The sequence below is a fragment of the Columba livia genome, chromosome Z (genome assembly GCF_036013475.1).
Source record: "Columba livia isolate bColLiv1 breed racing homer chromosome Z, bColLiv1.pat.W.v2, whole genome shotgun sequence".
Lineage (NCBI taxonomy): Eukaryota > Metazoa > Chordata > Aves > Columbiformes > Columbidae > Columba > Columba livia.
This window is the reverse complement of record NC_088642.1, coordinates 31021306-31093394: the sequence shown is the minus strand read 5'-3', so window position 1 is coordinate 31093394 and position 72089 is coordinate 31021306. Positions and strand designations below refer to the sequence as shown.

Genomic DNA, 72089 nt, shown 5'->3' with positions numbered 1-72089 from the left:
GAAGAACTTCACTAAACCACAATGATTTTTATTTTCATTTTGTCCCTGAATTTTAACATGCTTGTTGGGGGACCTAGAAAAAAAAATGAAGTAAAACACTGTGAAAACCCAAGAAGGGTGAATAAATTGATATGTTTGTTCTGAATAACTAATGTGACAAGAAACATTAGACACCATAGGCAGCAAAAAATACGGTAGGCAGAGTTGGTGTGTAAGATAACAATGGTTAAAATGAAGAAGTTAGTGGAGCAGAACCTTGTTAGGGGTTGATCAAGTGGCATGGCATTAAGAAGCCATTGATCAAAGGAGCATGAAGGTGTTGCATGTCAATATACTCATTCTAGATATGGACTGATGTGAGAACATCTGGTGCTTTATATTCTCGCTTGAGTTACATTGTGCCTCATTAATGGTGTATCTATTCTGTTTTATTTTCCTCAACAAAACACTAAAAATGCAACATGAGAGCATGATATTAATTTGCAGAGGGAAAAAGAAAAAAAAAAAAGAAACAGAACATGCCAAAAGATACTCTTGAAAGAAATTTTAATTAGACCATCTGTATGATAAATGTACTGGAAAGGGTATGGCCCTCTGGAAAGAATTGGTGTTTACGACAAATAAAAATCTGATCACTTCTACATTAAGCATCTGAAAAACTTACCACTGTAAACAAATGTCACAGTGATGTCTGTTAACAAATTGAACTGATGGTAAACCAGATATCCCTTGTATACACACATACCAAGATCATGAGGTCTTCTGCAGTAAAGGTGCACTAAATGTCATCTATCTTACATAAAGTTTCACAGAATCTGTTTAAGCAGGAAAGTAACAAAATGTTGTTGAGAGCAGATATTTGCATTTGATGACAATCAGTCAAGATTGTGGTCAGTGGCTTTTGTTGCTATAACAAAGAACAGTCTCAAAATCAGAATGAATGAAATTTCTGGATGCTGAAGAATACAGAGACTTGGCAACATACTGTGTTTTTTTTCTGCTGTGGAACTTCAGCTAGCAGTGGTGAAGAAACCATGCCGTGTTCTAAAATTTTTAATTCCTGTATAAATTTGGAAAGATGCTTGGTCTAGGCTTTCAACACCATAGGTGACTCATCAAGGATACAATACATTTAAGCTCAAATTAATTTGCCTAAGATAAACATATAAGAGTTATGAACAGGGTGAAATATTTTGATGCTCATAGACTAATTCACTAAATCATTAAAATTATACCAGGGCTAAACATGTGTTTTCAAGAACTATTATTATTTCACTTCTAATTAAAACCATGCAAGGTTTTTGGATGCCTTTTCCCTTTGTTTTGCATTACCTTGCAGTACAAGAAAGTGAACTCAATTCAGCCAAAATAGTAACGTATAAAAAAAAAAAAAAAAAAAGTTTTCTTTCCTTAAAAAACCCCTAAAAACTCCAAATAAAGGTTTCCTGCAGCTTTCCAGCAAATGGGTCCTCACTGTGGGACCCCTTTGGCTTTTTGTATGAGTGTGGCCTCCTTCTTTTTCAACAGACAGTAAGATAACAAGTTCATTGTTTTTTTTCATTGCTGGCAATATGTTTCAACTCCAATTCACTTTACAGAATACATCTTAATTTTTGTAAAAGTTTTCAGCTGTAGGAAGGAAAAAAATAAATGACAAATTAGTAACTCTTTCATCAGATTTTTGATCTAGTCACCTCATATGAAATTGGAGTTACAAAGCATTCCTAAGATGTGGAAATCAAACAGATTGCTAAAAGTCTTTTGTATTAAGTAAATGGATTCAGACATCTTGTGCCACTGTATGGGATTTGTTAATTCCTGTTTTACACTATCATTTTCAGATCATTTGAGGCAGTTAGTGTCATGATCTAGTAAATGGACTGAAGCTGGACCAAGGGTTGAACTTAATGATCTCTGAGGTCTTTTCCAATCCAGTTAATTCTGTGATTCTGTGATTTCCATACAACTTTTCTTCCTTTATAGGGAGGCAGAGTTGATTTCTGGATTTCATCTACACTAAATTCAAAGGTGTTAATAAGACCCACTCCTTGCAAGCAAGTCCTTTCTCTTTGTTCTAAACAGCCCGTGACAAGCTATCCTCACAGAATGTGAAAGTAGCTGGAGAAGTCCTTTCCTGCTGAATCTTTCTGATTAATTTCACCTGATATGGGAGTGTGATGGACATGAATGTCAGTGCAAGTGCTATGGAATCCCATGCTGACAGATTACAGAGAACACAGAATCACAGAATCACAGAATGTTAGGGATTGAAAGGGACCTCAAAAAATCATTTAATCCAATCCCCCTGCCAGAGCAGGAACGCCTAGATGAGGGTACAGAGGAATGTGTCCAGGCAGGTTTTGAATGTCTCCAGAGAAGGGGACTCCACAACCTCCCTGAGCAGCCTGTTCCGGTGTTCTGTCACCCTCACCATGAAGGAGTTTCTTCTCATATTTAAGTGGAACCTCCTGTGTTCCAGTTTATACCCATTGCCCCTTGTCTTATCATTGGCTGTCACTGAGAAGAGCCTGGCTCCATCCTCGTGCCACTCACCCTTTATATATTTATAAACCCCTCAGTCTCCTCTTCTCCTCTTCTCCAAGCTAAAGAGACCCAGCTCCCTCAGCCTTTCCTCATAAGGGGGATGCTCCACTCCCTTCATCATCTTTGTGGCTCTGAGCTGGACTATCTCCAGCAGTTCCCTGTCCTTTTGGAACTGAGGGGCCCACAACCGGACACAATATTCTAGATGCGGTCTCATCAGGGCAGAGTAGAGGGAGAGGAGAACCTCCCTTGACCTACTAACCACCCCTCTTCTAATACACCCATGATGCCATTGGCCTTCCTGGCCACAAGGGCACAGTGCTGGCTCATGGTCATCCTGCTGTCCACCAGGATCCCCAAGTGCCTTTCCCCTACCCTGCTCTCTAACAGGTCGTTCCCCAACTTAATACTGGTACCTGGGGTTGTTCTTGACCAGATGCAAGACTCTACACTTGCCCTGGTTACATTTCATTGAATTTTTCCCCACCCAACTCTCCAGCCTGTTCAGGTCTCGCTGGATGGCAGCACAGCCTTCTGGCATGTCAGCCACTCCTCCCAGCTTGGTGTCATCAGCAAACTTGCTGACAGTGCACTCCATTCCATCATCCAAGTCATTGATTAACATACTGAACTGTACTGGTCCCAGTACTGGCGCTTGAGGCACTCCACTACATACAGGCCTCCAACTAGACTCTGCCCCACTGACCACAACTCTCTGGCTTCTTTCCTTCAGCCAGTTCACAGTCCACCTCACTACCCGATCATCCAGACGGCACTTCCTCAGTTTAGCTATAAGGATGCTGTGGGAGACTGTGTCAGATGCTTTACTGACATCAAGACAGACCACATCCACTGCTTTACCATCATGTATCCACTTGGTTATGCCCGCATAAGAGGCTACGAGGCCAGTTAAGCATGACTTCCCCTTGGTGAAGCCATGTTCACTGCCCCTGATGACCCTCTTCTCCTTGATATTTCTTGAGATGGCACCAAGGATAAGTTGTGCCATCACCTGTCCAGGGGTGGAGGTGAGGTTGACCTGTCTATAGATACCCAGGTCCTCCTTGTTGCTCTTTTTGAAGACTGGAGTGACATTTGCTTTCCTCCAGTCCTCAGGCACCTCTCCTGTTTCCCACGACTCAGCAAAGATGATGGAGAGTGGCCTAGCAATGACTTCAGCCAGCTCCTTCAGCACCCACGGGTGCATCCCATCTGGACCCATGGATTTATGGGTGTCCAGATTGTTTAATTGCTCCCTAACCCGGTCCTCATCAACTGAGGCAAACTCCTCCGTTGTCCTGACTTCCTCTGGGGCCTCAGGGGTACGGGACTCCTCACGACAGCCTCTGGCAGTGTAAGCAGAGACAAAGAAGGCATTCAGTAGCTCTGACTTCTCTGTATCTTCTGTCACCAGGGCACCCACCTTATTCACCAGTGGGCCTACGTGGCCTCTAGTGTTAGTTTTATCTGCCACGTGTTTGAAGAAGCTCTTTCTGTTGCCCTTGATCCCCCTCACGAGGTTTATAATTCTAAGGACACCTTAGCTTTCCTAGTTGCCTCCCTACATCCTTTGACAACAGCCTTATATTCTTCTCAAGTGGCCAGCCCCTCCTTCCATGATCTGTAAACTCTCCTCTTCCACTTGAGTTTGCCCAGCAGTTCCCAGTTTAACCAAGCCGGTCTCCCGGCTCCCTTCCTTGACTTCCTACGTGTCAGGATGCTCTTGATGATGATCTTGAGCTTGGAATAAGCAGTCCCTGAATGCTAACCAACTATCTTGGGCCCCTTTACCTTCAAGTACCCTTGACCATGGGATTTCCCCTAGCAATTGCTTGAAAAGGCCAAAGTTGGCCCTACTGAAGTCCAGGGTTGCTATTCCGCTTGCTATTCTGTTCCTGCCACATGAGATCCAGAATTCCGCCATCTTATGGTTGCTGCAGCCAAGGCAGCTCACAACCTTTCCCGCTTCAACCAGAGCTCCTTGTTAGTGAGGATGAGATCCAGCAGCACTCCTCTCCTAGTCGGCTCCTCCACCATTGGCATCAGAAAGTTATCATCAAGGCACTGGAGGAGCCTTCTGGACTGTGGCTGACTGGCTGAGTAGTCCTTCCAGCAAACATCAGGGTAGTTAAAATCCCCCATGACAACCAGGGCCTGTAATTCAGAGGCTGCTCTCAGCTGCCTGTAGGATGCCTCGTCAACTTCCTCATCCTGATCTGGTGGCCTGTAATAGACACCCACAACAGTATCACCCCCGCCAGCCTGCCCCTTAATTCTCAACCCACAGACTCTCAGCTCACTGCTCGTCTGCCCCTGGACACTACTCAATACGTTGTAGTTGCTCTCTCACTGAAAGAGAAGCTCCACCACCTTGCTTTGCTGGCGTGCCTTTCATGACAAAGACATAGCCATCCATGACCACATTGCAGTCATGTGAGTTGTCCCACCCTGTGTCTGTAGATGCCACCAGATCATAATCTCTTGCCCTAGCACAGGTTTCTAACTCCTGTTATTCTCCGCACTGCGTGCGTTGATGCATCCTTGGACGAACCCCATCAGGCCCCACCGACTTGTAGACCTCTAGGTGGAGTAGCAAATCCTGTGTAAGTTCTGGATTGATTGCGAGTCAATTGTTCTCACAGCCATGGTTCTCTAACTCAGGGCTATGGGGTCCCCAAGTCCATCTTTGGTGTTGAAGACCAAGGCAAAGAAAGCATTAAACATTTTGGCTTTGTCTATGTCCCTGTTAATAAGGTGACCATGCTAAATGAGTAATGGGCAAAGGTTATTTCTAGTTTGCCTTTTGCCATTAACATATTTTCAAAAGCCTTTGCTCTTGTCCCGGACACTACTGGCCAGCTGCAATTCTAATTGAGCTGTGGCTGCACGAATTTCCTCCCCGCAGAGGTGAGCAGCACCTCTGTACTCCTCCCATGACGCCTGACCTGTCGTCCACGGGCCATACTGTGGGGGACTACAGTGGGTGCGTGGACTCCCTGACGGAGGGCATGGGAACAGAAATTAGCCTTGAAGATATTAAGGCCTACCCGTGAGAAAGATGGGAGTAAAGGAGTATCGGAGATATTAAGGTGTACCCTTGAGAGAAAAGGGAGTAGAAGAGTAACATTGACGATAGCAAAATTAGCCAGTGAGATGATACTGCTGTAACTCGTCACCAATAGTGAAGAGACACACGAATTGGTCAAACTGTATAAAAACACACTTGTGGCAATAAATGGCACCTACTACTTTCATCCTGGAAGAACTTGGTCTATGTCGTTTGTCCGTCTCAGCCACGACACCATACCGTTTATTTTTTTTGTCACATTTCAAGAAGGAGATCCCCGCTTGACCAAGCTGGCTTTTTGCCACCCCTGCTAGAATTTCAGCATTTTGGAATTGCCCAGTCCTGTGCTTTCAGTAGGTGGCAATTAAAAAGCATCTCAACGCCTTCAAAAGCTTCTTCCCAGGGAATCTTACTAAGTAGTTCTCTGAGCAACGTGAAGTCTGCTCTGTTCTTATGCAGCGTTGAGGTCTTGGTGCCTCTTTTCCTCCCCTTGGCACTGGCTACCAAGGAGGAAGGCCCTGTTGGCTGGAGGCCGGAGCGACGCGGCCTGTACCTGCTGAATGCAGCGCCGCTGCACGCAGCCGCCGGCAGGGCCGCAGCTGAAGCACGGGGTTCCCTGCCTGCCTGCCGGGTGCCCCCGCCTTCCTCCTGCCGTCCCCCCGCGGGAGGCAGCTGCGGCTCTCCGAGCAAGAGAGAAACCCCCAGAGCACAGGCTCTGTGCACGCGGGAGAAGAGGCCCCCACTCTTGATTTTTCCCCTTCCTGAGCTGTAGTTCCCTCCTGGGGCTGGATGCTTGAGCCCTGCGCTGGAGCCCACACGGTGTGGTCGTCCATGCACGTGTGCACGCACGTGTGTGTGAGCGTCTGCGGGTGCCGTCTGGGAGCACACGCACAGCCTGGCTCCTGCTTGATCCTGGGCTGGGGAGCTGAGGCGGCCGGCTGGTCAAGGAACAGGCAAAGCCCACAGGGAGACGCCGACACGTGGCGCCCACACTCGCTCCCGCCTGTGTGCTAAGAGTGGGTGCTGAAAGGGAAGCCCTGCTCCTCCTGCGGCCGCAGCTGGAGCCCAAATCTGCTGCTGGCACCAGCCCCGCGGAGGGGAGGGCCATGTCACAATGGGCAGCGCTGGCCGTGTCACCGCGATGACACTGTGGGTTTGTGACATGGGCACCCTGGCGGCAATAAAAGGGGCTGCTCCCCGAGGTGGGGAAGCATCCGGAGGAGAACTTCGGTGCTGCGGGGCAGGAGATTGGAGAGTAGTCGCCAACGACCTGTCCTGTGTTCGCTGTGCACTGGAAGGCCCTGGGCTTCCCTGACTGTGCACGTGTGTGGCCGTGTCCTGTGCGCGAGAGAGCGCGGCTGCGGGTGCTCTTGGGAAGCGTCCCCAACTGCGTCTGTGCCCAACAGTGCCCACAGCCGTGTCCCTCAGACCTTGCAGTGTCAGGACACACAAGTGAGGAAAACGAGATGAACATGTTGGAGGAAGACCTTTGCATGTTCGAGGAGTGCCTGTTTCAGGATTCTCCCACGACTCAAAGGCAACGGGGGACACTGGTAGGTGTGGAGTTGTCCTCTTGTCACTGCGGGCTGGAACTGTGAGATTTCAGCCCTTGACCCCTCCTTTCCCCATGCAGGAGGAGCTGAAAGAAAGCAAAGGGCTGCTGAGCAAGGAGGTCAGTGTCCCCTCCTCTGCCCATGTTCCCCCAGCTGCAGCAGCTCAGGCTGTGTCAGGGGCTCAATGACTCCATGCGGCTCCTCTTTGCAGAACTCTGCTGTGGCGGCATCTTACGAGAACTGCCAGCAGGTGCTCCAGCAGCTGGAGGTTCTGCTGGCCCAGTGTGAGGTGAGTTCGCAGAATCACACCCTGGTTGAGCTTGGAAGGGAGCTCTGGAGATGGTGGTGTCTCATCTCGTGCCCCTGCTCAAGCGGGCTCCCCTAGAGCCAGTTGCTCAGGACCGTGTCCAGACGTGGACTGCGTCCCGAGTTGGGCATGGGGGTCCCTCTGTCTGCCCACAGTGGCTGCAGGGCTGGGAAGGAGAGGGGACACGAGGGGGGCAAAGGCGGTGCCCAAAAGGGGCTGGGAGGGGATAATGGTGAGGGGAGTGTGCACTGGTGGGGCTGTCCCCGTGCCCCGGCTGATGGCTGCTCCTCATGCCCTCCTCTCCCGCAGGAGCAGTGTGAGGCGCCATGTCTGGAGGGAGGCGCGAGAGGAGAAGAGACGCAGCAGGTAGAGGGGAGAAGGAGGCCCGAGTGGGCACGGCCGTGGGGCAGGAGAGGGCCGGGGGTGTCCATGTCCCAGCCCAGCCGCCTGCATGAGGTGCCCGTTGTTTAGCAGGAGGAAAGGCGCTATGCGAAGACTGTGGAGTTGCTGCACCAGGCTATTAAGAAGACCGAGGTAAAGCCGAAAGGGCTGGGGGAAAACGGGTGGGTGCCCACAGGCCCTGGGGTGGGGGATCTGGCGGGGGGCCACAGCGGGCTCAGGCACTCGCAACTCTTCTGACTCCCAGGTGCTGCGTCGGGAAATACGTAATTTTGAAGAAGAGGTGGAGGAGGAAGAGGCCTGGTGAGTTGGGCCCCTCACCCCATACGGGTCTCCAGGGTGTCTCTGCAGCACCCGCAGGGATGGGGCTGCCAATGCTGGTGCCAGGCAATGGATTGGGGGTGTGACAGGGGAGCCCAATCCCTGCCTGGGGTGGCGTATGTTTGGAAGGGGAACCCCTGCGTGGCCGTGGAGGTCTGTAAGTGGTCCAACCAAGCCCTGTTGCCCCCAGCTATCTGCAGAAGATGAAGGAGGCTGAGACACCAGAGACTGCGCTGCCAGAGGTGGTGGAAGAACAGATGGTAAGCGGGAGAGCGTGTGCCAGTCCCTGTCCCCCGGCCAGCGTGGGTGTCCCTGGGGAGAGGGGTCCATGGAGCTCACAGCCACCATGGGCTACGCTCCTGCTCAAGGCAGAGGTCGGGGGCACCGTGTAACTCCGTCTGTCCCAACCATGCGGCAGTGCTTGACAAGTGTCTTTGCTCTGTGTTGACCTGCAGGAGAAGGACTTGCTGGCGAGGAGACGCGGTTTCCTTTACTGGCTGCAGTGAGTGTCCCCCCTGGGTGCCCTGTGTCCTGGGGCCCGCTCCCGGGCAGAGGCTGGCATGATGGGCTAGACGCCTGCTCCAACCGGTGGGGCTCACAAGCCAGGCTGCTGGCAAGCTGCTGGCTGGCTGCTGCCTTTGCAGCTGAGAAGTGCTCAGCGTCACTTTTCCCTGAGCCGGGATGTTTCCCCAGGCTTGCGGAGTCTCGTGTCCCAGCTTGCCCAAGGAAGCAAGGAGAAATGGCCAGGAAGGTGGCCTGTGGAGCTCCTAGAAGGGTTCCCATATCTAGAAGGGCTTGCAAGGCATCCACCCTGCCCGGTCTCCCATGTCTCTTCTGCCCCACAGGATGCTCTGCGTGCTCTTCGTCATCCCGGAGCTGGTTGTCCTCTTCTTTCTGGCGGCTGCAGTGCTCTACGCCTCCTGCTGTGACACCGAGTTCCTCTACCGCCTCCTGTTGCACATGCTGCGTGAGGAGACCTACTACAACGTGGCGTATGCAGTGGGAAGGATCCTCACTGTGGTCAGCGAGGGGCTGCTGCCCTTTTGACCGCTCCCCCCAATAAAGCCTTTTTGATCTACACCTCCATGTGCTTGGGCAGGTTTGTTGGGGTGCAGGGAGAGGGTCTTGCCCTGCGTGCCGGCCCCTGCAGCCCCCCACGGCCAGGCCCAGTCTCATCTGCTGGGCACTGGGCACAGCCACCCTGCCTGCTGCAAGCCAGGTCTCTGCCTGCCTGCCTCACCTGCTCAGCTGCTAGCACAGCTAAGGAAACAGAGACACAAGAAAGAGAGGTTAACAGATTGCCTTAATTCAACTGTTAGACATATGGCACTGCAAGAAATACAGGCCTTGGTCATGGCAATATTGAGCATTTACTTAGGTTTGTTTCATTGAAGGGGTAATGCTGTGCACAAAAGCACAGAATCACAGAATCACAGAATCACAGAATGTTAGGGACTGGAAGGGACCTCAAAAGATCATCTAATCCAATCCCCCTGCCAGAGCAGGAACACCTAGATGAGGTTACACAGGAATGTGTCCCGGCAGGTCTTGAATGCCTCCAGAGTAGGAGACTCCACAACCTCCCTGGGCAGCCTGTTCCAGTGTTCTGTCACCCTCACTGAGAAGAAGTTTCCTCTCAAATGTAAGTGGAACCTCTTGTGTTCCATTTTGCACCCATTACTCCTTGTCTTACCATTGGTTGTCACTGAGAAGAGCCTGGCTCCATCCTCATGACACTCACCCTTTATATAGTTATAAACATTAATGAGGTCACCCTTCAGTCTCTTCTTCTCCAAGCTAAAGAGACCCAGCTCCCTCAGCCTTTCCTCATAAGGAAGATGCTCCGCTCCCTTAATCACCTTTGTTGCCTTGTTCTGGACATTCTCAGTTCCCTGTCTTTCTTGAACTGAGGGGCCTAGAACTGGACACAACAGAATCACAGAATGTTAGAGATAACAGGATAACATAGGGAACGAGTTGAGAATAAAAGATTTAGTACCAAGTTGATGTCATGCCTGATCAGTAATCCATGAAAAGACATCCTGACATCATATTTTATCTGGTTACATACTGACTTTTCAACCAACAGTTAGTACTTGCCATTTTTTTATCTAACACTATTCTGGCTCTCTTCTGTTGGCTTTTTTCCTAGTAGTCTAGCAAATTTATTGGCAATAATATTAATTAAAGATGTAGTCAATGAATTAGATTAATTCATTTTCAGAGGGCCAAGAATAAACCTATTAGACATCCGAATAGGCTTCCAACTTGAAGAACCTATGAACTTTGCACAAAATATAACTTCTGTTTCCCAGTCTGGGAAGTAGATTCGCATATCACAACTAGGTCATTTTAGTATGATGACAAAACCAAACCTCACTCTGTGGAGATAACAGAAAAATTCGTGAAAGCTAGAAAACAAAGGCCTGTTTAATTTGTAAATATACATATAACAAGTTCAGAATATCTATTAGAAGTATTTTGAGTTAAAACTATGGAATTCTGCCTGAAGACGTCAGACTACTGGGCCCACTATAATTCCTTGAAAAAGAATAGCACAGAATTGGTTTTACACATTGCTTTTCACTTGAACTGTGAGAGACTTTACTATACACACACTTTTTTCTTTCCTTAAATTGACCTTTTTTTTTTTTCCTTGTCATAGCTACCTTAGTCTTGTTGCAACAGTCATCTGCAAACAGTCAAGTCTGCAGTAGCAGGGTACATCAGCTAGACATAAAATGCCTTGGCCTTGTTCCACCAGCATTGCAAACTAGGCTGTGACAGCTGCAAAGGAATGGTTGGTGCGGTACTGGGATTTTCATCCTGATGTGTGTCATCTATTTGGTTGGTTGGTTCTGCTGTTCTCTCAAGTAGTGGTGGATAGTGAATGGGAAAAATGTGAGAAGAGCAAAGGGAAATCCCAGCACTATACTACCAGACTCTGTAAAATGCCCACCTAGGAAAGTACAAGACTTCAGACTCTGTCAAGTGTTTAGGGAATAAAAAGTAATTTGATTACAGGTGCTCAAGTAGCATTCATTTTATTCTTGTTAGCTGAGAAATGTCTCTAGAGATTGCATGCTAATCTTCTCAAAAGCAGATAAATGGCTCTATTAAAACTGGTGTACTTTGTTCACAGCTCTGTAGCATCAGACTATTTTATGAACCCAAGGAAACTAAATAGGAAACAAGAGAGAGGAAACATCTTCCTCAAACCTTGTATAGATGACTATATTTGCCTTTGGTGATTTGTAATCGTGAAAGGAAGAATAGAAAGTATATTGAGGAATTGTGACAATATGTTTCCCTTATTTGCTTTAAAGGGCAGACATACTGAAAAATCTAATATGAAGCATCTTTTTTTTTAATATTAAAGGGAATGAAAAACTGAAGCCTACACTTTATTGTTTGGTTTATGCTCTCTAAAACCTAAAAAAAAAAAAAAAGAAGCCTACAATGTTAACTTAAAGATCAAAAAGTCTATACAAGAAAAAAAGTTCTTTTTTTGTAGCTATGCATGGTGAATTGTATAATTTAGATTTTTCTCTAGTCAACCAAAATAATATTTTTAAAAGAAACTTAGGAAAAATAGATACACGATTTTGTAACAGTGTACAGTATACAAATGACATATGCTGCATAGTGATGTAAAAAGTAAACCCTATTTTGAATACAGAGCACTGACTTCAATATATTCGCACTTATGGATTGTATTGAACTTAGATAACAAGCCATAAGACTGGTCAGTGTAATGCCTTTAGACATGTGTGCACATCTTCCATGAAAATTAATGAAAACAAAGTATAGACATCTAAAGCTAAAACTATGTTTTAAAGGCCAGATATAAACCTTGCTGAAGCCAGTGGAAGCCTTGACTTAAATGAGCTTTGGATCAATGCCAAGAGTTTACTTTGTAAACATTTCTCCAAGCAGTATTCAGGGTACAAAATAAGCATTTCCATGCTATTTTTTTTTTTGTAATAAACAATTACAAAGTTAAACTGAGAAGATATCACTATTATCCAGATGGAAACGGCTTTGTATGGAATTTCCTTTCCTTTAAGGAAAATACAGGTAGAAAATTTTTCTGTAGAAAATGTAATTTCATTAGTTTTGAATACCAGTTATACACAAAACACTATCTGATGGCTGAAGAAACTAAGCCAAGAACATAGATCAAGGAGAGATCTGTTGAAGCTGTTATTTCACAGACTCACAAAATGGTAAGTGGAGAAATGCCAAAACCACAAAGCTGCAATCAGGCTATGAACTTCTCTGAAGTTCAAGGTCACTTGAGCTGGAAGGTTCAACTAAGCCCAGCTCTACAAGTAGCTCATTTGTTTCTCACACAACATTTGGAGGCCTCCTCCCAGTCATCGGCCATTTTAGAGACCTAACAGTAAGCAGAATGAGCACTGGTCCTTGTGTGCCAGCATGGCTCAAGCACAGTGATCAACAGTCTGTGGCTGCCCCTCCCCACCCCCATCTCTTGTGTCTGTGGATGGTTGTGATTACGTGTCAGCACAGCTGCATATTATTTTTTTTTAAATACTTCCCTGTCTGCTGCCAGTGACTGTAAATTTAATGAGAGCACCTGCTGCCCTCTTGCCTAGTTAATTCATAGCGATCTGCCTGAACTAAAGGAAATTTTTTAAAAGTCTCTGTTCTTCAGTAATAAATTACCAGTCTATATCATGGCCTAAAGGGCCTTTGATTCATGTAATATTACACTTACACTAAGCTCTGCTGGCAGCAGGGACATTTAGTTTCCCTAAGTAGACTGGGGGAAGGGGAAAGAGGCAGGGAGGGAAGGGAGAGGAAAGGAAGGGAAGTGGCTGGTGAGATTAAATAAAACTAAAAGATCAATTGCCTGAATATTGACAGCTGAGGGAGGTCTTTGTCCTTGAGGCATTTATTCACTACTGGTAAAAGCCCTGGCTACTAAAAATCCGGTCTCCACTGACAAGCTACAGTGGGGACTTTAAAAAATCTTTTTCTCAAACAAAAATGTAATGACTTCTTTATTCTGAATTTTAGATTTAGCTCAAATTTATCAGTGAAGTCTTTCTAGTTAGATAGCACAATTGTAAACGGAAAGCAGTAATGCCTGAACCAATTATCATTTTATGCATTTCCCTAAAACAGAAACAATAAATCAGGAAGCTTCTGAGAAAATAATTCTGTAATAAAGAATTTATTGGGGTGGAGGAACAAAGGCAGGCAGCTGAAATGAATACAAAATAAAGAACATTACAAAAGGGAATAGATCAATTATATTCCCCTGGAAAAGCATGTGCTGCAAATGAAAAGTTACAACCACATTAAAAAAACCTGAAAACTGAAACATAAGCAATATCCAAAGAAGATTTATGTGAAAGTAGAAACTGTGGAAGTGCAAAGCATTTCAAATAGAATAATGTGTATCGTACAGTTTCTGACTCCCTCAAAAATTGACCTTGAGCAATTATGGGGTTCCATCTTCCACAATTTGCATGACTAGTTTATTTCACATGCATAAGGCATTTTGTTACATAACTGGTAGGTAAAATACAGCTCCTGCGCTCTTTACTCACACCAAGCGGTATCTCCACACCTAGTAACCTAGTAACATGTGCATATGCCTTAACTTTAAACATATGCAGAAGGATTTTCAGGACTGACTGGAGCCCAGCTGGGTGATCTCAAACAAACGCTGAGTATGGAACTAAGCCAGGTACAGAAAGCTGGTAGAAACAGAGACAAATTAAAACAAAAATGTGTAAAATGAAACAATGGGAATTTCATTCAATAACTTGCTTTTAATTGCTTCAGGCTCATATTTTGTGCACTACAAGTATCCATAATAAAGAATAAATCCAAAGGAGCATTTTATCCTTTGAATAAATTGTTAATGTTAAATTAATCATATAGTTAGATGATATTGGATTGTGTGCAGCCTGAAAGAGATCTGAATATAAACTTCGTGCCTGTTTCTAGTACCTGCTTTCATGCATGTTTCTATAATAATAAGTTTTTTTAAGTTTTCCTGAATAAAAGCCAAGTTTTTCACTTTTAGCATTATAAAAACCAAAAAAATAGTGTGAAACTCACAATTACATTACAAGAATTGGCAACACTACAACATTTTACTTTCTGATGTTCATCAGTGCGTACATTGTTACAATGCAGGAATAAAATATTACCAGTCTGGGTTGATAACACACTAAATCTACTTCATACTCAGAACACAGAGGTGCAAGTGGCCACAGCAGCACATAGTCTCATTTTTCATAGCACGCAAATACCTCATCCTCTTGACATAGAATGGCATGTGTTGTGTGCATACGCAGAATAAAATGCAAATAAATACTCCAAAATTTTCAAGCTGCTCTAAACCATGCCCTGCACTACTCCCAAACTTGTTTTTTGAGGTCTGGGATTTTTCTTTTTAATGAGGCTTGCTAGAATATTAGGTCTCTTTTCAAACAAGAATGAAGAGGCCATTTGCAAATAGCCATGTGAGGGCGAGAGGGTTCAAACAATTCCTGCAGTAAATGCAGTAACTGTAATCCAGTGCACACAGTTACTGTCATGTACGTTATCATCAGTAGATGAGGGTCTAGATGTTAAAACCCTTCATTTTACTTAAAGTAAAAGACTGAAAACCCCCTTTTACTTGTTTTAGGTAACGGTAGCAGCCTTGAGTGCCCTTGGCCCCTTTTTCATGTTGGACACACTTCTCAGCTGATAAGACACCAGCTCCCTTTCCCTTGTATGGCATTAGTATGCTCACTGATTTTAATGGGGTCATTTCTGAAGTAGACTGGGAACTCAAGTATTGATACTGACCTCATAGACTACACAATGTGGCTATGAACGCAAATAAAGAAGTTACCCACCTTGAACTTATACTCATTCATCCATCTATAATTACCTTTTGTGGAGAACAAACACCTGGACACGCAGAGATAAATGTTTTGTAGATCAGATCTTGGTGTAGACACCAACCTCCACAGAACCTGTGGCACAGCTTGATAAAACATGTTCCACTCCCTTCTTTTTACACTGACTTCTACTATCATATCTGTTCAGCATCTTGTTTTATAATCATTCTTATACTACGGATGCAGCATAACAGTGGCTGTGGTTTTTTATTTGTTTCAGTGATACTACCTGGGTGAAGCTTATCTGTGCAGGAAATTATGATTTTATTGAAGCCATCTCAAGACTTTCTCAATTTTTTGCCCAAACTGCCATGTTGCCCTATATGCAACTGACTCCCTGGCTGGAAGGTAGTCCATGTGCACCACAGTGACAAACACCTCTCTAGAGCGAATGTCCTGCTGCAAGACTCCAGCAAAGTTTGTAAGGATGACATAACGCAGGGACTGTTATGGAAAGAGTCAAGACTTAAAGAAATTTAAATCTATGAGGTGACTGCTGTTCCCCTATTGTGTTCATCATACAGCATAGGCTTTACATAGCAGTATTTTCCAAGTGCTAAACCTCTGGCATTTTTCCTTTTGAAATAAAATATATCGAAATAGCTGTCATAAAGCCACCAACCCCAGCCTAATCTGCTTTCTGTACACAAGCAGTCTTCTCTCATTGTTACTAGGTGACTAGGTTTTATGTATACAGTTTTTCTTCTTAAATGAATAAATCCCCAAAGGACTAGGTTGCTACATACTCTGTAATTCCACCAAGATGATATCTTGTAGAATTCGTGGCTTGGTTCCTGCATTGTGCAAAGTCATATGGTGCATATAGAATTGGGCTGAAAATTGGAGAGATTCTCAAGAGACCTCCAGTCTGGTTGACTCTATTAGAGTAACTCCCTTTAAATATGTAATAAATTCATTCAGATCACATAAAAGGTACCTGAACTCATTAAAATCTTGCCTTGACTGCTGGATGATGCCTAATTTCTGTGCTTCCCAGATATAGGTTTCTATGATTGTATCCCCACTCTCTAAAAATGTTTCACTAGGAGCTTGACTAGCTCCTTTCCTTTCATACTAAAAACCAGTGGCGATTGTGCTGTATTTACAGAACTACCATCATTCTCTCAGACTCTGGAAACCATTAATTAAATAATCAGATTAGAAACTAGAAACCAAGAATTAGTCACAGTACCTAAACAGAAAGCCAATAAATAGGAACTTAATACAGAGAAACAAAAGAATACCAAGACAAATGATAGACAAAAGCAAAGCACTCATTAGGAAAACAGGTTATATCAACAACAGCATGTATTTACTGAGTATGAAAACACACAAAGGACATCCTTGTTGCAATACATTGCAAAGGTTACTTTCCTTTCAGAGGAAAATGAAAAGATCAGCTGCCCTTCCACAATATTCCTCTTCTATTATACTAAAACATTAAACACAAACCTCACTTCCCAGTGGTTTCAAGAAACACAAGCAATTCCTCTCTAAATGAGTGAGAAGAGACAGCTCTTCAGGTCTCTCAAAACAGAGAAATTATGTGAAAGAGTTCAACCTCAAACTTTCAGCATGAGAACTCAATCTTTAGGGGACTGAAACTGACTCAATTTTTTTTGCCACACTGGGTTTCACCTGAAGCTAGCAATCATGTGCACATGCATATGCACATACAGATATAAACAAATTCCATTTCTCTTTCTGATGGAAGCTGGTGTCTTATGATACATGTTCTGTTTACATCACAAGGACTGATGTCAGTTGTGCTCTGTAGTACTAACAGGCTCCAACTTAATTTTTCAAGGTACTTCACAGGCACACAGGGATGTAACCCCCAGTCTGAAAAAAAACTATAGTTAAAACAAAACTGGTCATACCTCCTTCCTCCTTGAACCACTACTGACATCTTTGCAAAGCATACAAACCCTTGAAAATTTAAGCTGTAAATTGCTACATAAACCAATCCTGTCATGTAAATTGTTGCAGTGTGTACTTCCTGTGTTTGTGAATTGTTCGTTCTCAGAGATGTAAGCATCTACTCAGCAAGCTGAAGAAGTTAATAGCTGAAGGGCTCCTCAGCAGACCTAAGAAAAGACATATGGCATAGCTCTCTCCAAAGAAAATAATGCGTCTACTGAAGAACAAAAAATCTGCACTGACCCTTCTGGTTCATAGTACAAGTCTTTATTCCAAGTCCTTCCATCTTTTCCTAATTTTTTCTGACATGATCAGAATGTGCATATACTGCATTTTATTTAATTTAAAAGACAATTTATAAATCTAAACTTAAAAAAATAAATATTTATAAGTTGTCTTTGAAATTTTTCACCTTTTAATTTTTTAAGTAATTTCCACAGACCAGAGTTTAGACCTAAACCAAAGTTTGCCTATTTAATGGGTCAAAATAGTTAACTAATGTGGGTGGACTTTTTGCTGTTACTTTTTCATCCCTTGTATTAATCACCAAATAATTTGGAACAGAATCTGCCAGCTACATGATCTCATCCAACACAATTGCTTGGGAAAAAATGATAGATGGCTGCTTGCAGCAGCAATCAAAGAGCTTTGACTTTTTCTAGTTGCCAAAGAATACCATTCCAGAAGGTGTCTAATTTTTTTTGTGGACTTTGATTAACGGTTTGGGGTGAAATAGAGACACTTTTGTGGGACTTAGCTTACAAAGAGTATTGAGCATTGCAGCTTTAAAAATAAAACCCCTTTTCAGATGATTAAAATTGCTTCCTCAAAAGCCTGTGTTAGCATCTGAAAAATGTATCTGTTGCTGCTAAGATATTTTGACATCAAACAAAGAATTGCTACAAATTTTTCCTCCTGCAGTGTATGAGAGAACGTTAGTATTGCTAACGTTGGACTGTAATTACAGCTCCCACTCATGTCTCTTTGGCATTCCAAAAATGTACATCTACAACAGAAAATCCCACACCACCACTCTTCCAAGAGCATACCATCCTGACTAAAAGCTTTTTAAATAGACCCAGTGATAGAGCATAGAACAAATGGAATCCAAAGCATGTTTTCACAATGCTATAGAAAACATTTAGCTCGTGTAATGAACAACAATAGAAGCAGCAATCAAAGAAAACCATGATTGTCAACAATGAGAAATAATGTCTCTTAGCAACCAAGTTTCAATTACTCTTTGTTTGCTAACATACACCAAGATATTTAAGGCTGGTAGCTGTATTACAGTAAGTAATGTATTATCAAAGGCCATGACAAAGAGCTCCTATTTTAACCAGCTCTAGTTTCCAATCAAACATCTTGCAATTAATTTTATTAGTGTTTTAGAACTAATTTACTTTGAATAAGCCATAACTATGATTTGTTATTGTCATACAGTAAATGGAATTGTAATGTGTAATAATTATTTGTTTAAATAATAGAATCATTGGCATACAGATAATAATTCAAGTAAGAAGAAATTATTACCATTAATAATAAGATTAAACAAAATTGTATCCAAGAATAGATCTCAGGAGAACCCTTCAGCTATTTTAGGTGAAGTAGAAATAATATTACTAATTAAGACAGAACACCGGCTGTCATAAAGACAGTTGCAAACACGGCTTCCTAGCGAAACAATGAGACTTCATCTGATAGATAAAAATGACCTGACTTCAATCTCCTGTGCCAGTGGGTGTTATCAAGTCTCTGAAAACAGTTACCATAATTAGATGGCCTGATCGCCTTCTTACACCCCCCATCATGACAGCCAAAACATCGAAATGGTGTCATTTTTGAGTTAAATATATAATTTTGTGTTTCTTTCTTCCTTCACCCAAATGGGGTTTTAACCTAACATTCACAAGGCTGGAGTGAGACACAGGTATCTCAGAGCTGGAGCCAGCTGGTCTTTTTACTCCATCTGCTATGCCTGTGCCTGTCATGGCAAGGAAGGGGTTGTCACTCTTCCATTTTTTCCTGAGCAGCACAATTTTTTTATTCAGAAGTCAAATATTTGAGCAGTACTGTGTAAAGAATTTTAAGAACATCAGAAGCCAGAGTAGAAAGAAGTACCAGTATTGGATGGAGTGTGCAGGTTAAACATTCACCATCCCCAGCTTGTGGCATGGGGGTGCAGCTCCCACTTTCGAGGAGGCTCAGGCTCTAAACAGCTCAATGCTTCCCGAACACAGCCGTGTCAACAGCAGAACTGCATGGCACAGTGTGAGTGACGCTGAGGGAAGAGTACAGGACCCAAGGTCCCATGTGACAGAGGTCGTTTTACCATGGACACCTCAAGGCAGCTATTCCCAGTGGGTGCTGTAATGCCCCTGTCCCTGCTGCGGGCCAACTATTCTTTCTTCCCTGTCCCCAGACCCTAAAATGGACTATTCCTTTTTTCAGTTCTTCAAATATACTCATTTTTTAAAGCTTCTCTTCTGTAACCTGAAGACATAATAATTTGTTTTGCTAGTGTTTTCACACAGCAGTAAGGCCCGGGGCTTCACTGGAATCACAAGGCATTATAAAGACCATCCTAACAAGCTGCAAGAATTGGCAACATTTAAATTCAACTTCTGCAGCTCACATTTTCATACTATAGGAGTGGATTAGACCTTATTCTACCCTGAGAAAAACATAACTTTAGATAGCTTGAGGAAAAAATTATTTTAATTGCAAACTCTGCCCCTAAGAGGTGGCTGTTTCAGGTTCTTTTCTTCAATAAGAACAAAATAAGCAAAGCAGTTATACTTTGTGTATTGATTGATTTTTTCTGAAACTTTATCAAGCATCCCCTTCAAAATTAAAGTACATTCAATGAATTTACATACCTGTATGCCTGCCAAGTATACAGCACAAGATGCCTTTATGCTTCTTCCAAGATAAGACAGAAGAAGTCCATTATACAATCAGTGATAGTATATATCTCTTTTAATTACTCTGTTTACATGTTTCAGTCAATCTAGAGTTAATAATTCTAACATGTTCAATTAATTCTTTGAGTGGAAGAAGGTTCTTTAATAGCACCAATTAAAGAGGTGATTTGACCCTAAGGACTGCAGAGGGGCTGAAATGCTGTCAGTATGGGACATCTAACAGCAGACAGCTCAAAAATAGTGTTTTATGAATAATGATAACTCAGACAATCCATATCGAATAGTGTTAGTACCATGGACCTATTGTTCTTGTAAGCTCTTTGCCATAGCAAGCCAAAGTTTTGAGAGGGTGCTTTAATGAGCTTTTCCTGGGGAAACAGTAAGACCTATGACCATGTAATGAACCAAACCAAGGACCATGCATTTCCAGTCCACGCTCTGAGCTACCCTCAGATATAATAAAATTCATGATGTAAATTTAGACACTTGCTGTTTTTCATGTAGAGAAGGTACCACATACATATTTCCAGATTTGTAAGGAAAGACTACTTCCCCCACCCCCCTCAGAAATTACACTGATCTAAGGTTTAGCTCACAGAGTAGCCATTTCTCTATTAGTGCAATCTCATACTTCAGATCTGCAGCTTGTGGTGAGACTAATACCCTTCAGAAAGCAGAGAGGCACCTTTTCAATTTAATGGGATTTTGAATCAGATGCCGAGGAGCTAAGGATCCCTGCTATCCAAATCACAAGGCTCATTCTCTGCTGTCCCTGCCAATTCCTGTTGTATTATTTTTGCTTTAACCCACCTTCAATGTCTTCCAGCTGTTCTCTCAGTGCTTTAGGGGTCTTGAACTTTTGACAGTGAGTGAGATGTGCCAAGCTAGGAGCAATTACTTTATTGATGTCACTTCAGCTTTCAATCTACTTTTAACCAAGCTTCTACTGCTTGAAACAGTAGGTCATTTGTAGCACATTATGCAAATGTTAAAACTAACCTTTTGCATAATACATAAGAGCTCAGTTTGTGCATTAACTAATTTATCTGACTACACAGGAGCTATGAATGCTGATTTTTATTAAGCTCTTCATTAAGTCAAAGTATAGCTGAAGTATGTGCACATATATATATGTATTTATATAGTCACAAAATGAAAATTACTACAAAGGTAGAAACAATAACTTGATACATGGTCTTTGTAAATTCCACCAGTAAATGAGGACTCCTTTCACAGGAGATAAGCATAATCTGGAAGCAAATGGATTCTACCTTCACAATACATAGATAAATGAATGAAGGCATGCATATTCTTTCATGAAGTTCTGAAACTATATTTGTATAAGATGCAAACAATGTATATAGGTCGTCAGCTATGGTACAGCCATTCCCTCAATTAAGTCACTGCAAATTGGATTAAATCTCATCCATCTCATCCGTTGGGTATTTTTCAGCATGGGACAAGTAGAGGAAATTATGAGGGAATTATTTTTATTTTACATTTATTTTCTTAGATTTCCAGAAAAAAAAAATAGAACATAAATGAATAGCAAATTAAATTATTATTTATAGGTGCTATATTATCAACAAATGCAGATATCACAGTACACACAACTCTGTACTCATAGTTATTTCACTGATGGATAGCAATGTCATTGATCCTGATGGGAGAGTGTTGCATGTTTAGGAACTGGTGATGCACATAATGGCCAACATAGGCAGGTGCAGGACTGCTCTGCACTGTGCTGTACTGTGCTACACATGCTGTGTGGCCTTCAGGTTTGTGTGGTGCAGCACAAACTCCTTGGCTGCAGCGTATATTCAGCCAGACCACCACAAGAGAGAATTCCATAGACAACTCCCACTGGGTACTGATGATTGCTCCACCTTCACGGCCTTCTCTTTATCTAAAAGTGCAGCAAGAAGTTTTCATGAAAACATCCTTTAGGACTAGAGTTGTTTTCTTGTAAAGAAGTTATATGACCAAAAGGGAGAGCTTCTTTCCGTGGACAGCATCTGCTCTCCAGAGCGTGTTCTGAAAAACTCTACCGGAGCTCCAGTTGACACTGCACAAATCCAGTGTGTTCTGCAACTGAAGGGATGCTAGATTTTCTGAGTATCTATATTCTTATTAAAACAGTTATATTTTTAAACAATTTCTTACTGGGTCTTATCGAGATTCAGAAAGAGTCCTGCACTGACTCTGTCTCACTGCAATGCTCACGCCATTCAGTGAAGGACAGATACTGTTGGAGACCTTTTAGATCTTCCATTACATTACACTCTACTGGCAGGATACAGTTTATGAAGTCCATGTGCAAAAGAAAACTCCAGATAATTGATGACACTGATTCCAGATACGATCAAAGTCAACATTCTAAATTGTAATTCTGCCAAAAAACAAACCAAACCAAACAACCAAAAAAAACCACATACACACACAAAAACACTCCCAAAACAAACACAGCAGCAGCTTTCCCAATCTATTCAGTCTCCTACGCCTTCATGTGAAATAAACTCACATTTTGCCTATCTTGTCCTTCTGGGCAAGCACTGAGAGATGAATAACCACCTTCTGCCTCCCATTAAGATGTATATTGACATTGTAGTCACTTTGCCAAGTGCCTAAAAGGTCAACATGCTTCAAGAGAGGTAATAAGTGATGCTCCCTCCTTATATTCAACAGCAGTATCTAACAGCCTGCAACAGATGGGGAAAGAGGAGGGGGATGTCAGCTATCCTGCTGACTCCTGCAAGTTCTCAGATGTGGTTCATTAAAATTAATGACCAATCACTACGTGTTATGCATAAGAACAGGTCACTTTTCCATTAGCCAGGTAAACAAAAAACATTACATTACTATTATGATACTCTGTACACAAACGGCTGTGGGATTTGGCCACATGCCTCACTTTATGGCAGAATATTTATTAAATTATTGAAATTTATAGGTTGATAGTGCTCAAGGACTTTATGGTAGCTGTAAAAAATTTTTAAGTTTTGAAAATATAGTGAAGTGTATTTAATAATCTCCTAATCTTATATACAACTTCCTCTACACTTTTCCTCAATTTTCTCATAAATTATAATTTATTGTATATTATAAAACACTAAAAAATAAACACTTCATGAGAATTTAATCAGACTCATTTATTTTGTTGAGTTAACCAGGAAGCATAACAAATTTCACACATGACCTCTGAACACAGGGCCTCAAATTCAGTTCACTGTCAAGAAAATCCATCTGCCAAAGATAAGAACTGAATGTTTCATTTAACTTGAGCCAAGAAGTTTGCCCTAATGACTGTAGTAGGGAAAACAAAAACAAAAAAAAACCCTGCACAATTATTTCAGTTCTTTAAAAACACCATTGAATTTCAAAGAGCAAAAAAAAACCAAAACCAACACTGCCTCAATTTCTGTGAGGTTTGTTTAGTGGGGATGTTTCTCTGGAACTAGAAGTAAACAGCTGTAGTAAAATCTAAATGCAAATTGTACTCTATGAGTGAGAGATATTTCAGCGTCAGCAACAACTACTTCACTCCGGTCGAATAACTTGTTAAAAATACTGCCCTGATTTCTGGTGATGGTGTTTTTTTGTGGAATTTGTTTGAGATTTGTTTTACACTGCACATACCACAGCATTTAATGTGCTCCAGTAGAAGCCATGGTGAGTTTTGCAAGTTTTCGGAACACACAGAATGTAGCATTCCAGCAGAGCTAAACTAGTCAGGAAATGGTCATAAATTCGTCATCGCCCAAAGGACGTTTTCAGACCAAATGATTCTGAACAGTGATGGCCACTGCCTAATAGTTAAGTGTTCCTGATGAGCCTGGATGATTTCTCCATATTTAAGCCACCATGTATTTATTTACATTCACACTGGATCTGTCTTCTTCTTTAGTAATTCTGCCCCCCATCTTATGTATGACAATGTATAAGAGCATATGATATATGCTCCTTGATATGTGCTCCTTGCAGTTAACTTGGTCCTTGTAGTAGTTGCAGCCATTTGTACAGGACATAAAAACACTAGTTTAATCCTCAATGCTCCTGTTTCATGCACTCATTAAATTAAGATGGTTGGTTTTATTGAGAATCTTTTTAATATCCCACTCCAGCAGAAATTATGGGATAATCTTGTGGTAACTATACCTATTCACAACAAGATTAGACAGCACAGTAATTTTGCCAGGGGGCAGAAAGAAATGATTAATAGTTGTAAAATAGTGATCTTAGTTGAACTATTTCAAGTCCGTGGTAACTGAAAATGCTTCAGCATCATACATGGGCAGGCCACCTCATAAAATAGCATGATGGACCCATGACTAGTACCTACAATTTATGAGTAAAGCTTGACTCCAATAAGGCAGGAAAAAAACAAAACAAAACCAAAAACTTGAAAGTCTGTTAGAGTCTCAAGTACCTTTTAAAAATCTGAAAAAGAAAAATGAGCATAGTACAAGATGTTCCTGAAGTGGTGCAATATTTTTTCTACCAGATCAGCTAATTTAATTTCTCTATTACCTAACCAGTATGTATCAGAAGACATTTTGCTTCAAACCCTATTCCTGCCGAAGTCAACAAGAATTGGCATCGACAGGGCCAGCAGGATTTTACTCAGACAAATGGCATGTGTTTTTTTCTTCACAATGCAAACCTTGTTGCCGCACAATAAGACAAGGTAATGAAGTCTCTGAGCATAAAGGCTATGGTTTTCTGTGGTATACTTGCTATTACAAATATTCAAAGGTTTCTATTGTCAGTATCAAAGACAGGTGTCCTTTGTCAAAGTTTACAGCCATAATTTTTCTGATTTATGTGTGATGTTTTCTCTACCATACTCTTAGCTTTCTCAGAGGACTAGAATAAAGAGCCTGCCTCCTTTAAGAGCATCACAAGAACTGAATACAACCCAAGGTTTCACCATGAATTCTGCAGCATAGAATCATAGGATAATTTCAGCTGGATACAGGTAGTCTTATTACAAAAGCCTGATTTTTCCTTATAATTGGAGTTATTCTGTTTCTTGCTGTTTTACTTCATGCCCAGTGGGGCATGATCCAGAATCTGAAAAATCTGATTTGTATTTACTTCTATTTTTTTTTCAATAAAGTCCTTTGAGATATTTGGTTTTCTCTAGAAAGTCCTTCTTTAAGTGAGAGGGAGGAAAATGCACATCTCTTTTCTACCTTTAAAAAATCATATACTTTTCTGTATCACATAGACACATTCAGTTTAATTTTAATAACTACAGAATATATCATGGCCAATAATTTGTTTTCATTCATTTTATATTAAAGAAAATGTTAACTCTTACTTTCACAAACAGAAACTTAAATATAAGAAAAATGTGTACATGTATACAGATTCAGAAGCCATTAACATGCAAACTCAAAATTATACAGGTCTTTGAGATAGTAGAAACCTTATTACCACTGTGAACAAGGAGCGCTATGCAGTTTGTGCAGTAATCCCACTACAAGGTCTGTTGGCTGCTACATATAGCTTTAATATTGTCTGAAAAAGTGTCATCATCTTTGTTTTTTCCACCTTGAATCCAAACATCATCAGTGTAAATTTAAATATTCCATAGGATTTAATCTTTTGAGGGATACACTTTTGCTGTCAGATACATCCCCAACTGCAATCTGCGGAAACTACAGCTATGTCTACATGAGCAAACAGAGCAGCCAAACAGCTCTGTAGGGCTGCAATTGATCGCAAGAACCTGACTGAGACCTACACAACATGCATTTGGGGGTTTGTATGCTTGTTTCTACTTTTTTCTTTTGGGACTGTTTCTCATGGGCTGTGGTTGGGGTGCATGAGGTGCCCTTTCCAAGTATATTCCATTTTAGATCCATCTAAAAAAAATCCTCGATGAGAATGTTCAGACTGCTGTGTGCTGAGGGCTGATCTCCTCCAGTGTCCTCAGTATCCAGTGCAGGCTGTGGAGCACAACACTGCACACACCACAAGGGACCTGGACTCTTCTGAGGACTTTGCATCTTAACTTGCACAAGCCCTGGAGTGTTTCTGATGGTGTTTGGGCTAGTTTTGGTTGATGTGCAAGATAAAGAGCTAAGGGAGTTTGGAGGCAATGAGCCTTCACTCTTCTTTCTCTGACTGGAAATAGAGTACGAGTGTTGTTCCTTTTCAAAACCCAATAGATTAATTCAGTACAGTGAGCCTCCACATTGTCCTCAAGTGCCAGCATGGGCCTCATCCATCAAGCCTTGTGATTTTCACTGGTTGAAGACTCTAATGAGACTCATAAAAATGTAATACTTTATCTGACATATTAATGTTTTAAATTTTTAAAAAACAATGGCAATAAAAATATGGCAATAAAAATAGTTGGACATATTGTGAAATTATGATTGCAGAGAGAAATTAGTTTCTATTGAGTATAACTCGTTTCCAGTTCAAATATTTGTTATGGGTATTAGAAGTTTATTTCATGTGATAAAACAAAGTAATGGGTAAAACATTTAGTAAAGCTAAGATTAAATGTAGTCCAATAGAAGAAATAGACACTGTACGCTTAATAATTGTTTAATAATATTTTAAAATATCACAAATCAATCACTTTTCAAATAGGACTCCTGCTTTGGAATGATTTTTTGTAGTTATCAAATTCTGAATCATACTGTGTATTACAGGGACAGAAATATCCACTGTATTTCTAGTGAATACAGTAAAGCACTCCTCCAGGAAAAAAAAAATGAAGATATTTTTCTCCTAAGAAACTATTAGTAACAGCCATTCTCTCATAAGAAAGCAGTCAAGGTACTTATAAAGATCATGCTATAAACCTCTATGACCTAGAAGAGACCTTTTGGACTCCAAATCCTGTTAATTGTCCTGAATACATCAGTAGTCCTAAAAAAAAAAGGACTCTCCCCCCAAACTTGGCTTATACAAACCACATTTTTAAGAAACTTAGTAATCCAATATTAGTTTCTTGCCAAATGCTTCTCTCCTGTCAGTCAGCAAGATATTTTAAAATCCTGAGTATATTAATATACCCACTTTTTTTTTTTTTTTTTTTCCCCATTGCAAATGAAAAAATGAAAATATTTGTAAATGTCCCATTTGGATTACTTTGGCCTGAATAACAGCTGCTAAGAATATGCCATTAGAGCAAAACACTTAAGCACTGTGATATGATTTTTTTTAAAAGGAAGAAAAACAAAGGGAAAAAATATCTCTAGTCTTTTCTTCAGAAAATTGAAAGCACTTACCTACCTGTGTAGCTCAGAAGACCACATTAGAATATGAGTAGCCACCTCCGCAACACGTATAACACATGACAAATATGAATATGCAAATAATAGCTCCCAGTCAAAAATCCACATAAGATTCAGTGAATTAAGTTCTTCACACAAAACACTGCCAAAAATTCCAAATGGCAAATAAGGAAAAAACTCATTTGCAAATTATTTGTGAATAAGGAGTCTAAACATGTCAAATAAAATGTTGTGAAAATTTCTTGCTTGGAAGTGTAATTTAAGCCTTTACTACATTAGCAGTATTCAAACCATGGAAGATTTATACAAAGAGATTTAAAAAAAAAAAAAAAACAAAAAACCAAACATTTTTACTTTCACACTCACTAAAACAGAATGAGAAATTCACCTTCCCTTCAGATTAGTGGTCATTTCCTCTATTTACGTCTTATTTTTCCCATCTACCAGTGAATTCAAAGGTGGCTGTGGTTGGATGTTCACAGTCAATATATACACCTTTCTAGCTTGAATTCCAAGCTCTCTCCAAAAGAATTTTTTTTATTGAGTTAACAGAAAGAATTCTGTTGAATTAGTGTTCATAAAATCTTAAAAAGGGGATTAAGTTTCAGAATTGTCTTCAGAAAAGCTGCAGGTATGCTTAGATGAGATTTTTTCAACATTTAAAATTGCCGCAGGCTCTACATTTTCATTTTTTAAATTATTATTAAATTACTCTAGCAATAGTTAACACACAGTTCTGCTGCTTTTTTCTTTTTTTCTTTTTTTCTTTTTTTTTTCTTTCTTTTTTTTTTTTTTTTTTTTTTTTCCCTAGGAATACTAGGCTCTGCAATCATTTTCTCTCAGGGACCTTGTGTTTGCACCTGGTAATCACTGTGGCCCTGCAGTTGCATCTTTCCCTGGCATTTATTTTTTCTAATGAAGTGTACTTTCCATGCTTCTGTAGGACAGGATTTGGTGGAGAGCAGCCTCCAGTGGACCACAGGGGGTTCACATGGCAGAGGGGCCAGGCTCTTCTCTGTAACCACCTCCTTCACGCATCTCCCTGGTAATCTCCCCACATACCCACAACTTGTTCCTGCAGGTGCTGCCATAACGCACATCCACACCTATATTTAGAATCATAGAATCATTTCTTGTTGTCTTTCACAGCAGTTGCCACGCTCAGCTCTAGTTGGGCTTTGGCCCTTCTGATTTTCTCCCTGCATATCCTCACGGAGTTCTTGTATTCCTCTCAAGTGCCATGCCCCTCCTTCCAAAGTTACAAATTCTCTTTTTATTCTTAAGTTCGAACTGCAGCTGTCTATTCTGCCAGGCCAGTCTTCTTCCCTGATGGCTCGTCTTCCAGCACACAGGGACAGCCTGCTCCTCTGCCTCTTAAATTACCTTCCTGAAGAGAAACCTGCCTTCTTGGACCTCCTTGTCCTTCAGCACTGCCTCCAAGGGACTCTGCCAACCAGCCTTCTGAACAGGTCAGTGTCTGCCCTTTGAAAGTCAAAAGTGGCAGTTCTGCTGAGCACCTTTCTAACTTCTCCAATCAATTCAATCATTTCCTGATCACTATACCCAAGGCGACCTCCAACTGACACGTTGCCTGTGAGGCCTTCTCTATTTACAAACAACAGTGCCATATGTTACTATTTCTAGCTTTACATACATGCCTGTCAGACTAGAAGGCCTATACCTGTAATCAGCACATCAAAAATTTATTTCCTGCTGTAAAAATACCTCCAATGGACAAGAAAAGCACAACAAAATAAAGCCTGTATTTATGAAATATTGTCTAGAAGCAGCAGAGTGACCAGCCAGCACCACAGTAGCACAATACTGAACATGCAGAACACAGGAAGGAATCTGGCTCTTCAGGGGAAATCAAGCAGTAACAATAAAGGTGTCTATACCTAAGAATTAATTTCCTGCAGACTTTTTCCTATCGCAACTTTTAGATCTCATGTGGGTTTTCAGTGTCCCTCCATTAGTCAAATAAGCCCGGAAAAAAGACACTGAGAAGTTGCACCAGAGTACAGGGCTTTGACAGCAGTATTATGTGTGGCATTCATCTGATTGCTGCTCATAAAAGGTGTATCTTGCTAATTCCGTACATCCTTACACTTCCAACAGTGCTGTTTCTGCTACTCAGTATTGTTCTGTTCCTCTTTCTGTTCCTGCCCTTCTTTCATTTTGTTTCTGAGCAAGCAATCGATTCTCACTACTTGGCAACCCTGCCCTCATGCTGGTTTTTGCTGTCCTATTTCCAAACCTTACTGTGCACAAACTATGGTAGATCGCTTTCACCAGCTTGTGATTAGAGTCAACATAACTCAAACCGGTGTTTAAACTTGAACACAGCTTTCAGCCTTGTAATGGGTTAAAAACATCAGAAATTGGTTTCAAGACAAAGTAATAATCCTGGCCATGAAGACCAAGGAGGAGCAAGCATATCCTCATGTTTCAGCTGTGTAATTTATTGCTGTTAAGATGGACCTTCAGTCTTGGACAAGAGGAAAAAATCAATATTAATCCACTCACACTTGTAATGGAAGGATGTGGTCACATAAAGTATCACTGGGTAGTGCAGGACTGCAGCTTGAGCTTGAAGACAGATACTATAGGTTTGCTATGGAAACTGGACCATAACGTCGTATCTGATGCAGAAAAATCAATCACACTGCTACTAGCTTGAAACTGCCACAGTTTGAGGACAGATTATAAAGTACTGGAAGCAGTTGTTAAAGAGAGGAGGTTTCATAATTATTTAATCACTTTAGAGGTCAAACTAATTAAAATATCATTTGTCAGAATTTTCTTGAGGTTTGTATTCAGGAAGAGGGGAAGAGGATGATATTTTCTCAGTGTTCATTGTCTTGACTTATATGGTGCCATACAGAGATAATAGCAAACAGTGCCAGCCCAGATGCAAGATGTTTTTTTTTTCAGCTAGAAAACATCTAGGGTTTTTATTTGGAAATTAGAAAGCACTTTAAAAAAAAAAAAAAAAAAAGGAGGAAAACCTTCATGCTGTTTCCTACAACACATTAACAGCTCTCTGTTCTCTGGGCAGAGAGGGATTATCTCTGAGAATATGTGCTGCCAAATAAAAAACAGTAGCTATGAATTCTTATGGGTTCAAATGTACAATGGATGCTGATATGTGCAGCTTATTTGTTACCAAAGCTCCTATTGTTTTACATCAATTGCCAATTCTTCTAAAAATAAAAAATAAACAAACAGCCCTTGTTACATGGCTGTGTAATCTAGCCGTTGTAGTCTCAGCAAGCCAAGTGTCACTGACAATATTTACTTTGGATGACCTCTTCCGAGGGGGAGAAAATTCCTTCAAAAGAGCAAGCAAATTACACTGCATTTAAAAACACAATTAATCAACTGTGTGATATAAACACAGATCTTAGCCCATTTCCCAACTATGCTTTCTGGACCACAGTAAAATAATAGCGATACTAATAGTTTGGCATTAGAATCCATTTGATTAAAGTCAGAAGTGACACTATTTAGGTAGGTCGATTTGCAGAGAGCTCTTCTATAATAGTACTGAGGTTGAATTAGAAATTATGAAACGTTAATGATAACTGTCTGTCTTATACTGGTCCTGGGAATGGGCTGAAGATATCTGAGGATGGCCCAGCTCCTGTTTTCATAAACACAAAAAATTATAATTCTTAAAATCAACAGCTGCTTTTGAATATGTTTTGATACGGAATGTTGTTTTCACACAACATGAAAACTTCTGCTGTGAAAGCTTTTGTATGTGCAAACGTGGTAAACAGCAAATGCATGAATGTACAAAGTTGCCATTCTTTCTGACCCCTGAAAATAGAGTATTATTCATCACACTATTAACGATTATATTCCCAAAAGCAATCTGAGCAATTAATTATCCACGGTTTATCACTATCTGTTGTGTTCTTTCCCTTTTTCTTCAGTTAAACAACCAGAGAGGATAATATTGCCAGCTACCATAATGTAACCAACCAAACAGAAACCATGAGTAGCAAGTAGTCAAAGCAAACAGGTCACAGATCTTCCTCACTATCCAGTGGACATCTCCAGTCTGCCAAGGGAACTTAAGGCTTAAACTATTTGTGAGTGGTATGATATTTTAGAAAGGAGCATGAAAGATAAAATGCTTACAGACAAACCCTTTAATGTCTTCATTACAATTCTGGTCAGTTGCAAGGAAAAAAAAAATTCTGTTTCATTACATGAAACTTTCAAACATGTTATGTAAGTGTGTTTGTGTCTCATTGCATGTATGTATATACGTGCTCCTGTGAACACTGGGTTTTCCACCAGCAAACTCATTGACATTTTTCCCATTCCATTTCACTGTCTCTCCGAGTGAGTGTTTAAGCTCAGACTGGATTTTTTTTTTTGGCATTAGTGTGCACCCCTGGTGAGGTGCACTGTGCTAACATTGGAAACAATTACTGTAAATAAAAAACAATCAGTATCCAGTCCTCAAAAGCATGTATTGCGTAATTTTTGTGAAGAGGGCTGAAAGAAAAAGAGGATGCAGTATAGAGGCCAACTTTTTACTCTGAAGGTGTCATTGCCACTGAAGTCAATGGGAGCTGTGTATGCTTTTCCAAGGACAGACTCTGTATATTTAAGTAGCTAATGCATCTGAAGGCCTGAGGCTGACAGTCTTTCAAGTGGAATGGGATAACCACACTTTCTTCTAATAAATCAGTTAGCCAAATGAACATCATCATTTAGGCCCCAGCTCTGAAGAGGAAAATAGGAACAGTACTTCCCTTTGAAGTAATGACAATCTTTTTCCACGAGTCTAAGAAGCAAGAGGGCAGATGCTGGGCACTTCTCTATAAAGCTGGTCAAATATTATTGAATCATTCTCTTTATTATTTGGAGTCAACTGTGCAGCAGAAGTATTTAAAAATAATCATGGATTTTCCAGAGCTGTTGCTAAGAATGGTATTTCACCTTTTTGCAGTAGCTGAATTTGGATCAGGCACAGAAATGCATAAAGGTGTTGGCTTTTTATTTATTTATTACATTTATTTTTTAACTTATTTATATTTGCTTACTAGGCATGTTTTTCCTCAAGCTCTTACAAGCTTTATTTATTATTAATTTTCATCCCAGGAAGAGAAACTTGAAATATTTATCCACAGGATATTATTTTTTAAAAATACTTTCCACAAGTGCCAGATATGCTAAATGGCTAAATCCTTTCCGAAACAGCCAATATGATTATCATCTCTGAAATCTAAGTTTAAAAAAGGATAATTTAAACAGTTTACTCTAAGCCAGGCCAACAGTTGAAATGGTTACTTGGAGAGAAACTGTGGCCAAATCTTCTTTCATTTCAGCAGGCTTCTGCTTTAATTTTTTTGAGTTTTATTCTTGGTCTAACAAAAATAATAATTTCTGGGAAATGCTAACCGCAATGACAGACCTTGCTGTGTTGAATGTTTTACGAGGAAGCTGTTTTGAGCCATAAGCTGCCACCATGAGCAAACAACTGATGGCTAGCACTGTTTTTGTTAGACTCTGACAAGGGAATCAATAAAAAGACACAGTAAAGGTTCAATCAGAACAGACACCACTAATACGAATGGCCTTTTGGGACCCATGGAAGCACAGAACTGCTTTTCCATGTTAATTTCTTCTCACTACCCTCGGGGTTATCACCTTCTTTGGCCCCTGTTAATTAAAAACTGCCTCCTGTTGAAGTTCTTTGGCAGGCATTTGCCTTGTGTCAACCCATTTTGTTGGCTGCCGAGAAAGCAAATGAAGTGAAGGAGAATTCAGAAACTGCCATGTGAAACACTGCCAAAAACCTTCCTCACAACTGTCACTTGACAAAAACATACAGACTTCAGTCACCACCCCCTCAAATACCGAGGCTAACTTACACATGACATGCAAAAGGCAGATTTTAAATATTTATTATGCAACTGTATCTTTATATGAGGATACAGATATAGAAGTAGCCCTGAGTATGGTTGTGCAAATAACTGATTTTTCATATGGGGGGGGTCAAAACTTGGGAAAGAAAAAAAATAATAATATGCATTTGATACATTCAAGTAAAGCCCATGTACTATATTTTCTTTGTTTTCTGTCTTACAAAAGTGAAAACTACTCCTCTGCTTCCACTACTCCCAAACTGCGTCATGCTCATGTTTCATTTTACCCATAGGGAAACATTTCATTTCTGGCCATTTCATAAGAAAAACAAGAGCAATGGAATCACAGAGTTTCCAAGAATGGGAAGGAGAAGTAGCAGGTCTGTTTTACTTAATAGTTCAATGATTTGAGTATTTGCCCTGGATGGGTTCAATCCCACCTCTGTCTGAAGGCATTTAGATCCCTCTGTCCCAAGAGACCACAAAGGCAGTCAAACAGGATAAGGCTTTTGGGCCATACTGAAGCTGTTCTCTCCTTGTGTATATATGGCTAAATACTCATTAGACTGAGGGTCTAGCCACCACCACTGAGGTTTATTTTCTCTTTCCAGCTCAGCAACTATTTATTTATTTTATACAAAGGTGGAAGGTTTCCAACCAAAGGGACTCTGGGACCCTACTCAGAATATCCTGTAACAGGAACACATAAAAGCACAGGGACTTGCAAACTCAGACTGAGCTTCAAGGAAGAGAGGGGGTGAAAACTCTGTTCCTGAGGCTTCTATGCCTCCATGAGACAAGGCTACAGCTGACTGGGATATTGTGTCCAGTTCTGGGCTCCTCAGTTCAAGAAGGACAGGGAGCTGCTGGAGAGAGTCCAGTGCAGAGCAACAAAGATGGTGAAGGGAATGGAGCATCTCCCTTATGAGGAAAGGCTGAGGGAGCTGGGTCTCTTTAGCTTGGAGAAGAGGAAACTGAGAGGTGACCTCATTAACGTTTATAAATATGTAAAGGGTGAGTGTCACGAGGATGGAGCCAGGCTCTTCTCGGTGACAATCAATGGTAAAGCAAGGAGTAATGGTTGCAAACTGGAACACAGGAGGTTCCACTTAAACTTGAGAAGAAACCTCTTCTCAGTGAGGGTGACAGAACACTGGAACAGGCTGCCCAGGGGGGTTGTGGAGTCTCCTTCTCTGGAGACATTCAAAACCCGCCTGGACACATTCCTGTGTAACCTCATCTAGGCGTTCCCGTTCTGGCAGCGGGATTGGACTAGATGATCTTTTGAGGTCCCTTCCAATCCCTAACATTCTGTGATTCTATGATTCTGTGATACTGTGACTTGACCTATTCTGGGCCACAGCCCAGCTCTGAGCAAAAGGCTGGGAGAGAGGACCTCCAGAGGCCCCTATGATCCCCACATGCCTACAGGTCTCCTGTATCCCTGAACCTGACTGGAAGTTCCAGGTTAACCAAGAGTTTTGAAAGAATGCTCTGCTGTTATTACCTACAATTTTTTCTTAAATATTTTCTCTATAACTTGCCTGGGCTATTTTGCCACCTTTCTGGGTTAAGAATTCAGTGGGTCTAAACCCTCCTTTTCCAAGACAGAGCAGCTCTCACCATTTTTAGTGAATTAATACTTAGCTCTCCTTTAATGGTTTAACAAGTTATATTCTTTGTATCCATAAGACTATAATAACAGATTTGATCCTTATTTGATATATACACGGAAACTCCATCAGTGTCAGATTTACACAATCTGAGAACCTTATCTATTGTAATAAAATTTTGTATTTGACATCAGTCATCCATACCACCTATATCATGTTGCTGACAGTGTCAAGAAGAAAATGCTGGTAAATAATTATTTGCTTCCAAACTCTCTCTTGCATAAAAAAGAAAGCTCTTTAGACAAGATTTATCATCTGATTTCAAAGCCAGACATGAAGCGATGTATTGTTAGAAGATGGAATTGTAGTATCAGAGGTGAGTCTGTTGACTGTAGCTCAGTGGCTCTTATGCTTTCTTTATTGTTATCATCTAGATGACACTTTTTACTCATCATACGTTAATCAGATCAGTCAAAATAAGTACTCCCTTAAACTGTGGTTAACTTTTAAAACCTTTTTTTTTTTTTCCAATTTCAGTAATTTTCAGTTAAAGACACATCATTGACTCCCACCCACAGATTTCTGGTTAACCTAGAATGTTGAGTCCTGAATAAAGACATAATCTAAACCACTTCCTGCCCAATATTTAACATAGGCTACTAAAGTGGAATTTTCAAAGATGTCTGTACACATTTGCTCTATGAAGACTGTATAGATATGGGGAGGATCACCTGAGTGTCCAAGTAATCAAAGTCCCATTGTCAATACAAACATTTTCATTTGAAACCAAGGAGGTTTGCATATCCAAGTACTTAAGCTTCCTGGTTCCTCTTTTGTGTGTATATTGTATACCCATTTTGAAATGTTGTGTTAGGGGAAATCAAGTAGGGTGAAGAAAAAGAATAAACTGGTTTGTAATTTAACATGAAAAAGCTGGTCTGAAGTTTGCATTTCCTCTCTTTTGGCTTCAACACAGGGGAGAATAAGGGATTTCACTTTTTTTTTTTTTCTTCTTCTTTTGTTTTGTTTTGTGGGTTTTTTGTTTATTTGGTTGGTTGGTTTTGTTGTTGTTTTTTGTTTTGTTTTGTTTTGTTTTGTTTTGTTTTCCAGTGAAAATAAAAGGATTTCAGAAATGAAAGTGGTTTTTCTGGTGCAGAATGAGGAACAATTGCTTTCCAGTACCATGGTACACTGTACTTTCAATGACTGCCACTTCTTGATCAACAACACATTCAGCCATGTAGTAGTGGTGAAATCTCATCTGGTTGAGTGAAGTAGCTGAGTTTCGGCAAGACACTCATTAGCTTTTTTTAAAAAAGTTATTGTAGCAAGCATACACAACCTCAGTCACTCACTATATGTTCCTGGAAGGAAAGGTCCAGTAGTCCAGCATTTTCAATATAAGACTGGGAATCACTTTTGCATTGAAGTCAGACATAAATGAAGAAAGCACTGTGAGAGACACAGGAGAAAGGAAACAGCTTTGAGGAGAGAATCCTTTTCATCAGCCAGTAAAAGACAAATTATGGCCTCTAGCAAAGTTGTTGAAGACTTGTCAAAACAGCTGAACTAACTGTTACAATTCTGTCATGGTGTGTTTATGAAAAGGTTGAGAAGATGATAAGGAGAAGGATGTGCATTTTCTGAAACACGCACCCCTACAAAGCAGCTACAGCTGCAAGGCAGCAGGGCAAAACTCTGCAGCTTTTCTGATTGCAAGCTTGGGGCTATAGAAGCATTTCCACATTGTCTAAAAACAGTCCTGATACAAATAGCAGAACACAATACAACCCCAACACTCAAAGTGTGATCTTCTCCTCTGTCCCCTTTTATCCTAAGGCTGGAGAAAAAAGTTCAAACATGTTAAAAAATGCTGGCTCTAAATACCACCAGATTCGACTCTGTAAAACCCTCTAACTCCTCACCATAAATGCTGGAACAAAACGGTAGTAACGGAAGTGAACCGTATATTTGTTGATATAAGCTTTGGATATAGTTTGAGCAAGAGGTAAAAACTAATGTAGTATTTATTTGAACTGAACTAACTCTCAGACAATTTACCCTGGTTGTGAGGTATACCTGAGACAGATGTGATGGCAGGGACAAACACACTGTGTGTCAGTGTGCTTCTTTGAGGACAAGTATATGTTGGTCTGTTCAGCCTATATGTTTGTACCACAGAGACCATCACGTTTTTCTATTCTAACACAACTGCATGTTATTAAAGTTCACCACAAAAGCATACACATTGAAGAGATATGTAGGTCTAAAAATTAGCTTTACCAATCCAGGAAAATGCCTGAAGGAGTAGCTGGTAAGATTTGAACACCGTGATATTTTACATTTTAAAAATTCTAATATCACAATTTCTGCAGTGTGAAACCAACAACACTGCATCAAGAACTGTTTATCATTTTAAATATGTATCTGCAGGCTCCTGTACATTTTAAATTAATATTCCCAACCACAGTTCACAAAAGCAAGTAATACGTATCATCAGCAATCACACATCAAACCAAGTTAGATGTTTGACATTGCATTCACTACAATGTAAGTAAATAATTTTGATGTTAACAAAAGCACACAAAACCTTCCCTTATTCAAAAAGCTAAATCAGGTTATACTGTCTCTATATATATAGCAATAATGCATAGGATTAATCCTTTTTTATTTTTTTACTTTAGAAATTTAATATTTTATTATAGTAGAAGGGGGAAGAATAGCTAACTCATCCCTTTCTTACAACCAGTTTCTTTGTCTAATTCCCATTCTTTTCTTTGGCAGCTAAAACACCTTGAAATTACCTTCTCCAACATGGAAGAATGATTTTTTTTTTTTTTTTTTCCTGGCTCTGGCTGTCAAAGTGATTAGAATTTTAATTAGTAAAGCAGTGAGGAGGGAGGAAAATCACAGAGAAAAGCACATGAAAGATTCACCAGAGCAGGGAAGACAAAGAGACGTTGGAGACATCCTCGCAGTTTGCTTGTTATAGCAGCAATTGCTGGGCTGCGGTTGAATCTATAGCACTAACACAGTACTGTCCTTTAGACCTTTGACAAAGCCAGGCTTCTGGCACATTAGAAAACATTTTTATCAGTTGTCACTCAGAGCAAGACAAGGTTTTTAAAACACTCCAACTAGGAGCCGGTCCACTGTCAGGCTCATTTTAGCCCTTTTATCTGCTCTGCAGGACTCCGAGCTCAAAACTCAAGCCGTGAGGACAAGATTGTCAATGATACAGACTGCTACCATCCAACTATTATACCAATTAATATTGCAATTATGTATCAGCATCTGGGCTTTTTATAAAACAAAGGAAGCCTCTAAATGCTGAAGAGTGATGGTAAAAAGAAACAACAGAAATCTTTCAGTGAACAATGCTGTATATTTTAATTTGGAAAAACAACAACAACAAAAAACATTTTAACATCAGAAATGTTGCGACTGGTCATTCAGCTGTCTGTGAACTGCATGGACATTTTGCCTTGACATTGTGGCTTTGATACCACAGCTCAGCACAGGAGGTAGTATGGACCAGGAGGGGAAGCCTCTTAAAGGTCAATGAGCCAAGTGCAGGGCTTGCACGTAGCTGCATCACTCTGGTGAGCCACAGATGCTGCTTACTCATCCTGGAACCTTCCCAGGCTCTCCTCACCCACCTCCTATGTTTCTGCCCATCTCTCGCTGGTGCAGAGCAAAGGGGCCAGATGAAGAAGAGGATCTCCAGCTCCCAGGACTCTGCTCCTTGCTAGGCCTGTCAGTCCTCTTCCCCACTATTATTGCTATCACTGTTGTCACTTGTATTATATGAATGCACTCAGTTGACAAGATCACCAGCACACTATGCATGGCAAGGTACATGTACATACTAAATACAGGGATGAATATGTGCTATTACCTATTGAACAGCAGGAGAGTGCAGGAACTGAGGTGCTGAGTGGCAGAATGGGAAATTGAATCCCATTCCAGTGCCTGAACAAGAGATTTATTCTTTCTAAAGTCATATCCTCTCAACCCATTTCTTGTACTCAAAGATATTTTAATCAGCTGAGACCAAAATAATTTTCTGTCTCTCCAGGGTCTGATCATTAATTCCTCACTCATGTTTCTTGACTTGTTTCTTTCCAGTGAATCCAAGCTTTCAGCAGATAACAACAGAATAATATCCAGCGCAGATTTAAAACATTTTAAATGAGGTTTATCAATCTGTGTTAGTGATCTCAAAATAATTGTGTGCATTCTACAACTTTACCAGCTATTGCAAAAGCTAGTCATTCACAAAATATTCACTAGGAACTGCTAGGAATTTTTAGAACACTTTGTCTGAGAAGTATTTTAATTCTGTTCCACAATCAGCCTTAGCTATTATTTTACCTAGAATAAAAGACAAGAATTACAATAGCTAGCTTCTTGCAGAGAATCGTTGTCCAATCTCCAGCAAATACTCTACTAAGGGAACAAATTGGCTTGCTGACCTTTCATCTAGTAACATAGCACATGACATATTTGTAATTTATAGAAATCCATAGAGAATTTTTCATTTCAAATAATTATATGTCCGTGCAAGATCTAAATAAAAGTGATGAAAGGTAATTACGAAAGTAGTAGAACAATACAGATAAACCCCAAAAATGAGGTTTGAACCACTGAGCATAACTGTACAGCTGTAAATACTGGTAAGAAGCCAATAATTACAGCTAAAGTCAATTGCCAGCTCATTGAAAGCACAGAATTGAATCCAACATTGCAATTGCTACCTTCCAGTCCTGGCTGCTAAAATAGCAGACAAGATATAAAAAACTAAAATCCAGACCTTTAAAAATAGCTCACCATTTTTTTCCTTTAATTACTTGCTTGTTCTGAAATCATCTAAGTGTTATGGTATGTTTAGTGACAAGGAAGATTTTGTGCACTGCTTTTACTGCTATGATGATCTCATTCTAAAATACCACTATGAAAGCCATATGTGATTACAGAAAGTCTAAGGGAGCTAATATTTGAGACTTGCCTCCCGCTGAGAGCACCCAGTGAACAAAAGAGTAAATAAATAATGGAAGGCATGAGAAATAGCATTTTTTTCCTCACCAACGAACAGATCTGCAAATAGATCAAGTGATCAGGTGTTCTTGTGGATGCAACACATGTAGAAGAATAAGAGATAGATTTACTCTTTTCAGTCTTGAACTGAAGCTGCCATCTTTGAGGTGTCATCATACCCCTATTTTCCCACTAGACCTAAATGCTCCTTTGGGGATTTAGCAGGAGCAGGAGTCTTATTAACAAAACTAAGTGCAGTTTACTTCTGCAGAGGTGGACCTTGTCTGTATTTTTACAATGGTAAAGGTATTTAGAGTTCCAAAAATAAAAAGGAAGTTTGTTTGTGTACTTTCAGATTATTTGTTACTGCAGTAATTTTAACTGTGTATTGCCTTAAAAGTTCATCTCATACTGTCTTGGATAAAGCTTTAAATTGGAAAGCTCATCCAAAAATTCCCTATTTAACCCCCAAAATTCACCACTGAACTGCAACATAAAGTACTTTAGTGACCCAACAGCTGCTGGTAAGTGGTCATATTCATGCCTCTGTATACAGCCTGCATATTCAGTGACTTAATACTCACACTGACTTAGATTCCAGCCCTCCTCTTGTTCCTCAGTCGCCCAGTTGTGTCATAGAAACACACTCATAAAATCACTCCAAAAAACAAAGAATACAATGAAAATTGTGGGTCATGTGCCAGGAAATCAGATTTAAGGAAATGGGGATGATAAGTTTGCTGAAGGTTTCACAAATGTGGTATGAGAGCAGGATGAACCCAATCTGTTCTTTAGCCACAAAGGAAGATTTCATATAGATTTTAAAAGTTGCCTTAAGAGTTTTGTGCTAAAAATAATTTGACTATCCTGCAGAGGGAAATCCCTGGTATGTATGTTTGCCTTCTTCAGTGTTAGCCAGTGCATTCCCAAGCTTAATACTTCTGCACGTCAGACATATGATGAAGTTATTCAGAAATCGTTAAAGTTCAGCAAATGGAAACAGAAGATGCAACCCCAAAAGTCAAGTATTTATTGAATAAGGATAAGGATAAGGATAAGGATAAGGATAAGGATAAGGATAAGAAGATAAGAATAAGAATAAGAATAAGAATAAGAATAAGAATAAGAATAAGAATAAGAATAAGAATAAGAATAAGAATAAGAAGTTCAATTAGAGTTTCTGCATGCATTTATACCAATAAACTGTACAAAAACATATGGTGCTGTGTTGGTTCTGAGACTACACATAGATCCTTCAGAAAGATTAAAAACACAGTGCACGAAAGAAGAAACACCTAAACAGCACGAGCATTCCGATTTTACTGACAGTCACAGTGTTCCATGTATTCCAAACACCAGGAACCAAGCAATTTCAGAAGAGTCCTTATAAGAGGCTTATTTTTTTTGTTTGTTCGTTTGTTTGTTTTTTGTTTTTGTGTTTTTTTTTTTTCCTAATAAATGTTTACTTCTGGACCTCATGGCTGTGAAAATACTCTAAAACAGAAAAGTATTGTTCTTCTGAAAGCCCAGACTTGTGGGAAAAAGAAAGAGGCAGGAAGGCAGAGGGAAAGGGAAAGGAAAGGGAAAGGGAAAGGGAAAGGGAAAGGGAAAAGGGAAAGGGAAAGGGAAGAAAGGAAGGAAGGGAAAGGAAAGGAAAGAAAGGAAAAGGAAGAAAGGAAAAGGAAGGAAAAGGAAAAAGGAAAAGGAAAGGAAAAGGAAAAGGAAAAGGAAAAGGAAAAGGAAAAGGAAAAGAAAAGGAAAAGGAAAAGGAAAGAAAGGAAGAGAAAAAGAAAAAGAAAAAGAAAAAGAAAAAGAAAAAGAAAAAGAAAAGAAAAAGAAAAAGAAAAAGAAAAAGAAAAAGGAAAAGGAAAAGGAAAATAAAAAGAAAAAGAAAAAGAAAAAGAAAAAAGGAAAAGGAAAAGGAAAAGGAAAAGGAAAAGAAAAAGAAAAAGAAAAAGAAAAAGAAAAAGAAAAAGAAAAAGAAAAAGAAAAAGAAAAAGAAAAAGAAAAAGAAAAAGAAAAGAGAAAAAGGAAAAGGAAAAGGAAAAGGAAAGAAAAAGAAAAAGAAAAAGAAAAAGAAAAAGAAAAAGAAAAAGAAAAAGAAAAAGAAAAAAGGAAAAGGAAAAGGAAAAGAAAAAGAAAAAGAAAAAGAAAAAGAAAAAGAAAAAGAAAAAGAAAAAGAAAAAGAAAAAGAAAAAGCACAAACTAAGCCAAAAAGAAATGACACTGCCCATGGCTGAATCTTTTTCTTTCTTACATGATTTGAGGCTGGCAAGCCTGAACTCATTATTTCAAAAATACAAAGTAACCTCATGACAGAAAAGTCAAAACATTTGGAAGAAAAGGTTAATGACCTACAAAAATATCTTCTACTGGTATTCCAGATTCAGGATATCTAGTCAAAGTGAGAAACCTTCCTCATTTTGAAACCTTCCTCATTTTGCAATGAGTCCTCCATGGAGATGTCCTCCCTAACCCTGCTTTATAGTGGAGATTTTCGAGCTCACAAATCCCCTTGACTTGTATTCCTAAGTTTTCTTTTCAATGCAGTGATTCATTTTGACATGTTAGGAAAAGGTACTGATGTCAATACATACAGGAGGTCTCCCAAAGGCTAATTGAAAACAAGATAGTTTCAAAAAGAAAATTACTCATCTCTCAGACTTATGCCTCCCTGCACAGATATAACCAGCATAAAATGGTTCAAGTTGAGATCATGAGTTTTGCAATCCACTTTGCTGAAATACATCTTTACACAGCCTGTCAGAAGATAGCAGACAGATGTTAAATGTTTTCCACACTAATCTTCAAATAAACCACATGAGTTTTAGAAGTGTTTCTCAGTGGGAAAGAAAATAGCCTAGCCAAAGAGCCTGAAAACTACAGAGCAGTTGGATTTTCATTTGGAAACTATAAGTAGAGTCTCCTTTTCTCCTATCCATTGAAAAAAACTTGTCTGGAGAATCTTTGTCAAAGAGCACTTTTGCTTTATTTTCCCCCATACTGCTTATGTCACACATGGGATCGCCTGCAAAAACAGTGCCTGAGGGATCTATGTCTAGTTTTCTAAAGCAAAACATAACGCAAGAGCTGTTTCTGGGTTACACATTTGACTCCTGTAATACAAAATGTGAGCAAACATCCCTAATGGCATTTAAATTATGTTCTTATAATTTTCAAGTGGTTTCCATTTTTTTTTCTTGGAAAAGAGATGTTCTCACTTGCTGATGTTGTTTGTTGAACAGCTATGCAAATTCTGTATCATGCCAGCAGACAGTGTTGGCATGGCACGCCAAATATCTTTTACAGAGAGCAATAAGAAATTTTAAGTTCTTACTTTTCAGTTAGTTAGTGAGGTCCTTACTCAGGAAAAACGGTCACTTAATTAGCAGTTGGAGTTTACAGACTGAGGCCAGAAGGGACCATTAGATCTTAAATTCCATGTATTTAGTTTTGTATTGAGCTCATTAACTTACATTTGGTTGGAGTATAATCTGTGTGTTGTGGTTTAAACCCAAGCTAGCAATACAACCACAATAACCAGTCACTCACCCAGTCCCTCCCACTTCCCCCCCAATAGAGGAGACAATCAAAAGGGAAGGGAGAAACTTGGATTGAGATGAAACAGTTTAATAAAATATCAAAGTACTAATATAGAACTAGTAAATATATATAAAAATTGAAATAAAAGATACTTGAGGCAATTCTTCATGAACTCTGTCCACACTAAGCAGCCAGACCCAGGAAGTGGAACCTGGTCCCCGATCCCAAAAGAGAGAAAAAAAAAGCAAAAAGTTAGAAAGGCTCAGAGGCCTCTGCAAAATGGCAGAAAGCCAAACTGAACGTCCCACACCAAACTCCCCTGGTTCAAGAGAGAAAGCACCCCAGAGCGAGAGCAAGAACACGTCAGAGAGAGAGTGAGACAGAAATTGGAAGGCCCCCACTCTTCTTAAATATGAAGCATGACACTAATTGGGATGGAATACTCTTACTGATCAGTCTAGATGTCAGTCAAAATCTGCCCTATCTCTGCCCCACTTCCTTGCTGCCTCACACCTGTGGGCAGAGCACTCAGAATGTCCTTGGCTCTCAGATCAGAGCAATTAAAAACATTAACTCTGTGCTTGGGTGTTATTGCTTGCTCTCAAACTAAGTCCAAATAATGACCATTGCTAGCTATGAATAGAAAGTTTTCTAACTGCGTGAAGAAAATTACCTCATTTTCAGTCAAACCAGCACACTGTGTTTGCCTAAACTTTATTCTCTAATAAGTTTTCACTGTGCACGCAGTAATAGTCGGGCAATTCACCAATGGTCCCAGGAGTTTAATGGCCACACTGTTAAAAAGAAAACAAAATGTTCCATATTTTCAAGTTTAACTGATCTGGCTTTGACTTCAAGCCACTGGTTCCTCTCCCTCTCCCTCTCCCTCTCCTCTCCCTCTCCCTCTCTCTCCCTCTCCTCTCCCCTCTCCCTCCTCCCTCTCCCTCTCCCTCTCCCTCCTCCCTCTCCCTCTCCTCTCCCTCTCCCTCTCCTCTCCCTCTCCCTCTCCCTCTCCCTCTCCCTCTCCCTCTCCCTCTCCCTCTCCCTCCCTCTCCCTCCCCTCCCCTCCCCCTCCCCTCCCCTCCCCTCCCCTCCCCTCCCCTCCCCTCCCCTCTCCCTCTCCTCTCCCTCTCCTCTCCTCTCCTCTCCTCTCCTCTCCTCCCTCTCCTCTCCTCTCCTCTCCTCTCCTCTCCCTCTCCCTCTCCCTCTCCTCTCCTCCCTCTCCCCTCTCTCCCTCTCCCTCTCCTCTCCCTCTCCTCTCCCTCTCCCTCTCCCTCTCCTCTCCCTCCTCCCTCTCTCCCTCTCCCTCTCCCTCTCCCCTCTCCCTCCCCTCCCCTCCCCTCCCCTCCCCTCCCCTCCCCTCTCCCTCCCTCTCCTCTCCTCTCCTCCTCTCCTCTCCTCTCCTCTCCTCTCCTCTCCTCTCCTCTCCTCTCCTCTCCTCTCCTCTCCTCTCCTCTCCTCTCCTCTCCTCTCCTCTCCTTCTCCTCTCCTTCTCCTCTCCTTCTCCTCTCCTCTCTTCCTCCCTCATCTCCTCTTCCCCCTCCCTCTCTCCCTCCCTCTCCCTCTTCCTCTTCCTCTCTTCTTCTCAGTGAAAGAACCCTTCATTACTCAGTTTTTCCCCTTAATGGGTGTACTTAAGCTGTATCATCAAGTCACCTCTCATCATTCTCCAAATTTTAAAGAACCTTTGTAAAATATGCATACTAGAATTGGGCACAGTATTCTGGAAGCAGTTTCACTAGTGTTAATTGCAAATAAAATGACATTTCTTCCCTCACTTGCTTATCCTTCCAGGGAGAGTAGCAGCCCTTTTGGCATTAGTATTACAGTGGGATCTCCATCAGAGATCCTTACAAAGAATGGTAGGGCTTCTTTCTAGAAAAGTGTCCCACAGTCTTTGCTTCTCTACATGAAGCTTTGCTGTTGTCTATTTTGCTGGCATTTGATCCCATAAAATAACACATGACTTCTATGAGAGGCATTTTTTTCATCTCCATAGCTGGCAATACACTTTTGAACCAGCTTTACTACATGAAAACTGTAAAACAAAGCATGTAGTGGCTGTTGCAGAGGACCACTATGATCTATGATGAGAATACTTCTGAGAGTAGTAGAAGTGATTAATGCCAGACTATTTGTTAAAAACAGTGCTGACCCTCTTTGGAGATAAGGAAAGTGAATGAAAGGCAATAATATAAATTCCTTCAAATCTCCTCTGAAGTCTTCAGGGAAACAGACATCATATTTAGACATATCTACCTTTTGCATTTTTACAATATGCAATATGATCATCTCCTGACATCCTGGCTTGTGCCTTGAAGTAGGCTGAGTGGAGTCAATCCAGCTGCACATTAAATAGCATTAAATGCTATTTTGAAGTGTCTTTGGATGTGACATCAACAAGGGTTCATCACATTGGTTCTGGGTCATATGGGAGTTTTGTTCCTTTCTTTAATGGTTGCAACAATCACACTATGAACACACGGAACATTCAAAATGTGCCATGGACTTCGTCTCCTCATAGGCGATGCTAAATTTTCTTCAGAGACAGCAGAATTTCCAATGCACCTGTATGAATTACAAAACACAGAATCACGGTTAATACTATGTACCTGTGGTGAAAAAGACAGCTGACAATGATATGGACTGGCCAGAGGGTAAAAGCAAAGAGCTAAACAAATGAGAAGAACCATCTAGGGCAGAAAAAAAGCACAAAATGCAAAAAGTCACACGCTCAATCCCCAATGACATGGTGGTATGACACATTAGAGGATGTACAAGTCCAAATGTTATAGGTTTGACAGCTGCTTTTCTACATTCTTAATATCAGGATATTTCTAAAAAAGATGAAGGATGTGAATGGTTCCTGAAACATTCAGGTTTTCCTATCAAATAACAAAATTCTGATGAGTTTTCTGAGATCAAGTCTTCCAGGCTACATTGCCAGCAGACTAGGTGTCGGAAGGATAGTGTCTTGTTCACTTTATGCTGGTATGGAATAAATGAGGATTGCAGATTCATGTTTTCTGCTTGAGGCCTTTTTTTGTAACACAGTGGGATACAACCTTCTTAGGATTTGCAGAGCAATGTGAAGCAGCAGGCAGAAGCACTGCATAAATCCTGCAAGCAAGCAGAAACTACTCTGGTTCCCTAGTAAGTGAAGGAGCAGAAACTAAATATTTACACTATCCTTTATCATTTATTTATCCTGAAGTTCTGGCAGCAGCTCAGTTCTTTCTAAATGGGGACCTAAGTGAGTAATTGAATATCAGTCTCGTACCCGGGTCCTAGAAGTACCAACCTCCTGCTGGTCCAATGCGAAGACAAATGAACCAAAAAGGCAAAGCATTTTTGGAACATTTCAGAAACACAGCTCTCAACTGTGAGAGAAAAGCCATCAGCCTTTCATTTGAAAATGTGCTGGAAGAGTCTGTGGTGCACAACACATGAGCAATAACCAGATCCCTTGATCTGTTCTGATGTATCATCTCTGACCTTTCTATAATGAAAAACATATGAAAAGAAAATAAGAGAGGGAGAGGAGTTGTGCTCTTCAAATCATTCCTGACTGACAGCATAAGATACAGCTATTTCACTAAAAATTAAACCTCATTTATTAAGAGATATCTGCAAGGACCAGATTGGAAAATATTCATCAAGATGGCAGATACACAAAAAATAAAACTGGATTTTTATGAAGTAACCACACAAGACTCAGTCTCTGGTACAGTTTGGGTGACAGCAAATTACTGTTTTTGAAAACTATTTTAAAAAATGGGGCAAATCCTGACATAGAGGGTTCAGAACTCGTAAGTCACTTGCCATATTATGTTTTCTACTTGATTATACCAACATATTAAGAGATGGCAAAAGTAAATGTGTTGGGCACCAACACACAGAACATTCCCTGTAGAAGTACAATAGAATATGCAGATTTTATTCACTGAACCCAGTTGTTAACTGTCATGAAGGCACCCCGAAAGTAAATTTTAGGCAGACAACAAGTTCCAAAACAGATATTTTTCTAGACAGAAAACTGTAGCCAGTAAACCAACTAGAAACAGGGGTTAAACAATTATTTAGAACTCCGACAACAGAAAATGCAGGTTCGAATATCAGTTGAGGAGATTCTTGGCGTATGACAACATAAGAATAATGAGGATCCACCATGTGCACTCACAAGAAACAAAATTGGAGGCCACCCACTCCAGGGTATCCACAAGAAATAATCACCCACCTGAGTTAGGCGAGGGCTCATTCAAGGATATATCCAGTAAATAACCACTCACCCAAACTAGGAGGTGAGGTGCTCTCAGTCCCAGGCAGTCTCCTTAGACCGTGTCTTAGTCTAAGGAGAGGGCTCCAGTTCACAGACCAGCTGCTCCACGAAGACCACTCAAAGGGGGCCTTCGGTAGGGACACCATTTTATAGCAAGGTCAGATCTGGCTGTGGGCATTACAACATGGTCCAGAAGTTCCACAGCTACTCTGGGCACCTCCTTTGTTAATGACCCTGTCAAATAACCAAAGGTCCCACCCCTTCCGTGCCATCAGCTTATGGAGGTGAAGTCACTGCCCCAGGGTAGAGGAGTATGTGACTTGTCAGCACCTTGGTACCACCCTGGTTGTGTACGTGGGGACAGGCACAGTGGGGCACAAAAATTGCTAAAGAGCCATCAACTGCCCCATTGAAGGCTCCAGATCGCAGGGGGATGTGCAGCTGCCACATTAACGCTATCTGTTTTTGATTTATTAAGAAACGGGACATGACAAAATGCAGAAATACTGTAGCACTTGTAGAATACTGTGTATTCAAAAGTATACTTTGAAAGGCAAAAGTGAACTAAATAAAGCTATATTTTTACATTAGCAGAACACCACAAGACATGTATAGAGGATACTTTGCTATTTTTTTTATACACCAAGAGATAAAAAACAGTAAGAAACACTTCCACTAATGTACCAGATTGGAGACTTGTTTCCTCCTGAATTTCCACACCTGGCTAACTTGTGCTTATTCTGAGAAAAGCAACATGCATGCAGTTGCCTCCTCAGTCATCAGTAAATGAAAAGGGTAAGTTGGACAGTCAGAACAACTTGGCTGAGTAGGTGGGCCATGAGGAACTGTAATTCATCAAGACTGGCTTCCTCTCCTCCTCCTTCTTTTCTTCAAAGCACTCCTCCACCTGTCTTAGCAGTGAAATCAGCCTTCCCCCACACCTTCTCATTCACTTCTTCCTACCTTTTCCAGATGCCCAGCTGCAATCCACTCCTCACATTTTTCCCTGTTACCATCCATGTGCTTCTGTGACCTCAGCTCATGGAATGTGCATTTTTCTCTTGGTTCTTTAGGGATGAAAAAGAACTTTGCTTCACAACTCTGCAGATAAGTCTTGGGGACAGGTAAGTCTTGGCCATTTATTTTGGCTAACCAGACACCTCAACAGCAGTAACACATAGCATTTTGGCTAGTAGTGGGCCACAAGCCCAGTCTGAAGGCAATAGCCTTCCCCCAGGATGTGTAGCCCGGGGCTGAAGCTGGCACAGGGGCTGGGCAACCATTGCATCACATACAAGGATCTGACAAGCTGAAAGAATGACTTGTGCAGAACCTGATGGTACCTTGAGTTCCTTTTTGTAGCAAAATCCTACTCTGGGTCTTCAAGGTGCCTTTTATAGCAAGAAAGAAGATTATGTATCAATCTGAGCATTGGCAAACTGGTCAATTTTATAGACTATGAGGATAGACAATGCAGTTTCCAAAAGGACAGCAAGTAGCAGGAAAAGCTATGAAATGGTCACTGATGCTGGTTATTATTCAAATTATAACCCTGGTCTTTATCACCCCTCAGAGCTGAATCCACAGCACATCATATTTTAAAGCATAAACTGCACTTATCTCACACATTTGAATCTGGCACAGAATAGACAACTCTCAGCAAGGAATAAAAAAATAAAACCAACAGAAAGCTGCCTGAGTTCTTGGGACAATGAAGCGTGAACAGGTGTGATGATGTGTTAAACAGCATGTGGGAAAAATGCCTGTGCTTGCTAATGAGATGACAGTTGCTTGTTATGCAAACTGTCCTAGTAAAATCATCTTTGCCTGGTACCTATGCCCTTGGGCTCACATCCAATCAACCTGAGAGCTGCAAGATGCCATTCAAAATGACATTTATCAGTATAGACAACTGTATGAGATCTATATGCACAGAAATCCCCAATACTCTCTACCATTAAGGTAAATTCAAGTTTTCATCAGAGTAAGTTTGGAATGTGCAAGCTTCCCTAGCCAAAAGAGCAGGGACTGATGAGAACTGCAAGCTACACTAGTGGGAAATATAGACTAATTAAAATGAAATATCTACTCAGTGTATTTCTGAAGCTTGAAATAACACTGATCTTTTCCAATGAAGTGAGTGCTAATAAATTTACATATTAAATTGTGATGAGCTAGAATAGAAGTAGAACAATGTGGATTTGTCTGTGATTTTTCTCCCAGAACACAACCTTCCTATTTATTTTATTTATTGAAGGGAGAAATAAAAGGAGACAGGGAAGGTAGAATAATAATCCTATAATTATTCCTCCTGGATTTTTTGTTTGTTTATTTGTTTGGTTTTTTTTTTTTTGTTTTTTTCCAAAGAATATTGTGCCTTTTGCATCTTAAAGAAAAGAGAAAGAAATTAAAATCTACTGCCAATACATATATTAACATATCAACAACTGAAACCATTGAAATCAATAAAGGAGGATGATACATTAACTGGAGTTCAAGATGAAGACTGATGGAGTGCTTCTGTGTTTGATCAGCTTATTTAAGCCAGTATGCAATGTAAGTTAATTGGCTATTTCAAAGTGGTGCACAGAGATTTCAATGGTTTAAAAAAAAATACTTCATTTTGATTTCTATTACTGCAGCAAACTAAAAATCTCCTTACCTTTTTTCCACATCCTCTTACTATGAATAACCATACAGAAGGTATATTGTACCGTAACATGTGCTTTAAATGACAATGATTTTAGGCTCATTTTCCATCTTTTTTTTGTTTCCTGCCATGGTATTTATTTCTTTTGGGAGAGACAAAAGGAATGAGAAGAAATCATACAATAAATAGATCACAGTATACAACCACATAAACACAGCATACGTGAACTCTTGATATTTCAAGAAAAATAAATTTCTGACAAATTTATCTTCCACAACATGGAAGGAAGGCAATTTATATTCAGTGTTAATGACAATAATATGCAAAAATGTGATAACTGCTGAATTCCCAGTTGACTTGAATTTGGTTAATGTGACGCCCATTGACAAGAAGGGACAGAAGGAGGATCCAAGGAATTACAGTCATGTCAGCCTAAACTCAGTTCTGGGGAAGGTCATGTAGCAGATCATCCTGAATGACATCACACAGCACAAGACAGCCATGTGATCAGGCCCAATCAATGTGGGCTTGTGAAAGTCAGGTCCTGTTTGACCAACCTGATCTTCTTCTATGACAAGATGATCCAAGTAGTAGCTGAGGGAGAGGCTGTGGATGTTGTGTACTTAGACTGCAGTAAGGCCTTTGACACCATAACGTATAGCAATCTCCTGAAGAAGCTGCAGCTTATGGCCTGGATGGGTGTACCCTTTGCTGGTGCTTCCCAGGGCTCAGTATCTAGGTCAGTTTTGTTTAATCTCCATATCAATGATGTGGATGAGGGGATTGAGTGCACCCTCAGTAAGTCTGCAGATGACACCAAATTGTGTGGGAGTGTTGATCTGCTGGAGGGCGGAAAGGCCATACAGAGGGATCTGGACCAGCTGGATCATTGGGCTGGGGCATGCCAGGTCATGCACTTGGGTCATAACAACCCCAGGCAGTGCTACAGGCTTGGAGAAGAGTGGCTGGAAAGCTGGAAAGGGATCTGGGGTTGTTGATTGTCATCCAGTTGAATATGAGTCAGGAGTGTGCCCAGGTGGCCAAAGAGGCCAACAGCATCCTGGCTTGTATCAGGAATAGTGTGGCCAGCGGGACTAGAGAAGTGATCATCCCCCTGTACTTGGTGCTGGTGAGGCCCCACCTTGAATCCTGTGTTCAGTTTTGGGCTCCTCCATCATAAGAAGAATGCTGAGGTACTAGAGAGAGTGCAGAGGAGGATGGTGAAGCTGCTGAGGGGCCTGGAAAACAAGTCTTATGAGGAAAGGTTGAGGGAACTGGGTTTGTTTAGCCTGGAAAAAGGGAGGCTGAGAAAATACATACAAATACCAAAGTAGTAAGGCAAACAATATTTCCCACTAATTTGTAAGATTAAATACTGTTACTGAAACACTGTAGTTTGCTTAACCCTATACTCATTTTCTTCTGTGACAGCTCGTTTCTAAATTATAACGGTGAAAAACCTCAAAGAATAGGAATTATTTACAGTATAATTGTAACTACAGTAATTTTTAAGGTGAGGGAAGCATTTAAACGCAGGCATGCATTTATAACAAAATATAATCCTATCTTTTTGAACTCAAGTTGACCTATATGAGTGTGCTGACACAATGTAATTATGATGAACAACCTTGTTACAGAACAAGGAAAGCTTCCTGTGGCTGTGCTGTTTTAGAAAATATCTGCACAATATCAATTGAATAAATGTCCTCCACAACTAAAAAAATTAATGTTATAATAATCTGTCATTAGAATCAATAACTGTTTTATTATTCATAATGCATGAAGTGCACAGATGAACCTGTTGTGCATAAATTTAGTGGTCTGTCGCTTAATACAATGTGATTTTAAAATAGTTAATATGCACAAAACATTCACATGTAGAATATTGGCACATATGAGATTTATGATAAGTTTAAGGTAGAGAGGAACCTAGGCTAAGTCTTCATGTGGCTCAGCTGAGGTCAGGAAAATCAATATTGTTCATAATGTGTCTGAACAGAAGCTTAAATGAGAAATCTTCCCAATTATAAGATGCACTTCTCTATTTACCCTTAGATTTAAAAAACAAAAACAACAAACAAACAAAGAAACAAACAAAAAACCCAGACATATTCTGTTAAATCTAAGGCATCTAAGAAAAACGTCTAAGACATTATCTTAATCACAGGCATACTGAATACAGTATGCCTGTGATCAAGATCAACAAAGTGGTATGCAGTAACTATTTGAAAACTATTTCATTTTCAATTTACTTCAAATTCCCCACCTGCCTTTCAGATTTAACCATAAAATAACCAAAGAAATACAGATCTGAAACAAATATAGATTTATACCGCCAAACCATAGCAAGTATAAAACAAACATATGAACAGAATTTGAGTGCTCAGTTTTCCTTTGCATTTTCTTCTGTGGAACGTTCCTAGCTTACCATCTGACTTCAAACAGAGAAAAAATGGAAAGAATGTAGCTAGTGAGATTAGCTGCAAGGCTATCTAGCACTAACACAACCTCTGTCCTATATGTCAAGTTTTCAAAGTTATTTCTTTTGTAACACTCCATACTTTGTACCTCCATTAGGATCTCATGTCGGTTGTAGTTAATACAATCAACCTGGAGTTTTCCTGATGTTCTGTAAGAGGACACTAAAGTTCTAAAAAACTGTAATATTCCATGAGAAAAATTCTGATTTAATGTTTTACAGTGGTCTACAAAACAGGTACAAGAAGATGAAACATCAGGAAAAACCCTGAAATTCTGGGTTTCATTCAACTCCACAACCTATAGAAAATCTGGAAGTTAAATAATAACAAAAGTACTTTTGGCATCCACTTAAACATCAAAAAGAATAAACATTAGTCCCACATCTGTAAGAAATATCATGAAAATTAACAATTTAACTGGGAATAACCAGTTTAAAGAGGCTTTCAACATCCTCATGGGTTTATAGGCTGCACATTCAATTCAAACCACATATTTTGTGAGAGTCTCCACAAGTTCATGACTGCTAAACTGTTTCTTTTCAAGATTATCCTAAAAATCAAGTGCATGTGAAATCCTTCAGATTAATTAGGAGGAAAAATAAAAATAAAAACAAACCACGTAAGTTTTTCCTTCATTCTTTCTCGAAGGCCTGTGGTGATTACTCTTAGTTTCCTTTTATTACGTTTTTGTGTTGCTTTTGTTTGGTTGGTTTGTTTGTTTGGTGTGTGTGTGTGTGTTTTGTTTGTTTGCTTGTTTAATGTCTGTGACTAGTTTCTATTGAGAATACAGTGTCCTTAGGACACAGATTGGATTGCTTTATTTTTCTGCAGTGGAGTCATATTGGTTACCATATAAATTTTATTTTAATGTAACAACTGAGTTCATTTTATTCAAGTAAAATATTCATAAAATGGGAAGGAACTTTCCAGGCAAAGATAGCACTTTTTCCGTTTCTTTGTCCATTCTGGTAAATGCATTAATATCATATGTCATGATTAAACTCAGAGTCAAGGGGAACTTTTAACTCCATGTATTGAAAACCTATTTTTCATGTATGAAGTGTATTCCCCTGACTCATAATTATAATTTAGGAAGTTCAAGTAGAACCGCATATATCACTCCTTCTGCCAAAAGCACTCTGGTAAATTTTCGTTCTTTTGACCTGAAACCCTTGACTCAGTCCTGGAAAGTCCATAGTATACTATTAGGTTGGAAGCTTATTGTAAACTCTCATCTGCTTTCATAACAATGTTGTATGTCTTGCTTGAACTTTCTTACAAATATCTTTAAACATACTAGACCATATAGTATCAAATTTACAATACAAGGGCTTGAAGTACAATAATAATAAAGTAGATCTTAATTATTTTTGGCGTTTATTTCTCTAAAAAGAAGCTCCTAACGTGACTTGGGTAACCATGTTTTGATTTTATACTGGCCTGACAATGATACTCTTAATTTTTTCAAGACTGTTTTCAGGTCATTTCAAAATCGGTATGAACTAGGTCCTCCTTCATGACTCCTTTTTTTTTGTATACTTACTTTTAGTTCTACGTTGAAGGGCTGGGTGGCTCAGACTTGCCATATGGGATTTTTCCTTTTCATTTGTACAAGATTACATCTGGGGGGGGTTGGGAGGGGGACAGGGAGGGAAGAAAATTAATTAAGTAGGACAATGCAATTTTTCTGCACATGCACAAAGAGGTATAGAGCATGATGTGTCTTTGGAAAAACGTATGTATAACATACATGTTGCTACTCTTCTCTCATGGCTCAGTTGTCAATTCACAGAAAGACAGTGCTACGTTCACACAGAGCACATTAAAAAAGTGTGACAATAAAATGTTGGATCCTCCCACAGATAGAAGCCACGACAAAAAATGGCCATAGATCAATATTCGTTGACAAGGTTCCATGGAATTCCCTGATACATCTACATCCAAAACCGTATCTTCACTTTTGCAGGAATGGTTCCAGCTGAACTTGATTTATGTAGAAAAATGACAACTTGTAAGACAATTAACACCTGAAATTTTGTTGCCTGTGAGCTTTTAATTTAGTCTTCTGGTGTATGATTATGACTAGTAACAGATGAAAACTTGCAGATGAATAAATTCCTGACAACGCATTGTAGGCCATTTGAAAGTATGACCAATTTTCATCCCCATCTCCTCTGACAAAAAACATGATGACAGAGTGGATAAAAAGTGTGAACATTGCATTTTATTTTGAAAGAAAAACAATGTTTCCTCAATTTTTCCTCATCTCAGTTTGAGGCAGAGGAAGTATTTCATTTTAGTTAAACAAAGCACTCAAACCAAGAATTAATATTACTGCCATAGTAATAAGTTACTTTTGCCAGCATATTTTTCACTACTGTTACAGGTTGGATTACAGGTAGATGAAGCTGAAAGATGAAGGTGAGACTGCAATCTTATTTTTTTTTTTTTCTGTTTCTATATAAAAATATCATAGGGTTAACTGAAATGTGAAAAACATTGACCCCAAACACTATTGTGATACAACACTGGAGGAAAGATTTATTTATTCCAAGACAGAGTGATCCACCATCATGAAGAAACTGAATTGTGCAAGTACACTACAGGGTGAAAAGACTAAGTAGAGTGTGGAAACTGTATTTTGAAGATGTATTTGGTGATAAAGCAGTCTGGGCTGAAATACTGAGCAAAACACACTTTTTATTCTTTTTTCAAGAAACATGATTATTTACATTGTGGGGGTTTTCTTTTTGTTTTTGTTTTGTTCTGTTTTTTTCTAAGTAAACTTGGCTGTATATGCAGAGTTACTGACTCTCTCGTTGCTTTTTCCTCTGACAAACCACATTGGAACTCTGATTTAAAAATAGTAACAAGTGCTTCCTTACCTCTAAATGTAAACTTTAGTAACACAGAATATATATTTTTAAAACTAATAGTTAGTAGGCATTCCCATTCATACTGTGCATATAACTTGATGGTCACATACTTTCTAAACCCATACTGTGGAAGGGAGTAGCAGCCAGCAGTGAGCAGACAGGTCAATCTTAGTCTTTAGCCAGCAAAGGCTTCTACAGTGGAGAACAATCAACATGTCTTATCAAACTATGATATTGCCAGTTACCTTTTTCATGATTTCTCACTTTAAAACTTGTCTTCAAATTTTTGCCTCCTGCTTTTAAAATTAAATCTTAGTCCTGTTTCTCAGGAAAGATGTTTGATCTATTGGTCGTATTATTCACGAATTTTCAGCCCCCTATCTTTATAGTCCTGTCATAAAAGTCAGTGAAGCACAACAAGAGTATAATGTGCCTGTTAGTATCCCTCCAGTTTTATATTCTCATATAAACTGGACTGTGAGCCTTGGTTCCTAATCCTAGACAATCTATTTTCCTTTACAAAATCAATGTGATAGTTTCAGCTGAATCCATCTTTGGTGAAATGTACTGGTCAAGTTCAAAGAACTGCTATCATAACTCAGTTCACTTGTCAATTTTTAACCTAAGAAATAGCTCAAGCAGAGCTAGTGTGATAACTGAACTACCTCTCATCCTAACCTTTGCAAAGCACTGTTATTTTAAGTCAGCATTGACCAAAGTCACTGGTAAACCAGTACAGAAAATCCTTGTATAACAAACAGGTTTCTGATCACCCTATTTAAAGACTGAATAAAACACAAAAGACTGTTTTTAATCTGTTTGTTATTGAATTTGAGTAGACATTAAGATTGGTAAACACTAGTTTCTGTTTGAGGAAAGAAAGTGCAAAATATCTGTCAGGGTGGAAGTCTACAGGGTCAAATGTCACTAAGGTGCAAGTATTGAACCAGACATGCCATGGTACTAAGGAGTAAACAGTACAAATCACATCCTAAAAAAAAAAAAGAAGGTTATGTGTGGGCTCTGAAAAAAAAAAAAAAAAATTAAGTCCATCTGGAAAGGTGAACTATGTGTTCTTTTTTCCTCCCAGTTTGTTCATTAAATTCCAGTGAGTTTAATAACAAATGTATTGATATTTTAAATATAACAGCTGTCAAATATCGTAGCTGCTTTGAAAATGTCAGAAAAATAATGTTTTTTCACAGAAAGCTTCCTAAAAAACATGTTATTTTAATAATACTGTTGATATAACTACTAAAAATATATGGTGAGAAATAAGACAATTTCTCTAAATTAGCCACTTGCTCTGGCTGTAAACAGGTTACTGACTGACATGGCTAAATAGGAACTCAGTCTATTCTGAAGTATAAAATATGGGAACTAAAACCTCTTCAATTCTGAACTCTCCCAAATGTATCTCCAGATGTCACAACTTGCCCAACACCAGCATGCTATGCTCTCTAACTGCACCTCACGAATTTCCATGTTTTCACAATTCAGTGTAGCAGTAGAGAAGACAAAGAACGTAACATATCAGCAAATAACTCTTTACTATTATGATTGTGTATTCCATATATATAATAAAATTAATTTAAATTTCTAACAACGTTATCTAGATAGTGCTTCAGTTATTTAGTAAATATATAAAGGGTTAAAATAATCAGATTAACCATTTAAATGAGTGAGGAAGGCACATTTTGCACAAAGAAAACATTGTAGTCAATGGATCCGTTAATACATTAAACTCTCTATCACTATTTATGTATTAAAGCTTCTTCATGAGCACATCAAAAATAATGGAATTTAATGAGGAAGCTGGAGTCAACACAATGAAAATGGAAAAAAATATTGTCTGTGTTTGTTTTCTGACAAAATTGGTATTCACTTATGCTTATTTAATTGGTGCCATTGACACAAAGCCTTCCAACAGCTCTCCTTTATTTTGTTCCCCTATCAGCCTTAGACGTGTAGTGAGGAAGATTGTTTAACCTACAGATAGAGACAGAGTTTCACTGAAGCCAGAGACAATTCTCTGACTACAGCATTTCACAGCTTCATATCTCCCTTTGTCAAGGTTTGATTGCAGGGTGACAATAAAACCATGGCAGTTGTATTTTTAAGCCCCTCTCCTGTCACCGCTTCCCCCAACAGCCCCTTCCTCTCCCCCCTTCCCACTCAGGACAGGCGATCAGGAGGGAAAGAAGGACAGATTGAAGAGAGTTGGAAAAATTAAAAATGTTTTACTAATGCTACCAATAAAAATAGAGAAAATAATGCAAAATATACAAAACCAATCTTCAAAGTCCCAACAACTGCAGGGCCGGCACCTGAAGTCCTGGACTGGACTCTACAGCCAACTGGAGCTGGATTCAGTCTGTCACTAGGTCTCAGTTTGCAGGGACGACTAGCAAGGTCCTCTCCTACTGTCGGCCATATGGAAAAGGAATGAGATCCTCGTGATCTCCCACTTTTATATGAAGTACGTGAATGGGATGGAATACTTCAGTTTATCAGTTTTTGGTCACCTGTTTCTTGTTGACCATCTCGCGAGATGTACATCCATCTTTATCAATGACCTCACATTCCATTGCTGTGTCTACTAAAACATGTACCTGGCTTTTCAGAAAAATGCAGCTAATATGAAGGCTTTAGCTGACAGGCAAATTCACTAAAAGAGAAACTTGTTTTTAACAAAACCAGGACACCCTTCTATATATTTCAACTTCTTTTCTCTTTGTGTGTTTTGGGCCTACAGCAGAAAATGCTGAGTGAACTAAGCCTTTGGGTATGTCACACAGCATCAAAAAGTTTTCTAAGAAGTACTGCAGAAAAAGTCTAGCTGTGCCATTCTCTCATCCTATCATCGCTTAGCAGTGAAAATCCCTACTGAACACCACTTTCCTGGTATTTTCCACAATAAAGATGAAAAATGCAAAGCTGGTTTCCTGTGTTGGTCTGTACAAAAGAACAGGATATGCCTTACCTTAGCTGTATCCATTTTCTGACTGTTAATTTCTATCCTCTCATGCCCTTGAGCTCCTAGCATTCATTTAATTAATTCAGCAAATAACTCTTTACTATTATGACTGTGTATTCCATATATATAATAAAATTAATTTAAATTTCTAACAAAGTTATCTAGATAGTACTTCAGTTATTTAGTAAATATATAAAGGGTTAAAATAATCAGATTAACCATTTAAATGAATGAGGAAGGCACATTTTGCACAAAGAAAACATTGTAGTCAATGGATCCGTTAATACACTAAACTCTCCATCACTATTTATGTATTAAAGCTTCTTCATGAGCACATCAAAAATAATGGAATTTAATGAGGAAGTTAGAGTCAACACAATGATTTTGCATTAATATGCTATTTGCCAGGGCCATAAACTGATATGAGATTTACATATGCGAGCCTCCCCATTCTAACATGGAACAACAATTTGATATAGTTGTTGAGAGCTAGAAAGACAACATACTGCTACTGCTAGAAGCAAAGTTTAACTAGCTGAACACAGTAGCCCCAAAGCCACATTTGTGCTTAACAATTTTAAACTATTTGCCACTATCAGAGAACTAAAGCACAGAAATACAAGAGAGATTCTGAAAGCAGATAAATGAGTACAGAGAGGTTGTGGAAGCTTGGGAAAAACCTTCTAGCTAAATAACACCACTAAATTATGTCAAGTCTCTGGGACCAGGAATGTAGAAATCAATGTCAGAATTCACCTGCAATTTATTCAGGAGCAGAGGACCAAAACAAGTGCAGAAGAGTTTGAAGACAGCTTGCAGGGAATAAGAAAACTTTCAAAACGTGAACTGAAAAAAAGCATGAAGAACCCAGTTACACGACAGCACCTGCCCTGGAGAGTGTTCAGTTTGCCTGGAGAAAAAGAACACATGTTCTGAGCTGACCCATTGCTCTGGGAATCCTAGACCAAGCCACGTGCTTAGATATTCACTCCACATCATTTTCTGAAATGCGTAAAATGGCAGAACCTTTCAGTCCTTCAAGGAAGCCCTGCTGCAAGAGTACAGCTTATACAAACTACTTCTCTACCCCAGAAGCATCAAGCACAGTGTTTCAACAAGCAGTGAAGTCACATGTGCCCATCCAGTCTCTTCTTCAGTCTTCTCAGACAGTCACGTTGTGCCTGGTCCCCATAATATTTCAAAACAATACATACAGGGTGTTCAAAAAGATCGACCCAATTTGAAATAATGCTGCTTTGAAATTGGGTCCATCTTTTTGAAACACCTTGTAGTATTTCTAGAAGTTTGCTGATATCAAAGACCTACTGGCATGCTCTTCTGATTTGCAGGCATGGGGAAACAACAGCAGTGGATGGTGATCAGACGCCCCAGCAGCTTTACAAAGAATTGCTGAGTAAACAACAAGAAATGGCAAAGATAAAATACAAAGTGAAACAGGAGTATGTTTACTCAGATATAAGTAGCTGTTGTCTCACTTCACTGGTGATGAATCTGTACCAATGGATTAGAGAATCAGAGCTTAAAACAGAGCTGACCAGGAGAAAAATAGGAGATATATACATGTATATGTATACGTACAATATGTATATTTTGCATTTACTAGAAGGCAAATAGGATGGAAAAGCTAGAAAATACACTAATACACTATTCCAGGTCTTTTTGTGGAAAGCTGTAACTGTATTTTGATACGTTTATAATTTTATAAGAAGGGCTTTGCTTTTTAAAACTAGTAGCTTCAAACAGCCAAAAAGAAATGACAACAGAACAAGAATACGAGGAAATGGTTGTTTTTCCTTTGGTCATAGGCAGTCTGTCAAAGAGGCAGTTTTGACTTGCACATCAGGACCTAAGCACAGGATAAAATTGTACCAGATGAAATAACCACAGGATATTAAAAAAAAAAAAGTCTGAAGTTTAGAGTCAGACTGCCTACAATTGAGAAAATAAATTCAGTATTTCTGTTTAGCACAATTACAATAATGAACTCTCTCTCATCTCGTGTTTATGTAGAAGTTTTCTCTTGCTGATACAATGAAACACTTATTTCCCTATAGCCTAATGCCTGATATGTAGGTCAATCCTTAGTCCTAGTTTCCTGACCACCATTAGTGTTCCTTAACAACTTGAATTTTGGGAGAATATCAACATTAATATTTTTTTTCCCCCATTCCTGTTGAATTTATTAATTATATGTTTATCTCATATGGTATTTATATTGAACTATTTTTCATTTATTTGTAGTACGTCATGTTTAACAGTTCAGTAAAACCATTTTAAAATCATGTTTGGAGTAATTTGTTTTTCCTGAAAACTGAACTTTGACCTGCCTTGGCTTACAGCTCCTGCTAATGGGATTGATGTATGACTTAGCCAGAAAAAGTGGGAGCCTAAAGTCACTAGTAGTATTTTATTTATAAAATATGCATTAGGCATACAAATGTTCTTGGGTAACTGGAAGAAATCTGATGGCTTATCTGACCTTAGACAAGAAGTCAGAACAGGTGAATCACTGATCTTAAGCCTCATGCAGCTATGTAACAGTGTTTCTTCATTGTAATATAATGAAGGCTCAAGTATTTCTTCTCAGGAGAAAAATCCTATTTATCTTTCTCATTCAAACAATCAACATACCTGCCCAGTTTAATAAAAACAGCAATATTGCCTCTGCAGTGCAACTGGTAAAACCTACATGAAAAAGAATTGAGGTTAATAGTGTGATTAGAATCTCAATCAGTTTTATCAGGCACTACTGTGACATACTAACATGTACTTTTCTTCTAAATACATTGCTACTTCCTTTGTTGTAATAAATGTCAAATGAAATTATAACTATTAGCTTACATCAAAGCATACAGACACATGGTATATGCCCTGAGGAGCTTACATGTGAGACAAGAAAATGTGTAAGAAAAGAATAGCAAAGACTGAGAAAATGGCTAATCGGAGTGAGAACAAGGAACAAAATCTTGTCTACCTGCCCAGAGTGATGACTGCTAATTGGTATTGCTTGTTGATTCCTTGATTTTAAGAAAATAATTTATTACCTGTGCAATACATTACAGACTGAGACACACATAGTGAGGTATAGTCATATATATATATATATGTAAACATATATCTTCTTTGGCTGTCATGAGATTTTCCTATGCAACTTTCCTGTTTTAAGCAGAAAAGCGAGTACAACATTCTCACATCTAGAGAGATAAAAGAAACAAAACCCACAGTCAACAGTAGCTAGAAAATCAGCTAATAATTTTTAACCTACTGAACAGAACAGTAAAACACTGTATCAGACCTTTATCCTTCACATACATGACATATACTACACATGATGCTTTTTACTGCAAAGTATCCTCCCAGCAGGGCAAGTGCAAAAATGGATTTATTATTTATCATATCATATCATATCATATCATATCATAAATCCTTTATCAATTGTGATCGTATGTGTATAGCATAAGAATTTTCTTTGCACTGTTGCCAAGAGTAAAATAAATAATTCATAAAAGAGGTAATTGCTCAATAATTGTCTGGTCATAGCCAAAACGTAATTGATCTGCAGATTTACATTCTTTATTCTTACAAGAATAACGGCCTAGGAATGACAAAGGGTGATGCAAGTGATTCCTTGCTTGTTAGATAATGTAATTGTGAAACAGCCAATTAAACTTAGAGTTTAAAATCAATATTTTGATATACCTTTAAGATAAAGCTTTCTTTGGATAGTAACACAAATTAAGGTAAACATTTACAGGCATATTTACAGTTAGTGAGTCAGTGCTGTGACTACTATAGTGTAATTAATGAGATATGTAACACTGCCAGAATATCAGATTGATGTCACTTACATACGTTCTTCTCATTTTCACTATTGTGTCAATAATTCACTTTAATATAAATGAGATTAGAGCTAACAAAATATTGAAATTTAATTATATATACTTAATTTGCTGGGTTATCCTATTGCAACTCCCATTTTGCTATAATGTCATGACAAATCAGTTTAAAAAAATAATAAAACCTCCCAGAAACCATATACTTCTCATTTTGTCCATTTTAATGAACCCTTGTATTCACAATTCAGAAAGTTTTACGACAACAAGGAAGTTTACTCAGAGATAAACTCTGAAAATCTAGAATGGTAAATAAAAAAATAATTATTTAATTGGAATAGCTCTACAGTTCTCTGTGGTGACCCCCCTAAGCATTGGTGGTATTTATCTCCCCATGAAGGAATTGAACTGAGCTATTTTTCAGGCTGGCATTTGCAAAGTCCTTGGTCAGAGCTGAGTCCTCTTAAGAATAAAGACTGTATTTTCTGGTGTGAAATAAACAAAAAAAATAATAAGTAATAATAAGTAATAATAAGTAATAATAAATAATAATAAATAATAATAAAGAATAATAAATAATAATAAATAATAATAAATAATAATAAATAATAAAGAAATCTGGAAAAAGTGGGATTTGTAATAATACTCGTTTATAAGAAAAACCAAAAGGAGAAAACAAAGAACCTAAAAATGACATGAAATAGGAAGCTTCTTTACTTGTTGAAAGTATGTATGAATTATACTTTCTGCTATTAAGAAATTTTGCACAATATCTCAAGTTATTTATTATAACTTAGAATTCTGTAAATAAGAATAAAGGTCTTTTCGCACAATGACATATTTCCTCCGTTTACTAAACAGTGAACTTGCTTCCACTCATGTTTTGTATGGTATCATTAAATATAAGCAGGATTTGGCCAGTTTCTTATCCAAATGGCTTCAACTGGTGTTTCAAATTAATGTAACCATCGGGTTTAAATCTCTATTGGTGTACCAATATTTCTAGTGACAGGGCAAGGCTATCCCACGTTCCATATGTAAGCAAAACTAACAGTGACGCCATGAAGGCTTTTTCTTTATGTTGATAATAGTGGTAGGAAGACACCAAGTGCCAGACCAAAACCAGGGCTAAATCCACATATTGACTTTTTTGCTTCATTGCAGTAGCACTGGAGAAGAAATTGAAGAAATTTTGCACTCTGTGGAAGCATTACCTGAAATTTTCTATATGTTTCTCTAGATGGACATGACAGGAACCTAAAATTCTACCTAGTTCTATGTCATTTCATAATAAAACCATAAATTTTTCTAGAAGAAATCATTGTAGTGATTGAGACAGCACCAAGTGTAAGTGTGCAGATGCTAATGCTGAAAAAGACTCAAAGCTGAATTATACCAATGAGCCCTACAGAGTGTTGCAGTTACACTTTGAGTAAACCTAAATTGATTGATGCTACTAGCCTCTTTTCTGACTATTTGCCTGCAGGAAAAGGTTTACTTAGAGAGTTTCACTAAGCAATATTATTAATGATTTTAAAAGTTATATGCAATTGCTTCTACATTATAGGCAGTATATCACATCCATCAAAAAACTACTGAAATCATGTTAAAGTGAAGGCTTTATTGACTAACTCCTTGAAGAGCTGAAAGTTGGATTTCCTAAAATTCAGGGTCCTGACTTTACTCTTCATCTGTCTCACATCCCTCAGGACTGTGAACTCCGTGAGCACATGATCATTGCAGCCCAGGCTGCCTCCAGTCTTGACATCATTTGACATCAATTGCATTGGTGGCCATCAGGTCCAGTATTGCATTCCCACTGTCTATTAGCTGGCTTAAGAAGTTATCCTCAATGTACTTCAAAAGTCTCCTGATTTCCCACGGCTCACTGTGTTACTTTTCCAGCAGAAGTTGGAGTGGTTGAAGTATTCCAGCAGGACTAGAACCTGCGAGTGTGATGCGTCCTGTAGCTGGAGCGAGGAGGCTTCATCAATATTCTCCCCCTGATTGGGCAGGCTGTAGTAGACAGCAACCACAAGGTTTCCCTTACTTCAGTCTCTAATTCTTATCCATAAGCTTTCAGCCTGCTCATGGGTATTCTGCAGAAACAGCTCTTCACACTCTACCTATCTCTTGCTGTAGAGGGCAACCCCTCCACCCTTCCTTCCTTGCCTGTGCCTTCTGAACAGCCTGTAGCCATAGATAGCTACATGCCAGTCATGGGATCTGTCCCATCAAGTTTCAGTAATGGCCACTAATGGTTGGTGGTTTTCTAGAAGCACAGTGGCTTCCAGCTCCTCCTATTTGTTGCCAATGCTGCGTGCATTGGTGTATGCTGGGTATCTTGAGTATATGCTTGTTTTTCATAGGCCAAAGGAGTTTAAAAAATGACAAAAAATGACCAACCAAACAAACAAAAACCTAAACAACAAACTAACCTATAAACAAACAAACAAACAAACAAAAATTAAAGTCAGAAGATACATTACAGTTAGTTCAATTTTTCACCAGTCCAGTGGGACAATTCTGCTGAACACTACAAGTTACACAATTTTGGCATAAAACAACATCCTTTCACTGCTAAGTCACGTGTCCCATTAGAATTATGCAGAAATGTGTCATTCAAAGGCAAATGAGCTCAGATTGAAGTTTCTTTTTTGTTTTGGAAATCTGGAGAAGAATTGAAGTATTTTTCTTCAGTATCTTTCTGAAGTATCTTTCCTTCAGAGCAATTTCCCAACCTGCCTCTGCTTCCCAGGGATCCACCTCACATGGACTCAAACATTCAATTGCATTTCTTTGACAAAACTCTCCACTTTCACCCAAATCCCAAGAATACAGACAATAGGTTATCACTAACATAGGTTACATTCAAAGCACCTGTCCATTAGTCTGGGTCACAGGGTAGATCCTTCTGTAATATTTAGGATTATCTTTTGCTAACGAAGTTCTGGAACTTGTTCTAAAATGTTCAATACAATCACTTAGACACTGTGTCCAGTTTTGAACTCCTGAGTACAGAGAAAGGATTCATAAACCAAAGTGAGCTCAGCAGAGGGCTAATGAGGTGGCCAGGGCTGGAGCATTTACCCTGTGAGGAGAGGCTAGAGAACCAGGGCTGGTTCAGCCTGGACAGGGGTATCTCCAGAGGCACGGAACTGCAGCCCCTAGTGCCTGCAAGAGGCTGTTGGGGAGTTCGAGCTGATCTCTTCTCAGTGGGGCACAGCAGGATAGTGAGGGACTTGAGAGGCTTGGACTGGCCATAAGAAAACCTTCTCCTTAGATTAAATTAATAAAAAAACATGACTGCAATATCAGTCTGTACTTACCTTTCTTTTGAAATATTTTTGTGATTTTTTAATGAATATTTAAAACAATTTTCAGAAAAGTCTCTAGATCCAGGCTTATGAAAGATCATTGATCATCAGACACTACAAATGTAAGTAGTGTTTTAAAAGATTCCCATGCAAATTTTTATCACAAATTACAGCATAGCTTTTCTATGTCACAGTCTAGGGTATATGTGATGACAGAATTACTACTTGTAGGATAATAAAACATAGTAAAAAGAGAACAGAATAGAACTGAACAATTTCAGTTGGAATGGACCTACAATGATCATCTAGTCCAACTGCCTAAACAGTTCAGGGCTGATCAAGTTCAAGTATGTTATTAAGGTCAGTGTCCAAATGCCTCTTAAACACTGTTTGCACCAAAAAAAGATGTTAGTTGACAAAGATACTGTCTAAATGGCTGATGATGTTTTTAGTTTTCTGTCTGTATTGTATACATCAGGGAATCTGAAACTAGAAAAATAACTCCCATGGCAACTTGTGCTTGGGAAGTGAGCAACAAACTGACCTGTTATGGAACATTTTAAGGAAAGTTAATGGAAAACTAAGGCAGAGAAAAGAATGGTGGGTATTTTCTGTGGAATGCATTGGTATCAAAAATGCAAAATAACTTCACAGTTTTGTCCTGCAAACCCAATAGACCTTGCTACCCCAAGATTGACTTTTTGGAAAGAGATGACTACAAGATTGTTAAAAAATGCTGAATAGTCTCTGCCATGACAAATACAAGCTTTTGGCTTTTCTATTAAATAGTGTTATCACCGATTCTAACAGGTTGTGCACATACCACAGAAATCTCTCATAATAAAAGATAGTGTTCACTGCATGTGGCTGCTGTAGATCCAATCACAAGCCCATTTACAAATGTCTTCTCTGAGCAGCTGTTAAATTAGGTCAGCAGAGCACTTATGACTGGCTACATCAGTCATATAGAACTTCAGCTGCTTCTCCTCACAATCAGATTTACTTGACTTCTTCACATAGATGCAGCATTTATTAAATAAGAGATTTGGTGTAAACATGGCTTAAAATAGCTAGCTATAATTAACATCAGCTTGTCATTAAAACCACAGTTACTCATTACTCTTAAGAGTAATTCTTTTAATACACTTAATCAAGATTAAGCACATTAAAAAGCTGTCAGAATTTTCCCTCACTTCTATGTGGTAGTGGACACTGCTAGCTGACAAGATCTTTTCCTTTCCAAACCACTGAAGTAGAGAGCAAAAATCTGTGGGTTTGATGACTGTGACTGAAACAACCAAAATTATAAATACTGACATTATCTGACCATGTTTACAAATGACTGCAATGGTCCTTTTTAGCACTGAGAGGCCACCATGTGTTGCAGTCACTGTTTGTGAGTCTGTCTCCTGATTAGTCAGTGCTCTCTGTAATAGCCCTGATAGCACTGAACATATGTTGTGGGAAAATGCTGTCAAGCAAAAACTAAGCTAATGTCATCTGTCTTTGTCACCTTTAATACATATAATTACCTTTTCAGCTTTTTTTATAGGATAGTGGTAGATTTGAATCACAATACTTCTTTGAGCATTTTCATACCTGAATAAAATAATCTCTTTAATTTAAAATAGCATTAATGGAATCATTAGGAAATGACCATTCTTCTTGCTCAATTTAAATTCAAGGCATAGACCTGCACAGATAATCATTAGCCATACCTCATTAAACAAGGTACACTGAGCAAGAAAGCAAAATGTAGTTTGCTACACATACCAATATCACAGTGTATGTATGTATCCAAGCACAGAGACTCGGTTGAAATTTCCTGTATCATGTCAGAAGAAACTCGGTATTTGCATCTGAATGCTGTTTTATTTCTCTTTTAGTTGCAAATCTCAGAGCCTTTAATGATGTAGTCCTTGCTTAGATTCTTATAACCCACAGATCATATGCAGAAGCAGCAAGAATGGAAAGTTATAAAAGAATGTTATATTACAAGTTTTTTGTTCTTTTTGGACAGCTGTAGAATCTCAGATATAATGTATATTTTATATAGACAAATGACTTTTTCCAAGGCAAGTAGCATTTTTTACACAAACAAGGTTTTCTAGCAGTGCCTCTGCTAAAACATCTTCATAAATAATGTGACATTTGATTTTATTACAAGAAAAAAGGACAATTATATAGTAATACATTGGATATGCAAGTTCAGTCATGGGTAGCCGCTACTGTCATGATATACTGAATTATCCAATAGGCTCCACATTTTTCTAAATTAATTACAACCATTTAGCAATAACAATGAGTGTAGTAGCTTACAATGTACTTTGTCCATGCTGCCTGCATGGGAGTCTTCCTGTTTCAGATGGCTGTTATGCAATTCATTTCTGAACACACGGCTTATACTTTGCTACCCTCTTATTCAAGTCATGTTTACAATTCATGAGAGACTGAGCTAACACCAACAGACCCGCACTCAGCACTGATTTTGTACTGTAGCTCAAGCCAAATGTCAATAATGAGTGTATGAAGAAAAAATCTAACATCCTCTGTTTCTCTAGGGCTGCTAAATTCTATATGCAACTGAATGTACAGCAGATGTTAAATGTGATTAGAGCACTTGCTCAGTGCTGATGTTTGTCAGTAATGAGAATCTTATGAAAAGTTAAGATACAAAGCAAGTACAGGGAATTACTAATCTGAAAACCTCTCTCCCCTGTCCCCAGCACCAGAGGAATCACACTTGATAGAGTTCCTGCCTTGTTTCACACTGCAAGAATGAGGTGCTTGAGTAGAAATCTATCAGTTACTTACGTTTTTTAAAATTATTTTTAAAACAACCAAAACAGGCTTCTTTAATTAATAAAACTTACATTGAAAAATCAGGTTGCTACCTAACTTAAGATTTTGCATAAAACATTCTAAGTATGCTGTCAAACAAACAAACAAAAATGTATATTTTGATCGCCAAATCTTTATTAGAATTCAAATAGAACTACTCAAACAGAAATACAATCATCACCTATATTTTGATACTGAAAAGGTCAGAACTTGGTGAAAGCCTTATGCAGCCATCACCAGACATAGGTCTGTCGAAGCTGCTGTGCCCTAAACCTAAGTTGTGCCAGCATATGGATGTGATTTTTGGGTGTGCAGCTGTCGCATCCAGAGCATAGATGTGCCCTTACAATCCATGCTGTATATTGGAGATGATTCTTATGTGCAATGGTTAAGCATAAAGTGTTGTTCAGCGCTCTCAGAATACCCAGGCACACATAGTTAAAGAAAATGCTTTACATGAATAATGACTGAGGGAAAACTGAATCTGTGTTCACAAATCCTACTCTAGATTTTGTCCTGAAATATATTCACGCACATTTGTGCTTGCGTCTGACAGCTTTCAAAAAAACACATGTTCTCCAGCCACCTACCCAATTATACAAAACAAGCTGTACAGTTTGGTGGGGTTTTTTTCAGATGAAGGTAATTAGTTAGGAATTATGCACAGGCATACTTATGTTGTTCTGATTTATCTCTTCCACTCTGATAAAACCAAAATACTTTATGCAGGAAAAGCAATAAACATAATTTTAAAAAATCTATAGGAAAAACAAGCAGGAAAATCAGAAATTGTACAACATCATTAAGAGTAGTCCTTAGACATTTTATATTTTCAGCCATTTTTTTATATGCAGGTGAAATAAGTAACTAAGACCCACAGCAAGAAATCACAAGAGTGGTGTAAATTAATTTAAGCAACCTTACACAGTACAGGCTCACACAAAGAGATGTTTGGTACATATATTTGGAAAAAAAAAAAAAAAGAAAGACAGAATTTGGCTGTTAAAGGGATTTATTCTTCTGGTAACTTTAATGGAATATGTCAGTCTAATCCCAGATAAATATACTAAAAGGCTTCTCAGACCTTACTGGTGTGTCTAATACATAAATATTAACATTTAAAAGTATGTTTTATATATATATTTATCCATGCATCTCAAAGATTTAGTGTAAGTTGAATGCCTAAGCTTAATGAATACTTCTGCTTGCCAAGATCATTTCATAGATCACCCATACCTAAGAATTCATCCTGAGATTATTACATGCATAAATCCTCCGTTAACCTTTGTGTAGAAAATTAGATTCCTATTAAAAGAAACACACTTAGGATAAAAATGCAATTGTTCTACCTAGCTTATTTTAGAAAAACATTGAAACAACATAAAGTTATATATGAAGCTAGGTTCTTCTCTATAGTATTTTGAAGCTACATGTCACTTTAGACTCCAGTATCAACACGTCTTGTCACTATCACAGGGCTAGAGTGATCCCCTGATCATGTACAGATGAGATTAGACTTTTCACAATTGCCCTACTCAACTTGTTCATGTACAAAGTAATCCAAAGAAGTGATTTACTTACAAATATGTGGGCCTGTCTTCAAATCAAATTTTGTGCTTCTGATGAAATAAATCCCTACAAATGTCTTGAAATGCTCAGAGACAGCCAGCTATTCATGCCAGTTTTCTCCATGGTGATGTCTAACAATGGATGACATTTGGAAGAAGAACACAGATTCATTTGTGGTCCCAAGAAAAAAATAACTTGTAGAAGCACAATTTTAAAGATAAATCATATCTTTTTTGTAAAGTGTATGTTATGTATGCCTCATTAGCCAATTTAATTATACCTTGTTAATTTTATAGATGAACATATTATTCATTGTCTTGTTCTGTCACAAATTGTGCCTTAAGGAAGTAAAATAGTCATTCTAATACCTTTGCATACTGAGACCACTGTTTTACTTCACAAATCCAATAGCTTCCCTCTTCCTCACTGAAGGGAGCTATTCAGTTTTAACACCACGGGAGGAAGAAAATTCTAATACCTGGTTCTCACTGTCCTTGAGATCGCAGCTCTCTTAACAAGCATTTATTTTTCAGCAGAATAAGCTTTCTCTTAGATTAAAGGTAACTGTCCAGGGTTTTAAACACAAATTGTTTAAGTAATTCTTCCAGCATGTCATTTCATGAATGGTCATGCAATCTTCAGAAACCTTAGTTACATACTTTATCTCAAATCATTGACTGTTTCGTTAATAAATATTTTCTAGGAAAATCCTCTCTATTCCCAGCAACTTTTTTTTTTTTTTTTTACAATTATGTTTTCTAAATAAATAGAAAGTGTCTCAGTAAATGAGCTTTTTTTTTTTACTCTAATATCTCATGAAGGCATTGAAAAGGATGTTTACTGAGTGAAGAGTGTCTGTGTTTATGGGGAAAGACACTAGGATTTAGTAGCTACATGCGAAGCTCAGACATAGAAAGAAGGACATTTTCAGCTTGGTGGTGGGAAAGGAGAAAGAGAGAAAAAAAGGGATACCTTTGCTTTTCCAAATTACATGCAAGATCTACCTTTCTTCTGTCCCCACCCCAATGACTCTCTGTATTTTGACTTTAAGAACACCTTTGGATTTTTACACATCATACACTTCCTCAATGAAGAATATGATGTGTATCAGCCCCAAGAACTGATTTTCAGACTGGAAGGATGCGACACCCTGGTTCAACCAAACAATGAGATTCCTGGCACTTTCTCTCAGGCCCCAAACCCATCAACCACAATCTACAGCCCAAGAATGGCTCATAAAAAGGAGGAAAGCACTTGCTTTCCTTAAACCACCTTCTCCTATTTTTTCCTTCCATCCTCATTTATCAAGCATATATGAGATGATCTTCATTCACCTTCACTGCATTCCTTCTCACCAGGAATTGCATTCAAGTTGTCAACTCATTGCAGCATCAAAAAGAAAGGCAAGATTTTCTTTTCTATTAGGCTGGACAGTCAGAGTAGAATGTAAATAAGAGGACAAAAGGCAATTTAATACTTGTGACACATAGTATATGTAGTTTTGACTCAAAATTGCATGTTTCACACCTCAGTGTCAAAAACTCTACTTTTTATTTTTCCCTTTGTGTTTTTTACAAAATTTTTAAAAGTTCCACAGATCTATTAAGATTATGAAATGTGAAAATTGAAAATTACCCTAAGTCAAACTTAAGATATTTAAAAAAGAGTTTAAAATAAATGTCCAACAAGTAGAAAATACAAGATGTGCTCATACTCATATGCGTGTTTTCAAACAACTGTCAATAGTTGTATACGGGGAGTAAGGATTTTTCACCAGCACTCAGTGGAAAGTTTACACACAGCTGACAATTCAATAAACATGTGCTTTTGCTTTGTGCTCCACTTATATTTAACAACTCAAACAGCCTCCTTCCTGCACTAACCTTTTAAAATGGGCAAGAAGACAGAATAACTCCTCTCATGTAAAACACCCTTATTCCTTTGATTTCAAACT

The 72089-nt window shown here is 39.1% G+C and overlaps 1 long non-coding RNA gene across 2 annotated transcripts; it reads right to left on the bottom strand.

Annotated features, from left to right (window-relative positions):
- Positions 1-42213: 42213 nt before the first annotated feature.
- Positions 42214-70260, bottom strand: LOC110361876 (uncharacterized). 2 transcript variants are annotated; one of them, XR_010469156.1, is made up of 4 exons: positions 70148-70260; positions 54245-54323; positions 45552-45860; positions 42214-44086 (listed from the first exon to the last, which is right to left on the bottom strand). It is a non-coding gene; the product is annotated as an uncharacterized LOC110361876 (long non-coding RNA). The 2 variants fall into 2 exon arrangements; XR_010469157.1 differs by lacking the exon at positions 54245-54323.
- Between the last annotated feature and the right edge of the window lie 1829 nt (positions 70261-72089).